Source organism: Triticum urartu, chromosome 6 (assembly GCF_003073215.2).
Source record: "Triticum urartu cultivar G1812 chromosome 6, Tu2.1, whole genome shotgun sequence".
Classification (NCBI taxonomy): domain Eukaryota; kingdom Viridiplantae; phylum Streptophyta; class Magnoliopsida; order Poales; family Poaceae; genus Triticum; species Triticum urartu.
Genome location: NC_053027.1, coordinates 33,921,576 through 33,991,465, shown reverse-complemented (window position 1 = coordinate 33,991,465; position 69,890 = coordinate 33,921,576). Strand labels below are relative to the sequence as shown.

General features: G+C 46.2%; 8 protein-coding genes across 11 annotated transcripts; 2 read left to right on the top strand and 6 right to left on the bottom strand.

Annotated features, from left to right (window-relative positions):
- Positions 1–12,910: 12,910 nt before the first annotated feature.
- LOC125516071 lies at positions 12,911–16,291 on the bottom strand. The gene is made up of 3 exons (XM_048681556.1): positions 15,042–16,291; positions 14,133–14,233; positions 12,911–13,121 (listed from the first exon to the last, which is right to left on the bottom strand). Exons 1-2 carry the CDS (start codon positions 16,207–16,209, stop codon positions 14,184–14,186), a joined length of 1,218 nt encoding a protein of 405 aa, XP_048537513.1. The 5' UTR covers positions 16,210–16,291; the 3' UTR covers positions 12,911–13,121; positions 14,133–14,183.
- Positions 16,292–17,476: 1,185 nt separating this feature from the next.
- On the bottom strand, positions 17,477–22,928 carry LOC125516295. Of its 2 annotated transcripts, XR_007287337.1 has the most exons (4): positions 21,693–22,928; positions 20,307–20,381; positions 18,026–18,156; positions 17,477–17,825 (listed from the first exon to the last, which is right to left on the bottom strand). XR_007287337.1 is itself a non-coding variant. In XM_048681779.1 (3 exons), the coding sequence occupies exons 1-2, from the start codon at positions 22,837–22,839 to the stop codon at positions 20,329–20,331; spliced, it is 1,200 nt and encodes a 399-aa protein (XP_048537736.1). In that variant the 5' UTR covers positions 22,840–22,928; the 3' UTR covers positions 17,874–18,156; positions 20,307–20,328. The 2 variants fall into 2 exon arrangements, 1 of the variants encoding a protein (XP_048537736.1); XM_048681779.1 differs by lacking the exon at positions 17,477–17,825 and having other exon boundaries at positions 17,874–18,156.
- Positions 22,929–24,577: 1,649 nt separating this feature from the next.
- On the bottom strand, positions 24,578–26,519 carry LOC125515416 (zinc finger CCCH domain-containing protein 43-like). Its single transcript, XM_048680887.1, has 3 exons — positions 26,176–26,519; positions 25,480–25,800; positions 24,578–25,394 (listed from the first exon to the last, which is right to left on the bottom strand). The coding sequence occupies exons 2-3, from the start codon at positions 25,798–25,800 to the stop codon at positions 24,735–24,737; spliced, it is 981 nt and encodes a 326-aa protein (XP_048536844.1). The 5' UTR covers positions 26,176–26,519; the 3' UTR covers positions 24,578–24,734.
- Positions 26,520–34,281: 7,762 nt separating this feature from the next.
- On the bottom strand, positions 34,282–55,870 carry LOC125513707 (histone H4). The gene is made up of 3 exons (XM_048678871.1): positions 55,490–55,870; positions 35,569–35,572; positions 34,282–34,293 (listed from the first exon to the last, which is right to left on the bottom strand). Coding segments are annotated over exons 1-2 (312 nt in total). The 5' UTR covers positions 55,800–55,870; the 3' UTR covers positions 34,282–34,293; positions 35,569–35,570.
- LOC125513704 lies at positions 37,450–41,078 on the bottom strand. Of its 3 annotated transcripts, none has more exons than XM_048678866.1 (3): positions 39,867–41,078; positions 38,961–39,087; positions 37,450–37,985 (listed from the first exon to the last, which is right to left on the bottom strand). In XM_048678866.1, exons 1-2 carry the CDS (start codon positions 41,011–41,013, stop codon positions 38,975–38,977), a joined length of 1,260 nt encoding a protein of 419 aa, XP_048534823.1. In that variant the 5' UTR covers positions 41,014–41,078; the 3' UTR covers positions 37,450–37,985; positions 38,961–38,974. The 3 variants fall into 3 exon arrangements, with proteins under 3 accessions (XP_048534823.1, XP_048534824.1, XP_048534825.1); XM_048678867.1 differs by having other exon boundaries at positions 38,961–39,063; XM_048678868.1 differs by lacking the exon at positions 38,961–39,087.
- On the top strand, positions 43,698–44,338 carry LOC125513706 (histone H3.2). Its single transcript, XM_048678870.1, has one exon. The coding sequence runs from the start codon at positions 43,756–43,758 to the stop codon at positions 44,164–44,166; it is 411 nt and encodes a 136-aa protein (XP_048534827.1). The 5' UTR covers positions 43,698–43,755; the 3' UTR covers positions 44,167–44,338.
- LOC125513703 (serine/threonine-protein kinase Nek3-like) lies at positions 47,862–51,627 on the top strand. Its single transcript, XM_048678865.1, has 15 exons — positions 47,862–48,008; positions 48,170–48,323; positions 48,410–48,476; positions 48,584–48,649; positions 48,841–48,887; positions 48,980–49,025; positions 49,125–49,205; positions 49,293–49,335; positions 49,431–49,480; positions 49,573–49,654; positions 49,739–49,788; positions 49,924–49,997; positions 50,089–50,140; positions 50,241–50,693; positions 50,858–51,627. Exons 2-15 carry the CDS (start codon positions 48,238–48,240, stop codon positions 51,422–51,424), a joined length of 1,764 nt encoding a protein of 587 aa, XP_048534822.1. The 5' UTR covers positions 47,862–48,008; positions 48,170–48,237; the 3' UTR covers positions 51,425–51,627.
- On the bottom strand, positions 52,072–53,274 carry LOC125513705 (probable ribose-5-phosphate isomerase 3, chloroplastic). Its single transcript, XM_048678869.1, has 2 exons — positions 52,780–53,274; positions 52,072–52,620 (listed from the first exon to the last, which is right to left on the bottom strand). Exons 1-2 carry the CDS (start codon positions 53,164–53,166, stop codon positions 52,183–52,185), a joined length of 825 nt encoding a protein of 274 aa, XP_048534826.1. The 5' UTR covers positions 53,167–53,274; the 3' UTR covers positions 52,072–52,182.
- Positions 55,871–69,890: the final 14,020 nt, after the last annotated feature.

Sequence of the window (69,890 nt, the reverse complement as noted above, 5' to 3'; positions counted from 1 at the left end):
ATGTGCGTAGGAAATTTTTTGAAATTACTACGTTCCCCAACAGTCTCTTCGAATTATCCGTTTGGTTTGGCCAACTAGATTGATCGTTCTTGCAATGGGAGAAGTGCTTAGCTTTGGGTTCAATCTTGCGGTGTCCTTTCCCAGTGACAGTAGGGGCAGCAAGGCACGTATTGTATTGTTGCCATTGAGGATAAAAAGATGGGGTTTATATCATATTGCATGAGTTTATCCCTCTACATCATGTCATCTTTCTTAATGCATTACTCTATTCTTCATGAACTTAATACTCTAGATGCATGCTGGATAGCGGTCAATATGTGGAGTAATAGTAGTAGATGCAGAATCGTTTCTACTTGTTTCGGACGTGATGCCTATATACATGATCATACCTAGATATTCTCATAACTATGCTCAATTCTATCAATTGCTCGACAGTAATTCGTTCACCCATCGCAAATACTTATGCTATCTTGAGAGAAGCCACTAGTGAAACCTATGGCCCCCGGGTCTATTTTCCATCATATTAATCTTTCTACACTTTGCTATTTACTTTGCTTTATTTACTTTGCATCTTTATCATACAAAAATACCAAAAATATTATCTATCATCTCCGTCAGATCTCACTCTCGTAAGAGACCGTGAAGGGCTTGACAACCCCTTTATCGCGTTGGTTGTGAGGTTCTTGTTTGTTTGTGCAGGTGCGAGGGACTCGTGTGTGGCCTCCTACTGGATTGATACCTTGGTTCTCAAAACTAAGGGAAATACTTACACTGCTTTACTACATCACCCTTTCCTCTTCAAGGGAAAACCAACGCAGTGCTCAAGAGGTAGCATAGCTCAAGAGTGGGGAGAACGCCGAGGTAGCCTTCGCAGAGTGTGACGAAGGCCGACAGCAGCACCACCGTGTTCGTTGTGAGGTGGTGCGGCTGGAGTCGGTAGAACTGAAGAAAGGAACGGAGGAAGCCGCTCGCCGGCAGGCCGAAGCCACAAAGGAAGTGCGTGTTGGAAATATGCCCTAGAGGCAATAATAAAAGATTATTATATTTCCTTGTTCATTATAATTGTCTATTATTCAAGCTATAATTGTATTATCCGGAAATCGTGATACATGTGTGAATACATAGACCACAATGTGTCCCTAGTGATCCTCTAGTTGACTAGCTCGTTGATCAACAGATAGTCATGGTTTCCTGACTATGGACATGGGGATGTCATTGATAACGGGATCACGTCATTAGGAGAATGATGTGATGGACAAGACCCAAACCTAAGCATAGCACAAAGATCGTGTAGTTCGTTTGCTAGAGCTTTTCTAATGTCAAGTATCATTTCCTTAGACCATGAGATTGTGCAACTCCCGGATACCGTAGGAGTGCTTTGGGTGTATCAAACGTCACAACATAACTGGGTGGCTATAAAGGTGCACTACGGATATCTCCGAAAGTGTCTGTTGGGTTGGCACGAATCGAGACTGGGATTTGTCACTCCATATGACGGAGAGGTATCTCTGGGCCCACTCGGTAATGCATCATCATAATGAGCTCAATGTGACCAAGAGGTTGGCCACGGGATCATGCATTACGGTACGAGTAAAGTGACTTGCCGGTAACGAGATTGAACAAGGTATTGGGATACCGACGATCGAGTCTCGGGCAAGTAACGTACCGATTGACAAAGGGAATTGAATACGGGATTGATTAAGTCCTCGACATCGTGGTTCATCCGATGAGATCATCGAGGAGCATGTGGGAGCCAACATGGGTATCCAGATCCCGCTGTTGGTTATTGACCGGAGAGGCGTCTCGGTCATGTCTGCATGTCTCCCGAACCCGTAGGGTCTACACACTTAAGGTTCGGTGACGCTAGGGTTGTAGAGATATTAGTATGCAGTAACCCGAAAATTGTTCGGAGTCCCGGATGAGATCCCGGATGTCACGAGGAGTTCCTAAATGGTTTGGAGGTAAAGATTTATATATAGGAAGTCCAGTTTCGGCCATCGGGAAAGTTTTGGGGGTCACCGGTATTGTACCGGGGCCACCGGAAGGGTCCCGGGGGTCCACCGGATGGGGCCACCTATCCCGGAGGGCCCCATGGGCTGAAGTGGCGTGGGAACCAGCCCCTGGTGGGCTGGTGCTCCCCGCCCAAGGGCCCAAGGCACCTAGGGTTGGAAACCCTAGGGGGCCGTTGCCCCCCGAGGGGGCATGTGCCTCCCTGGTTGGAAACCCTAAGGGGGGCCGTTGCCCCCAGGGGCCGCCGCCCCCCCCCCCTATAGATGGGATCTCCAAGGGCGCATGTGCCCCCCCCTAGCCCCTATATATAGTGGAGGGGAGGGAGGGCAGCCGCACCCTAGCCCCTGGCGCCTCCCTCTCCCTCCCGTAACACCTCTCCCGCTCGTTGGTGCTTGGCGAAGCCCTGCCGAGACTCTGCTGCATCCACCACCACGCCGTCGTGCTGCTGGATCTTCATCAACCTCTCCTCCCCCCTTGCTGGATCAAGAAGGAGGAGACATCTTCCCGACCGTACGTGTGTTGAACGCAGAGGTGCTGTCCGTTCGGCACTTGGTCATCGGTGATTTGGATCATGGCGAGTACGACTCCATCATCCCCGTTCACTTGAATGCTTCCGCTCGCGATCTACAAGGGTATGTAGATGCACTCCTATTCCCCTCGTTGCTAGAATACTCCATAGATTGATCTTGGTGATGCGTAGAAAATTTTTAATTTCTGCTACGATCCCCAACAGTGGCATCATGAGCTAGGTCTATGCGTAGTTTCTATGCACGAGTAGAACACAAAGCAGTTGTGGGCGTTGATATTGTCAATTATCTTGCCGTTACTAGTCTTATCTTGATTCGGCGGTATTGTGGGATGAAGCGGCCCGGACCAACCTTACACGTACGCTTACGTGAGACCGGTTCCACTGACTGACATGCACTAGTTGCATAAGGTGGCTGGCGGGTGTCTGTCTCTCCAACTTTAGTTGGATCGGATTCGATGAACAGGGTCCTTATGAAGGGTAAATAGAAATTGGCAATTCACGTTGTGGTTTTGGCGTAGGTAAGAAACGTTCTTGCTAGAAACCTATAGCGGCCACGTAAAAACTTGCAACGACAATTAGAGGACGTCTAACTTGTTTTTGCAGCAAGTGCTTTGTGATGTGATATGGCCAAAAGTTGTGATGAATGATATATGTGACGTATGAGATGATCATGTTCTTGTAATAGGAACCACGACTTGCATGTCGATGAGTATGACAACCGGCAGGAGCCATAGGAGTTGTCTTAATTTATTTATGACCTGCGTGTCAACATAAACGTCATGTAATTACTTTACTTTATTGCTAAAGCGTTAGCCATAGTAGTAGAAGTAATAGTTGACGTGACAACTTCATGAAGACACGATGATGGAGATCATGATGATGGAGATCATGGTATCATGCCGGTGACGACGATGATCATGGCGCCCCGAAGATGGAGATCAAAGGAGTGAAATGATAATGGCCATATCATGTCACTATTTGATTGCATGTGATGTTTATCATGTTTTACATCTTATTTGCTTAGAACGACGGTAGCTTAAATAAGATGATCCCTCGAATTAATTTCAAGAAAGTGTTCCCCCTAACTGTGCACCGTTGCGAAGGTTAGTTGTTTCGAAGCACCACGTGATGATCGGGTGTGATAGATTCTAACGTTCGAATACAACGGGTGTAAGCCAGATTTACACACGCAATACACTTAGGTTGACTTGACGAGCCTAGCATGTACAGACATGGCCTCGGAACACGGAGGACCGAAAGGTCGAGCATGAGTCATATAGAAGATACGATCAACATGGAGATGTTCACCGATGTTGACTAGTCCGTCTCACGTGATGATCAGACACGGCCTAGTTGCCTCGGATCATGTTTCACTTAGATGACTAGAGGGATGTCTGTCTGAGTGGGAGTTCATTGAATAATTTGATTAGATGAACTTAGTTATCATGAACTTAGTCTAAAATCTTTACAATGTGTCTTGTAGATCAAATGGCCCACGCTAATGTTGCCCTCAACTTCAACGCGTTCCTAGAGAAAACCAAGCTGAAAGAAGATGGCAGCAACTATACGGACTGGGTCTGGAACCTGAGGATCATCCTCATAGCTGCCAAGAAAGATTATGTCCTAGAAGCACCGCTAGGTGAAGCACCATTCCCAGCAAACCAAGATGTTATGAACGCCTATCAGTCATGTGCTGATGATTACTCCCTCGTTCAGTGCGGCATGCTTTACAGCTTAGAACCGGGGCTCCAAAAGCGTTTTGAGAAACACGGAGCATATGAGATGTTCGAGGAGCTGAAAATGGTTTTCCAAGCTCATGCCCGGGTCGAGAGATATGAAGTCTCCGACAAGTTCTTTAGTTGTAAGATGGAGGAAAATAGCTCTATCAGTGAACACATACTCAAGATGTCTGGGTTGCACAACCGCTTGACTCAGCTGGGAGTTAATCTCCCGGATGACGCAGTCATTGCCAGAATCCTTCAGTCGCTTCCACCAAGCTACAAGAGCTTTGTGATGAACTTCAATATGCAGGGGATGGAAAAGACCATTCCCGAGGTATATTCAATGCTGAAATCAGCGGAGGTGGAGATCAAAAAGGAACATCAAGTGTTGATGGTGAATAAAACCACTAAGTTCAAGAAAGGCAAGGGTAAGAAGAACTTCAAGAAGGACGGCAAGGAAGTTCCCGCGCCTGGTAAATCAGTTGCCAGGAAGAAGTCAAAGAATGGACCCAAGCCTGAAACTGAGTGCTTTTATTGCAAGGGAAGTGGTCACTGGAAGCGGAACTGCCCCAAATACTTAGCGGACAAGAAGGCCGGCAACACCAAAGGTATATGTGATATACATGTTATTGATGTGTACCTTACCAGCACTCGTAGTAGCTCCTGGGTATTTGATACCGGTGCGGTTGCTCATATTTGTAACTCAAAGCAGGAGCTGCGGAATAAGCGAAGACTCGCGAAGGACGAGGTGACGATGCGCGTCGGGAATGGTTCCAAGGTTGATGTGATCACCGTCGGCATGCTACCTCTACATTTACCTATGGGATTAGTTTTAAACCTCAATAATTGTTATTTAGTTCCAGCTTTGAGCATGAACATTGTATCAGGATCTCGTTTAATTCGATATGGCTACTCATTTAAATCCGAGAATAATGGTTGTTCTATTTATATGAGAGATATGTTTTATGGTCATGCCCCACTGGTGAATGGTTTATTCTTAATGAATCTCGAGCGTAATGTTACACATGTTCATAGTGTTAATACCAAAAGATGTAAAGTTGATAATGATAGTCCCACATACTTGTGGCACTGCCGCCTTGGTCACATAGGTGTCAAACGCATGAAGAAGCTCCATGCAGATGGACTTTTAGAGTCTCTTGATTACAAATCATTTGACACGTGCGAACCATGCCTCATGGGTAAAATGACCAAGACTCCATTCTCCGGAACAATGGAGTGAGCAACCAACTTATTGGAAATTATACATACTAATGTGTGCGGTCCAATGAGCGTTGAGGCTCGCGATGGCTATCGTTATGTTCTCACTCTCACTAATGACTTAAGTAGATATGGGTATGTCTACTTAATGAAACACAAGTCTGAGACCTTTGAAAAGTTCAAGGAATTTCAGAGTGAGGTTGAGAATCAACGTGACAGAAAAATAAAGTTCTTATGATCAGATCGTGGGGGAGAATATTTAAGTCACGAATTTGGCACACACTTAAGGAAATGTGGAATCGTTTCACAACTCACGCCGCATGGAACACCTCAGCGTAACGGTGTGTCCGAACGTCGTAATCGCACTCTATTGGATATGGTGCGATCTATGATGTCTCTTACCGATCTACCGCTCTCATTTTGGGGCTATGCTTTAGAGACTGCCGCATTCACTTTAAATAGGGCTCCGTCGAAATCCTTGAGACGACACCGTTTGAATTATGGTTTGGGAAGAAACCTAAGCTGTCATTTCTAAAAGTTTGGGGATGCGATGCTTATGTCAAGAAACTTCAACCTGAAAAGCTCAAACCCAAGTCGGAAAAATGCGTCTTCATAGGATACCCTAAGGAAACCATTGGGTATACCTTCTACCTCAGATCCGAAGGCAAGATCTTTGTTGCCAGGAATGGATCCTTTCTAGAGAAAGAGTTTCTCTCGAAAGAAGTAAGTGGGAGGAAAGTGGAGCTTGATGAAGTACTGCCTCTTGAAACGGAGAGTAGCGCAGCTCAGGAAAATGTTCCTGTGGTTCCTGCACCAATTAGAGAGGAGGTTAATGATGATGATCAAGATACTTCAGATCAAGCTCCTACTGAACTTCGTAGGTCCACAAGGACACGTTCCGCACCAGAGTGGTACGGCGACCCTGTCCTGGAGATCATGTTGTTGGACAACGGTGAACCTTCGAATTATGAAGAAGCGATGGCAGGCCCAGATTCCAACAAATGGCTGGAAGCCATGAAATCCGAGATAGAATCCATGTATGAAAACGAAGTATGGACTTTGACTGCCTTGCCCAATGATCGTCGAGCCATAGAAAATAAATGGATCTTTAAGAAGAAGATAGACACGGATGGTAATGTGACCATCTATAAGGCTCGACTTGTCGCTAAGGGTTATCGACAAGTTCAAGGGGTTGACTACGATGAGACTTTCTCACCCGTAGCGAAGCTGAAGTCCGTCCGAATCATGTTAGCAATTGCTGCATTCTATGATTATGAGATATGGCAAATGGACGTCAAAACGGCATTCCTTAACAACTTTCTTAAGGAAGAATTGTATATGATGCAACCGGAAGGTTTTGTCGATCCTAAGAATGCTGACAAGGTGTGCAAGCTCCAGCGCTCAATCTATGGGCTGGTGCAAGCATCTTGGAGTTGGAACATTCGCTTTGATGAGATGATCAAAGCGTTTGGGTTTATGCAGACTTATGGAGAAGGCTGCATTTACAAGAAAGTGAGTGGGAGCTCTGTAGCATTTCTCATATTATATGTGGATGACATACTGTTGATGGGAAATGATATAGAATTCTTGGAAAGCATAAAGGCCTATTTGAACAACTGTTTTTCAATGAAGGACCTTGGAGAAGCTGCTTATATATTAGGCATCAAGATCTATAGAGATAGATCGAGACGCCTCATCGGTCTTTCACAAAGTACGTACCTTGACAAGATATTGAAGAAGTTCAATATGGATCAGTCCAAGAAGGGGTTCTTGCCTGTATTGCAAGGTGTGCAATTGAGCACGGCTCAATGCCCGGCCACGGCAGAAGATATAGAAGAGATGAGTGTCATCCCCTATGCCTCAGCCATAGGGTCTATTATGTATGCCATGCTGTGTACCAGACCTGATGTAAACCTTGCCGTAAGTTTGGTAGGAGGTACCAAAGTAATCCCGGCAAGGAACACTGGACAGCGGTCAAAAACATCCTAAAGTACCTGAAAAGGACCAAGGATATGTTTCTCGTTTATGGAGGTGCCGAAGAGCTCGTCGTAAAGGGTTACATCAACGCTAGCTTCGACATAGATCTGGATGACTCTAAGTCACAAACCGGATACGTGTATATTTTGAATGGTGGGGCAGTAAGCTGGTGCAGTTGCAAGCAAAGCGTCGTGGCGGGATCTACATGTGAAGTAGAGTATATGGCAGCCTTGGAGGCAGCACAAGAAGCAGTCTGGGTGAAGGAGTTCATTACCGACCTAGGAGTCATACCCAATGCGTCGGACCCGATGACTCTCTTCTGTGACAACACTGGAGCTATTGCCCTTGCAAAGGAGCCCAGGTTTCACAGGAAGACCAGGCATATCAAGCGTCGCTTCAACTCAATTCGTGAAAGTGTTCAAAATGGAGACATAGAGATTTGTAAAGTACATACGGACCTGAATGTGGCAGATCCGTTGACTAAACCTCTCCCTAGAGCGAAACATGATCAACACCAAAATTCCATGGGTGTTTGATTCATCACAATGTAACTAGGCTATTGTCTCTCGTGCAAGTGGGAGACTATTGAAAATATGCCCTAGAGGCAATAATAAAAGATTATTATATTTCCTTGTTCATGATAATTGTCTATTATTCATGCTATAATTGTATTATCCAGAAATCGTGATACATGTGTGAATACATAGACCACAATGTGTCCCTAGTGAGCCTCTAGTTGACTAGCTCGTTGATCAACAGATAGTCATGGTTTCCTGACTATGGACATGGGGATGTCATTGATAACGGGATCACGTCATTAGGAGAATGATGTGATGGACAAGACCCAAACCTAAGCATAGCACAAAGATCATGTAGTTCGTTTGCTAGAGCTTTTCTAATGTCAAGTATCATTTCCTTAGACCATGAGATTGTGCAACTCCCGGATACCGTAGGAGTGCTTTGGGTGTATCAAACGTCACAACGTAACTGGGTGGCTATAAATGTGCACTACGGGTATCTCCGAAAGTGTCTGTTGGGTTGGCACGAATCGAGACTGGGATTTGTCACTCCGTATGACGGAGAGGTATCTCTGGGCCCACTCGGTAATGCATCATCATAATGAGCTCAATGTGACCAAGGGGTTGGCCACGAGATCATGCATTACGGTACGAGTAAAGTGACTTTCCAGTAACGACATTGAACAAGGTATTGGGATACCGATGATCGAGTCTCGGGCAAGTAACGTACCGATTGACAAAGGGAATTGAATACGGGATTGATTAAGTCCTCGACATCGTGGTTCATCCGATGAGATCATCGAGGAGCATGTGGGAGCCAACATGGGTATCCAGATCCCGCTGTTTGTTATTGACTGGAGAGGCGTCTCGGTCATGTCTGCATGTCTCCCGAACCCGTAGGGTCTACACACTTAAGGTTCGGTGACGCTAGGGTTGTAGAGATATTAGTATGCAGTAACCCGAAAGTTGTTCGGAGTCCCTGATGAGATCCTGGACGTCACGAGGAGTTCCGGAATGGTCCGGAGGTAAAGATTTATATATAGGAAGTCCAGTTTCGGCCATCAGGAAAGTTTCGGGGGTCACCGGTATTGTACCGGGGCCACCGGAAGGGTCCCGGGGGTCCACCGGATGGGGCCACCTATCCCGGAGGGCCCCATGGGCTGAAGTGGCGTGGGAACCAGCCCCTAGTGGGCTGGTGCGCCCCACCCAAGGGCCCAAGGCGCCTAGGGTTGGAAACCCTAGGGGGCCGTTGCCCCCCGAGGGGGCATGCACCCCCCTGGTTGGAAACCCTAAGGGGGGCCGTTGCCCCCAGGGGCCGCCGCCCCCCTGTAGATGGGATCTCCAAGGGGGCATGCACCCCCTAGCCCCTATATATAGTGGAGGGGAGGGAGGGCAGCCGCACCCTAGCCCTTGGCGCCTCCCTCTCCCTCCCGTAACACCTCTCCCGCTCGTTGGTGCTTGGCGAAGCCCTACCGAGACTCTGCTGCATCCACCACCACGCCGTTGTGCTGCTGGATCTTCATCAACCTCTCCTCCCCCCTTGCTGGATCAAGAAGGAGGAGACGTCTTCCCGACCGTACGTGTGTTGAACGCAGAGGTGCTATCCGTTCGGCACTTGGTCATCGGTGATTTGGATCAGGGCGAGTACGACTCCATCATCCCCGTTCACTTGAACGCTTCCGTTCGCGATCTACAAGGGTATGTAGATGCACTCCTATTCCCCTCGTTGCTAGAATACTACATAGATTGATCTTGGTGATGCGTAGAAAAATTTTAATTTCTGCTACGATCCCCAACAGTGCGACCAAAAGATGACGCGTTCGCCTTCCTCCGGCGCTGACCGAAATATGGCGTGCAGATAGCTGGCGACAAGCCTGGCGCCTGGCTGGCGTGCCACCCAGCTCCCGCCGAGACGTTTCAAAAACCACCAGGCGGCCTGCCTGGTCATGTCCGACTCCCCGACAGTCGGCACTCCGGAAGACGGACGAAGCAAGATCAGTGGACCACTCGGAGTAGGAAGCCGCTGAGGCCCCTCGCCTCTTTCAGCCGCGGCGCCCCCACCAGCTTCGGGGACTACTGTCGGAGTAAATGACCACGGGTAGCCTCATCAGCCTCCCATGGTATTTCAAGACATCGGGGCCGGCTGCGCCCCTCAAGAATCAAAGACCAAAGCGCCGCCTTCTTGTGGCCGGCTGGCCCAAGCGGCCGGCTGCCAGAAGACGGCCACGAGGTGGGCCGGCTCCTAACAGGCGGCCCCCTCTGCCCCCATGAAGTTTGCACCACATTATGACGACGAGATGGGGTGTGGCTACAGTGCAGCCTGCCACCCCCAAATCCAGGGCAGAGCGTGGCCACAATGCGGCGTACGGGACGGACCTCCCCCGTCCGGCGCGGCACTGTTGCGACGCAGCCCATGACATCACCCATAACGGGGGAGGCCATGCCCCCACTACGGGCTGTTGGTACGACCTGCAGGCGGCGGGCCCTACCTGTCCGTGAGCAGCCAGAAGGCGGCGAGCCCCGACCAGTCGGCATGGGGGAGGCCAACTCCTAGCAGGTGGCCCTCCCCCTCCCTCAAAGTGTGTGTGCCATTAATCAGAAGAGACGAGGAGTGGCTACAGTGAACGCCCGCCAGGCGGCGGTACTGTAGCCACGCCTCCCCTGACAAAGCACACCTCATTGGCATCGCCACAGTAGTAAGCAGCCGGCAGGACCTGCCAGCGGCGGGCACGGTCTTTCGGCCAAGTACGAGACAGCCAGCAGGGCCCACCAGGCTGTGGGCCCCAGCGACCGGCGGAGAAGCCGGCGACCGCAGACACTGACAGCTGGGTCCTACACCCGGCCAGATTACCTTTGTACCCCTGGGGGGTAGGCCTATATAAACCCCCCAGGGCACCCATACAAAGGGTTCAGACCTTAGTCCACCCACACACACACACATAGAGAGAGGAAGCTAGGGCTAGCCTTGTCCCTCTTCCTCCTCTAGAGAAACAGCTCAAGGAGCAAGCTTGTAGCCACCATTGTTGCTTGAGTGATCATGTAGAGACCCCGCAGAGAAGGAGTAGGGGTGTTATCTCCTAGGAGAGCCTCGAACCTGGGTAAGATTCGCCGGCGGGCATGTTAGCGCCTTATCCCGTTTCCAGGCACCGGCGAATATTATTAACCCCCTCCATGATAAGCCATCCTTTGGCATATGCCACACGATGCCCCCGACAATGGGCGTTGGGGTTTCACCTTTGGCAGTCGACGTCAATGGCCGCGGCGGCAACCTCGGCGAATATGTCGACCGGGCCCTCCACGCAGTGGTGGCCATGACAGACTCGGCCATGGTGGCCTCGAGAGTCTCGGGGAAGAGAGAGATAGAGAGCGCGCGAGTGAAGGTGGAGGTGAGTTGGGCAGGCGGCGGAAGCAACAGTTGGAGCGGCGGAGGGTTTCGATCTAGGTCTCGTGGGTGGATGAGCGAAGGAGAGAGAGAAAGAGCCTGCCCTGGAGACGTGGCGGCGGAGAGGGTTTTCTGCAGTGGTGGGGTTTTTTTTGGTACGGGGGAAGCGAAGACGAAAAGAAAACCAGCGAAAAGTGGTGGGACGAAAATAAACCATAGATGCTATTCACCAACTCAGACATTAGAAGTAGAGATAATAATATCAAGACATGCCATATGCCGTTAGCAGCAAGGACATCGCGCTTGGACATGCTATCAGAAGTGTCCGTCGATTGGCATGCAGCAGCCAACGCTTGCTTGTTCAGATTTGACACACCGGTGGCATGCTGACAAAAACGGATCTGCACACCATGCCGCAATTCCAGCCTAACTTCTTTGACATTAGAGCAACTCCAATGGGGCAATTCAGTTCGGTCTTCGGTTGTATATTCCAACCTAACTTCTTTGACATTAGAGCAACTCCAATGGGGTAATTCGGTTCGGTCCTTGGTTACAACCGAAGAACACTGAGAATATTCATTATGGAGCAAGAACTCAGGATCCAATTCGCCAAAAAAGAAAAAGAAAAAGAAATCGGGAGGCAAAAGAAACAACGAACAACCAGCGAATATGTGGTGGGAATTCTCAGTATGACCGCACTAAAAAATGAAGGACTGCCCTAACAAGGGGAAACCGACATATCCCCTTTCAAAGAAAAGAAGGGGGCTGATAATCAATAGCATTTGTGCCGTTTACTGGTGTCATCCGTGTCCTTGTGAGTGTGATCTGTGGAGCAGTCACGCTGTTAATTATCTCCTCTTCACGCAATTTTACTGTAATTGTGTTTTTTTCTCGGTTACACTTACCAATACAAAAAAAATGAAGTAACTTACCACTACAATTTGAGTTTGCGCTGCCAGTTCCAGCGCATAGGCAACTGGTGTCACACCTTGTGCAGGTAAAACCGGGGCTAATAATACTATTGCCACTCAAATATGAAGAGCTAATTTTCTTAACAAAGTAGACCCGGATTACCATCGAAAGCAGGTACCGCGAGATATAAAATGTGGCTTGCATCATCGCACCACTGATGTAATCTTAAAAGATTGTGAATCTTAAAGTCGGTGCGGTCGGCGATGTGTAGAAGCAAATCTGCGCTAATGTCCCGATCACAACATCCAGATTAAAAAGCCTTCCCAGCATCCAAACTAGCACTGAAACAGGAGTATCTATGTAAGGTGTAGTTTAACAAACAGGAACAGGAACTGCTTCCCAGTTCCCAGGTAGAAATACTGCTGCGATTCAACATTCATTACTCCGAACCATGTTTCAAAATACCGAGTTCGGAACCAGATGGAAATTCCACACGCACACGAAATGCAACATCATGGAACACGAGCAAAACACAAGACGCGGGATAACCAAACGCGAGCACACTTGCGCGCACACCAAATGCAAGTAGGATCAATTCATAGGTGAGCTTGCTTGAAAAGCAGCAAACTAAAGGAACGACAAGTGAAGTACAGAGTACTAATTAAACGAAGCAAGTCAATGTTCCCTTCATGAAGAGCGTATAAATTGTCAAATTAAGCAATTGATTCCTACAAATGGACTTCACAGCTGACCGGTGCATGCTACATAGAGAGCCAATCTGCGCGTCAAACATACAAAATAGTAGACACTACAGCAAACAACCCATTCCTTCATTTCAGTCACCAGAATGTAACCTGCGGAGGAAGCAATATCATATCATCAGTCAAACAATTTTGCACCATTCTTCCAGGACAAGCCATTGCAGTTACTCTCATAATTTTGTATGACACAAAACAGTAAACATTAGCTCCACCATTGTGGAAATTGTGTCAAAAAGCTTCGAAGGCGAATGATTCAGAATTATTAGACAAAACCAACACTTGAAACAGAGAATAACAGTAGGAAATTTGCAGTGTAGTGGCACACCTTCAACTTCTAATATTAGAAGTATTTGTTATATTGGTCTCAGTACAGGCTAAAAGAAGAGAAGAGTGGGCACATGAGGGGTTCAATGGAGTAAGAAAGCAGAAGCATCTGGTTTCTAGCTCGCAGGCATAATTGCATAGACAGGACAACACGCAAGTTACACTTTGACTTGATACTCTTAACCACATAGAAAAGTTTCACGTCAATGTAGCAATCAGTAAAAGTTAAAAAAACGAAGCATAGTAAAGTGTAAGTAGTACATTTGCTACTACTTATCATAATAACATTCTCATATCTGAGAAGGCAAAAGCATATACATAATCAGGGGATGGGGAAGGGTCCTAGTTTATCAGTCTTGCAGGGGCTAGAGGGGGAAGAACCCGACACTACCAGAAGGAAATGGGGGAGTACTTACGAGGACTTGAACTGAAAGCAAGGCAGATGGATGGGAGTGGAAGGCGACTGAAAGAGCACATCCAGTAGAGAGGGGTTAAATGTAAGTAAATAAAACTGAAGGTAGATGGGTGGGTTGAGGCGAGAGGAAGAGAACGGAGAACTGCTGAGGAAGGACGAGGAGACAGGGCATCGAGAAAAGATTCAAGATGCAGCTCAGAGCATAGGAGGTGACCAGGTGGCCAACATATTAGCTCAGCAAACAGTTGTAGGGTCCTATCTTGCAATATGGTACTTGAAATGGCAGTAAAAAGGAAATCGTTACATTTATTTGAAGGAACAGTTCGCATTCCTCAAGTGAACATACATGCAGAAGATGGGATTACCTGCTCTGCCAGTACATCAGAACAGAGTATTTAAACAGGCAATCGCCTTATTTATTGTGCATTAACATCAGATGCATCATTTCTACCACCAATGCCTGTTACTGCAAGCATAAGAAGTTAAACAACCAAAATGTCGTTCCAACAAAAAGCCAAACAGATATGAGGAGGCATCAAGGAGATATTTAGGTAAACTCATAGCTGTAGCTTGAAAAACAAGCATAGTTTTGATACAGCATTAGGAGAAGTGATGTGACTACTCAGATTTAGATTATCCACGGACAAATTAAGCCTAAAAAATTAAATAAACTAACTTATCCCAGTACAAATGGATTTGTCACTCGCAACACTCTCCTAAAGTGTTCAGACTTAACACTGAACAATTATTTGAATTTTTCATTATTGATATAAGATCATTGCAGGATTAGCAGACATAATAATATTGAATGAAAAATATAGAACTAAGTTTGAATCTTCCAAATCTACCTATTGAGCTGCCTATTTGACATTTCAGTTGGTTCAAGCTAGTTTTTCATATTGTCTTCAACTTCCAATAGACTGGAACAACATAGTTCACTGATAATAATAATATGATAACATTATATTAGAAAAACATCGCCACATATATTTTCAATGCATCATCTATGACAGCCCATCACCTTGGTATGGAAGCCAAACTGGTAACACAAGAAACATTAGCTATAATAACTATAGGTAAAATATGTGAATCCATATATAACCATCACATAAAAAGCACCCACATGAGCATCATGAAGCAGCAAAACAAACAAATGATATAACACTACCTAAAATTGTTGGCTTAACACCAAATGATGTGAACATAATTTCATCAGCCAATTATCGACGCACAACTTGGTTTTTTTCTAACCTTAGTGTAGGGCATGGTATTACCTGCAGTGTAGACACTTTCGAATGGAAAATAGCGAGACACGGTCGTAGTGTTGGAAAGCTTCTTGAACTTCAGTGACTCAAGATGGATCATGAAGAGGCCGATAACTGTCCGCAACAACAACACATAATTGTCTTGAGCAAACCCTACCATCTCTATGCCCCCTTTCTCCTCAGGTTTCAGGGAAAGTAGCTTGTCCAGCTGAATAGTTCTTGCAAGCACCCATGAAGCAACACCGTCACAACCAGTTATCCTCTTCCATAACTGGGCGGCGCAGCAGTCTGAGTGCGATATGAAGAGGAAACCTAGCACACCACCCTCTGCCCGCACAAGCTTGAAGCCATTCCGCTCCCGCTTGCCCCACATATCCACTGGCACCCGTATCACAGCCAGCCTCTGCTTCTCCAGATCAAACTCGAGAATTCCATTCAATTTCCCGGCAAGCGGCCAGTAGAGGGAATCTCCAGCCAGCACCGCATCCTCGGCACAAACGATGGCGGAAAACTGGGATCCATGACCCTGGTATGGGAGCGGTGTCGAGATGAGACTTCCCCATACGCCGGTCTTTGACGAGTAACCACAGGCGAGCGCTCGTCTAGGTTGTGCGCCGTGGTCGTCTGTCACCGCCAAGACCACCTGGAAATGCTGGACATCTCCGGGAGGGCGATACACCGCCCCGCCGACCCCAATCTTCGCCGCACGTTCCGCAACCACCGGGGGAACGGCCACCCTGTGCCGGTCGCCGGTGACGGGGTCCCACACAAGGACCTCGAGAATCCCCGGAAGGAAGACGAGTAGGAGGCCGTGGCGGCATCCGAGGGAGACGAAGTAGTCGCCGTCATCGCGCTGGAAGGGGAAGGGCCCGAGAGGAAGACGGTCGGGGGCGTCCAGAGTGGGCTGGAAGGAGAGGCGATCGAATCGGTTGAAGAAGCCGAGGAGAGGAGGGTTGCGGCGGTGGCGGAGGCGGAAGCGGCGGTGGCGGAGGCGGAAGCGGCGCCGGAATCGGGGGTCGCAGACGAGGCCGCGCCAGCGCTTGCAGACGGCCGATGCGCGCGGGAGGGCGGAGGGCTGCGGGGGGAGGCGGAGCAGGATCTCGGAGAGCAGGTCGTCGTCCTCCAGCGGGGACGCCGCCGGCGAGCGGCGGCAGTGGCGGCGGCGGGGGCTGCTCATCTCGCCCTACTCACTGGTGCGGGAGGAAAAAAAAATTCTCCCAGAACGTGGTGAGAACCAAAACCCAAACTGGGCTGCAGAGTGCAGACTGAAGCCCACATCAGATAAAGGGAGAAAGTTTTTTTGCAGACACCACATTAAAATGACTGTTTCTAAAAAAATGACTATATTCAGGAATCAAGCCTATTTTTTGTGACCCACTTTTTTACAAGAAAATTGATGATTTGGTTGCAGTCGATGGCAATCAGAGTGGTTTTATCTGGAAAAAAATTGTTGCAAATTGTTTCATCACATTGATTTATTATTATTATTATTTCCAACGGGTGGAGATTTTCCCACCTAAATTGTATTCATTTTCAGGGGTACATCCGAAAGGGCACACGAGGCCGAGACAATGCCACGGTACCTGTGTACCACCGACGTAGTCGCAGGGCACTGCCTAGCAAAGACACACCAAGAAGCACTCGAGCACGAACACCACCGAAGAAGAGCACAAAAACCACCGTCAACCCCAAACCAGCCGCGCCACCACCGACATCAGCTGCATTGATTTGTTACGTGAAAACATCCCATGATATACAACAGTAATAACAAGGTTATTTGATAATGGCATGCTAAAAAATGGTAGTGATATTTTACCAATTGATAATCCCCTCACAAAGAAAAGAGGTACTGATGATAATCGTTTGTGTTCACCCAGAGTCGCCACCGGTGAACAATTGATAATTCCTTCTTTTTTGTTGTCCCTACCACTAACCTAATCGTTTGTGCATGCGCTCTCATTGAAAATAAGGTAACCGGTGTTAATCCGCTTCTGAATGTTACAAAACATGTTTTGCATAAACACATCACTTAGCAAAAATTTGCTAATCACAATAACCAGATTATTCATCTTCTTTCCTCTTCGCCAGGAATAAGTGAGACCTTTTTCCTTCTTCAGAAATGTTGGACTCATCAACTCACAAAATGCACGGCCATCAAGGAAGCAAGAACCTACTACTATTTAACTGAACCAAGTCAATCTTATCATGCCCATACATAAGACAACAGAGTTCTAAAACTAGGATATCATAGTCTGCTTCTATCAGTTCTAAACTTATTCCATCAAACCACTGATGCAAAACCTTCTGTAGGCAGTTTAATACAGGAGCATCTTTCCAATTCCACACTCAATTGGATTCAACATCCAATGTCAGGACGAAGCCTATAAATTCTGAGTTCAGAACCAGATGGAAATTCAAGAAAAACACACGAAAATGGGTCATCACGGAATATGTTTTGCAAAATCACACCGTTAATGCAAAAGGCTTTATAATCTCAACACGCAACGGCAGATCCAAGCTAACATTGCCCTCTCATTGGTTTAACTATCCTTGTTCCTGATCGCAAGAACCGAAACTATTCATCTTTTTTTCCCTTTTGCCAGTAATAATAAGTGAGACCTTTTAATTTCTTCAAAACTAACTCACAATATTTCAAATGTTAGCCAACTCATCAAATCCTACATCTCATCTCAAAGGAAAGAAGAAGAAGAAGCATGCCAGTAGCAAAATGGCATTGCCGCCATCCCGGTTGAGTCACCAGTTGTGAGATAACAAATAGCACCACACAGCCAGCTGCAGTTCACATTCACTAGACAGAATTAGATAACAAAATCAACAAAAAGACACAGAAAACTGGAACATACTTGCTTGCAAATTAAGCGAACCGAGAGGGACAAGTACTAATTAATGGAAGCAAATTAATGTTCCTTCATGCCAGCCGAGAATGTCTACATAAGTTAGATAATAGATAAATCCAAGTGATTAGTTCCTACAAGTTCATTTAACAGCTGACCAATGCATGCTACATAGAGGCTCAATCTCCGCAGTCGACCTTTAGAATGGGAGAAACTACACCCAACAACTCGTTTCTACATCTCAGCCACCAGAATGTAACTGTAGATTCCTGCAGAGCATGCAATATCATATCAGTCGAACAAACTTGGTACTATTCAATCAGGAGTTATTCTCATAATTTTTCTATGACTCAAGCAGAAAACATTGTGGAAATTGTGTCAAAAGCTCCAAAGTTATACCATCTCTGCATTATTAGACAGATAAAACCAACATTTGAAAGAGAGAACGATAATAGGTAATTTGTAGTGTAGTAATGCACCTTCAACTTCTAATATTAGCAGTCTTTGGCTACATCTGGTCTGCGTAAAGACTAAAAGATAAGTGGGCTTATGAGGGGCTCATTAAGTAGGATAGCAGAAATGTCTGGTTTCTAGTTCGGTTTCTAGTTCATAAGCATGCTTTTAGAAATGTACGAGCTAGCTAGTCAATAACAAATCGAAATTCATCAAATTCTTGCAGTACAAGCCTCAAACAAGGGGCCATGCATCATCTTACTAACTAAGACTTCGGTCCAAAATGACTGTTAATTTTTCGAAAACACTAACGCCCACACGTGTGGCAATATTGCAACTCGCCCACACGCCTGGATCACCATCCAGTTAAATTTGCACGAATCTTGACACACCGAGGCAGTTTTCGCGTGCCACGTAGGACAAGGCCAGTGTGTGGGCGTTGGAGAGGTCGCCCACACGCCCCACAACACGCGGTTGTCAGCTGCGCTGTGTGAGCGAACTAGTTTCTGCCCACACAGCCACCACAGCCACCACCTAGTCCACGTGCGTGTGGGTGAATTGATTTTCGCCCACACGACAGTCGTACGTTATTGGATGGCAACTGCAGTTGCGCGTACATGGCAACTGGGTAAACACACATGGCAACTATGATTCATTTGCTAGCCGGCAACTGCAGTTGCGCGTACGTGGCAGTCAGATAAACATACATGGCAACTGTGATTAACCACACGTGGCAACTAGGTAAACACACATGCCAACTATTGTTTGACCATATGTGGCAAGTAGTTAATCACACACGACAACTATGGTTTGATTACACGCTGCAACTACCATAAATTAGACATGGCAACTATAGTTAACCAAAACAGAGAGAGTTGCCATGCTTTTACAACCACATTTGCCATCCCAGATAACTACATCTGCCATCCCGGATGGCAACTAAATCGTCATCCCGCGGGTATCTAATGTAGCTGCGCCAGGACGTGTGGGCATATTTGCTTCGTGCCACACGCACGGGGTGGGGATGAGTAGTACTTGTTGGGCGTGTGGCACAAAGTAGCCACGCCCACATGTGTGGGCAATTTTACTGTTCGCCCACACACAGCCCGTGTGGGCTGCCCTCTGCTCATGCCACACACGGTGTGTGGGCGAATGCCTATTATGCCACACGTGTGGTGGATATCGGCGTCCTAATTTTTTACTCTCCAATCTCTACGGCATCAAGTAGTACTTCCACCACTAACATGCCAGTAAAAGTAAAAAAAGGGTATTGGTGATAAGAGCAGTTTTTATGGTGAATCTAATCATGTCAGTTTGATCACTTGTTTCATATTAAGTTTTAAACATCAATGGTGGCAACTGATGAAGAAATTACAGTCCACAAAAAACATAGCTACTGATAGTTTGGACCAACCAAATTAATATTAGTGGCTAATGGCCAATTACCTATATATAAGAATTTGTCAGACAACACATGAAATGCGGAGAAAATGTTTAAACAAACAGCCTAAAACAAGAATAATCGTCGATAAATGCAAGCAACAAAATAAATCATACTCCCTCCGCTTCTAAATGCAGACACGAGCATATCGCACAAATAGGGAATTGGGAAGGATCCTAACTCCTAATTCACCAGCCACCGGAGAAGATAGAGGGAGAAGAACCCACAGTACCAGAAGGAACTGGGTGAGTACTAAGGAGTAGGTAAACTGAAAGCAAGGCAGACGGATGGGAGAGGAGGGCAATTGAAATAACACATCCAGTATAAGGGGAGGCAGAGGGGGTACAACATCAGCAAACAAAAGAGAAGGACGGCATGTGGAAGTAAATGGGAAGCTGCTCAGGAAGGGATAAGAAGTAAAGCCTGGAAAAATAATACAGGTGCAGCATAAAGCATGACAAGAGTCCTCTCTTGCAGTACAAACTATTTCAGATATCTTAGCATACATGCAGAAGCTAAGTTTACCTGCTCAAAGAGACAACCATCTTTATGTGTTTTGTAAAAGATCAGGTGCACCATGTCCACCACCGATGCCTGTTTCTGCAAGCATAAGTCAAACAGCCTATGACATTCCAACGAAAGGCCAAATAGGTACAAGGAGGCATCAAGGAGATATTCAGATGAACTCACAGCTTTAGTTGGAACAAAAAGTCAGTTTGATACAACATTAGAAACAGATAAACAAAACCACATCTATTATTGAATTTAAAGAATATCCAAAAACAGTATATACTGATCAATATTGTAAAATTGAAGAACATGCACGCTTAGACTATTATGCTATTAGCTGGTCAGAAGAGACAAGTTAACCAGAATTATTAAGCTCATTCCGTGCCATAATTGGAAAAAACAATAATGATACTAAAAAATCTAGCAAAAAAGTTATCATGATATTTTAGAGTATCTTTAAATAAATTTTGCCTGAAAAATGTACAAAAGAACGCATTAGTAGTTTCCATGAACAAAAGAAATGGACTTGCACCACAACAGACTCTCCTAATAATGATAAAGTGACAAATTTTTATGAATTTGAAACGAACTCGTTAGTATTGAGTTAAGATTATTAGCATGATTAGCAGATATAAGTTTTAACCAACTGAAATGTCAAATAGGCAGCTCAAGGTACATTTGTAAGCTTAAAGGTAGTTCTATTTCTTCCATTAGGTATTGACGTTACAGTTGGTTCAAACTAGTTTTTCGTGTTGTTTTCAACTTCCATCTGTTAAGTGTCTTGGCTTGGGATAAACTACACTGAAGCTATGCACTAAAAATACCCTCATAAAATTATTGCATATGTCAATAGGCAGGCAATAGCAAATTTAGTTTCATTATCACACAAAGAATCTGCCAATATTGGTGTTCATTGTTTTCTTGTATGGATACTCATATAATGAACTGAGAAGGACAGTTTGCTGGCTCTGACTTGAACCATATAGTTCAGTGATAATAATTATATGATAAAAAAGGACAGACCCAGTGCTAGAAGCTCCCACACCGGGTGGGGTCTAGTGATGGATTATACAAGGCATTGCTACATAATTTTTTGACAAATCAGATAACAACAAATAGCCCATCGCCCAGGTGACACTAACTACCAGTAGCACATGTGAACCCAGCTCATAACCATCACATAAAACACCACCACATAAGCACCGGGACAGAGACATTACAGAAAGAAAATTGCTATATGTTGAAGAGGTCATCAAGCAGCAAAAGAAATAAATGATACGACACTACTTAAAATTGTTAGCTTAACATGAAAGGATGTGAATAAGATCCCATCTCAATTATCAAAAAATAACTTGGTTTTGTAAATAAAGAAGTGTGGAGGCATGCTAGTGATGCTATTACCTGCAATGTAGACACTTTCGAATGGATGAAGGTGACAAAATATGTTGTATCCAGAAAGTTTCTTGTACTGCAATGACTGAAGCTGAACTGTGAAGAGGCCGAAAACGGTGGGCAGAACCAGCAAATTATTGTCCTCGGCAAATCGTATTATCCCTATATGCTTCTCTAAATTCAGGGAAAGAAGTTTATTCAGATCAATGGTTCTTTTCAGTTCCCATGAGCCAACACCATCAGAATCCATCTTCCTCTTCCATAATTGAGCTTGGGCAGTGAGGTCTTTCACGATGAGGAAACCCAGCCCACCACCGTCTTCCTGCACGACTGTTACACGGCCTAGAAAAACATCCACCGCCCCTGGCATCCGTATCACAGCAAGCTTCTGCTTCTCTAAATCAAACTCAATGATTTGCTTCTCCGCATTAAATGGAGAGTGGCTTGATGAACTCCCTTTAAGTAACCAGTAAAGGGAACGCCCAACCAGCACAGCAGGCACTGTATCAACTGCGATGGGAAGGACGTTGGGAACCTCGGACTCAATCGGTGTCGAGGTGACATTGCCCCACAGGCCGGTCTCCGACGAGTAAACGCAGGCGAACACTCGCCTTTGTTTTTTGTCGTCGTCGCCTGCCGCTACCAAGACCACCTGGAAGTGCTGGACGTCTGGCCCAGCACGAAGCACCGCCCCGTTGACGGTCGAGCCCTCCGGATCGAACCCCGGGGGGAAGGCTAGGCGGTGCTGGTGGCCGGTGACGGGGTCCCACACAAGGTAAAGGCGCCTCAGGTCGAAGACTAGCACGAGGCCATGGCGGCACCCGATGCACCGGAAGGGGATCGGGTCGCTGTCGCCGGGCTGCAAGGAGAAGCGCCCGGGCGGGACACGATTGGGCGCCTCCAGAGCAGGTATGAAGGAGCGGCCGAGAGAATTTTCAAAGAAACCGAGGAGGGGAAGATTGCGGCGGTGGTGGATGCGGAAACGGCGGCAGAAGCCGGGGTCGGAGGCGAGGCTGCGCCAGCGCGTGCAGACGGCGGAGGCGCGGGGGAGGGAGGACGGCTGCGGGGGGAGGCGGAGGAGGATCTCGGAGAGCAGGTCGTCGTTCTCCAGTGGACCCGCCGCCGGCGACGGCGGCGGGCGGTGGCGGCTGGTCATCTCGCTCGCCCTAGTCGCTGGTGCGGAACTTTTTTTTTCTTTTCGGGGAAATGGTGCGGCTGTGGACTTGAATCGCAACGTAGTCAAGTGGAGAGCCCAAAGATGGCTGGAGGCTGGATACTGAAGCCCACATCGGTGCTAACTAAATGAAGGGATTTAGGCCCGGTTCTTTTCACACAGGATTCTGCGGAATTAAGATTTTGAAAAATTCTCCCAAAATCTGCTTCTCTCAGAATCTGTTGCCGAGTTCTTTTTTGAGATTGTAGGTTGAGATTCTGGAAAGAGTTGTGTGTTGAAATGTCTGTAGTACCCTTAGACAGAAAATGTTTGATGAATTTATTAACACCTTGTTGTTTCTAACAGTATCTAGTTGAATATGAGTATGAAAGTGATTTATGAATGTCATAAAAAGTGCTAAATATTACATTTAGAATGGATTTAAATATTTGTTCATTACAAAAGTGGATGAACTAAAAAAAATGGATAATCTCAAGGTACGAGACTAGCAGCAATCGCCTTGCGTATTGGGTACCATCATCTTCTGGTGGTAGAGCATTGGCACCTGTAAACGGCAATGGAGGTTGCACATATGCATCATTGTCGAACTTGTCAAAATGCTCATCACGTAACTTGCTATCACGAATCCAATTGTGGAGACACATGCATGCAGTGACAATCATCTTTTGGGTCTCCGGTTTGTACCGAGGTATGCCTCCAACTCCAAGAATTCGTCATTTCATCTTGAGAACACCAAATATTCTTTCGATGACATTTTGCAAAGAAGAATGTCGATGGTTGAATGTCTCATATCTCCCAACCGGTGGGTGTTGTTGAAAATCTGGTACATGGTACTGTTGCCCTTTGTATGGAGATAGATATCCAACCCTGTTTGGATATCCGGAGTCGACAAGATAATATTTATCTATAGTACGACATCAACAAAAGAAATTAGAATTTTACAACATACCATCCTGTATATAACAATATGGATACATGCGAGATGTTACCTGTGGGGGTTGTGGAAAGTGATCATAACGAACTATGGCATCGCTCCATACACGTGTGTCATGAACAGATCCGGACCATCCGGGAACAACAAACGTGAACCTCATATCAAAATCACACACTGCCATAACATCTTCACTCGTGTAACCTTTTCTATTCCTGTGTTGGGGCTCCAACTCCTTAGGCACAATCACCTTAATGTGTGTTTCATCAATGGCTCCAATAGCATGTTGAAAATGAGGCCAAAACTTTGTTTTTTTAAGTACTGGGTGTGGTTCAAAGAAAGTTGGATCAATTGGTCTTATGCAATCACCGGCCATGCGGTCTACACACTCCAAAACCTCGTGAAATTTTTTATTAATGACAGAACGACTATGTGCAAACCGATCTGCGACATTATCAGTTGTCTGACATATACCCATAGTCTATAAAAATTGTGCGAATGCTTCTTTGGATGAAATGTTGGAAGTTGACTCAAGCCCATACTTCTGAACTAACAGATCATGCAATGTGTGAAACACTAACCTCCTCATTCTGAACATAGCATAGAAAGATTTTGCATCTTTCTCCTTCTATTCTACCCATTGGAGGCCTGTAACAAGATGTAACTTTCTTGATGCGTACGGCAGTGTCACACTTGACGACGCCACATCCATAGTAAATGCAACCATGGCCGCCTCAAATTCCTTTTTTTCTTGTTTCTTTCTGGATTTATCCATCTGCCACAACAACATGCACATAGTGTAATATTAGATACAACACAGTTCAGATAACAGTACATCTTCAAAGCAAATAGCTTAGTTCACAAAAGTACACCTCCAAAGCAAGTAGCTTAGCTCACAACATTACAAGTAAATAGTCTGGTAGAAAGCAATTAAAACATAGATGTTCTACTTATTATTGAGCTCCCACATCCTCTTTATGCATCCAAGCCTTGCAACATATTTATGAGACGTGAAAGTGAAGAAAACATCACGATATTTCTTTTCCATGAAAAGAAATGTAGCATAGAAATGCTCATCACTTCCTGGTTTTGCACCATCCGCTTCCACCATGGCCATCATTTGTTTAATCTCTTCTCTTGTTGGATCCACACTCTCCTCTACATCCCTCTTCTCTGCATCCCTCTTCTCCCTTGCCCTTTCCTCTTCATCCCTCTTCTCCCTTGCCCTCTCCTCTGCATCCCTCTTCTCCCTTGCAATCTCCTCTGCATCCCTCTTGTCTCTTGCACCAAAGATGTCCACCATGCGTACAAAAGCCTCATTTTTAGCATTCTCACTTGCCCACTTGTCATTCATCTTTGGACTTGGCGAATAAGGACACGCCCTCTTCTTCCCACCCTTGGCTCGATTTTGAACAAGGGTAAATTGGCCTTCATGACTATCACACCCTGAGTCATCCTCCAAACTGATTCGAGAGGGATCACCTTGATACGAGGGAGTTGATACCCTTGCATGCTCATTTGTGACACAAGTAGTATCGAAAACCTCTGACATTTTTTCCTCCTCTGCTAGTGGAGCATAACGAAACTTGGCAGCTTCTGGATGTGCCTGTAATCATATAGCACCACAGGCTAATATCAAAACTGAAGCAACATGACTCGTTATTTAAGAAATTACATAACAATAACAATACCTTTATCTCCAATGCCCACCACTCATTTGTAGCTGCAATAGTGTGTGTATGCTCAGCTCTTCCTAAGCCAGATGCTTGCTGGATCAATGTCTTCCATGTGTTGTACTCGCTTCTACATACAGCCCACCTATTTTTGATTTGCCGGGTCGAATAGTTTCTTCCAGAGCGTTCGTTGAATTTTTTATGCAAATTAGCTTGTCCTATGTCCGACAAATAACCACCGTTGCGGTTATTTGCTCGAACCTCCTCTACGCACGCATTCATAAAAACTGTATGAGCAGCACTGTCCCAATTTGCTTTGGGTTCTTTGACTTTCTCCATCTTAAATTAGCATCATCATAGAAAATAGTGTCATGTACTAGGAATTCACATACAAATCCGCATATCAAAACTGAAGCAAACAAGCTGTATTCAACAGTAAACTATTTAACATTTCTAGTAGAATTGTTCTGCACTTTTGTTGGAAAATTAGCACCATCCATCCATCCATCCATCTACAGTTGTATTCACGCATCACGGCTGGCTGGGTGCAAAAAATTAGCACCATCCATCCATCTACCAGCATCAGCAATCCATCCATCCATCTATCTAACAAATCCAAGCATCAATCCATCTACCTATGCAACATAAATCAGTCTACATATCCATAGCATAAGAAAAAAAAGAACAGAGAGATAGGGAAAGAGGATGCCTCACCGTGGGTGCGTTCTGCTCCTCGCGTGGGTTGCTCGTAGCCGTCGAGGTGCAGCGGCGGTGCCCGTCGAGGTGCAGCGTCGGTGGCCGTCGGTGTTGGTGGAGACACGGCGGAGGGACGACGAGCAGCGAAGGAAGAGGGGCGGCGAAGGGAGATAAGGCGGGCGGTGGCGGCGGGAACCTGGCCGGCGGCAGCAAGGGCCAGGCGGGCGGGCGGCGGCAAGGGCCTGGCCGGCGAGGTTGGGTCCGGCGGCGGCGCGGCAACCCTAGCCGTCGCTGCGTCTCCACTCCTTTCCCCCGATGCGAACAGGGGTCGAGCGGTTCGCTCGCTCGTTTCTTGGTTCCAGTGTGTGGATGGGCAGTGGCATTCCGGGTGTAATTTCCTGATGGGATAGGGGTACTCTTCTATTTTGAAACGTTTTCACTGGTGGGACTTGCCAAAATCTGAGGATTCTGGGAAAATCAAGCATTTTGGGTGCTTTTGGATTGCACTAGGATTTTGGAAGTCAAAACGAGTTCTTTTGGCTGCAGATTTTTCAGATCAAAATTCTCCACATTCTGCTCAAAAGAACTGGGCCTTAATCGTTTGTGCATGCGCTCTCATTGAAAAGGTAAGCGGTGGTAATCCGCTTCTGAATGTTACAAAACATGTTTTGCTTAAACACATCACTTAAGAAAAAGTTTTGCTAATCACAATAACCAGATTATTCATCTTTTTTCCTCTTCGCCGGGAATAAGTGAGACCTTTTTCCTTCTTCACAAATGTTGGGACTCATCGACTCACAAAATGCACGCCCGTGACATCACCTACGTCAAGGGGAGCCACGCTTCCATGATGGGCGGTCGGTACGGCCTGCAAGCGGCGGGCCCTACCTGTCCGCGAGCCACCAGAAGGCGGCGAATCCCAAGTAGGCGGACTCGAGGGCGGGCCGACTCTCAGCAGGTGGCCCTCCCTCCCCTCAAAGTCTGTGTGTCGGTGTCAAAACCGGTGGATCTCGGGTAGGGGGGGTCCCGAACTATGCGTCTAGGATCGATGGTAACAGGAGGCAGGGGACACGATGTTTACCCAGGTTCGGGCCCTCTTGATGGAGGTAATACCCTACGTCCTGCTTGATTGATATTGATGATATGAGTATTACAAGAGTTGATCTACCACGAGATCGTAGAGGCTAAAACCCTAGAAGCTAGCATATGGTATGATTGTTGTATATGTCTATCGACTAGCCTGGCCTCGGTTTATATAATGCACCAGAGGCCTAGGATAACAAGAGTCCTAGCCGAATACGCCGGTGGGGAGGAGTCCTTGTCTTGATCGCCAAGTCTTGTGGAATCTTCCTTGTATGCGGCAACTGCCCGAACTGGCCCATGAGTATGCGGCCATGGGGGTCCTCGGCCCAATCCAACTGATCGGGAGACGACGTGATGAGTACCCCCTAGTCCAGGACACCGTCATTGTGCGTCATTAACCAGATGAGACGGGGTGTGGCCACAGTGAACGCCCACCAGGCGGCGGGACTGTAGTCATGCTCCCCCCGAGAAAGCCTCCGTCATCAAGGGCAAGGCTACAATATAAAGCGGTCGACATGGCCCACGAACGGCGGGCCCTACCTATTGGGGAACATAGTAATTTCAAAATTTTCCTACGCACACGCAAGATCATGGTGATGCATAGCAACGAGGGAAGAGTGTTGTCTACTTACCCTTGTAGACCGACAGCGGAAGCGTTAGCATAACGCGGTTGATGTAGTTGTACGTCTTCACAGCCCGACCGATCAAGCACCGAAACTACGGCACCTCCGAGTTCTAGCACACGTTCAGCTCGATGACGATCCCCGGACTCCGATCCAGAAAAGTGTCGGGGAAGAGTTCCGTCAGCACGACGGCGTGGTGACGATCTTGATGTACTACCGTCGCAGGGCTTCGCCTAAGCATCGCTACAATATTATCGAGGATTATGGTGGAAGGGGGCACCGCACACGGCTAAGAATATGATCACGTGGATCAACTTGTGTGTCTAGGGGTGCCCCCTGCCCCCGTATATAAAGGATCAAGGGGAGGAGGCCGGCCGGCCCCTATGGCGCGCCAAGGAGGAGTCCTCCTCCTAGTAGGAGTAGGACTCCTACTAGGAGGGGGAAAGAAGTGGGGAGGGAGAAGGAAAGGGGGGCGCCGCCCCCCCTCTCCTAGTCCAATTCGGACCAGGGGGGAGGAGGCGTGCGGCCCACCTTTGGCTGCCCCTTTCTCTCTCCACTAAGGTCCATATGGCCCATTACTTCTCCCGGGGGGGTTCCGGTAACCCTCCGGCTCTTCGGTTTTCTCCGAAATCACCCGGAACACTTCCGGTGTCCGAATATAGACATCCAATATATCAATATTTATGTCTCGACCACTTCGAGACTCCTCGTCATGTCCGTGATCACATCCGGGACTCCGAACTAACTTCGGTACATCAAAACTCATAAACTCATAATATAACTGTCATCGAAACCTTAAGCGTGCGGACCCTACGGGTTCGAGAACAATGTAGACATGACCGAGACACGTCTCCGGTCAATAACCAATAGCGGAACCTGGATGCTCATATTGGCTCCCACATATTCTACGAAGATCTTTATCGGTCAGACCGCATAACAACATACGTTGTTCCCTTTGTCATCGGTATGTTACTTGCCCGAGATTCGATCGTCGGTATCTCAATACCTAGTTCAATCTCGTTACCGGCAAGTCTCTTTACTCCTTTCGTAATACATCATCTTGCAACTAACTCATTAGTTGTAATGCTTGCAAGGCTTATGTGATGTGTATTACCGAGAGGGCCCAGAGATACCTCTCCGACAATCGGAGTGACAAATCCTAATCTCGAAATACGCCAACCCAACATTCACCTTTGGAGACACCTGTAGAGCTCCTTTATAATCACCCAGTTACGTTGTGACGTTTGGTAGCACACAAAGTGTTCCTCCGGTAAACGGGAGTTGCATAATCTCATAGTCATAGGAACATGTATAAGTCATGAAGAAAGCAATAGCAACATACTAAACGATCGGGTGCTAAGCTAATGGAATGGGTCATGTCAATCACATCATTCTCCTAATGATGTGATCCCATTAATCAAATGACAACACATGTCTATGGTTAGGAAACATAACCATCTTCGATTAACGAGCTAGTCAAGTAGAGGCATACTAGTGACGTTTGGTTTGTCTATGTATTCACACAAGTGTTATGTTTCCGGATAATACAATTCTAGCATGAATAATAAACATTTATCATGATATAAGGAAATAAAATAATAACATTATTATTGCCTCTAGGGCATATTTCCTTCACTACCTGCCGGCCAAGATCACGGCAGCCGGCGGGACCCACCGAGCGACGGGCCCTAGCAGCCGGCGCCCAGAGACACTGACGGCCGGGTCCTACACCCGGCCGGATTACCATTGTATCCCTGGGGGTAGGCCTATATAAACCCCCCAGGCTCACCCATGCAAAGGGTTTAGAACCTTAGAGATCACACACACACCCATTGAAGGAGAAGATAGAGCTAGCCTTGCTCTTCTTTCTCCTCTAACCGAAATAGCTCAAGGAGCAATCTTATAGCTACTCTATTGACGATGGTCATCATGCGGAGATCTCGCAGAGCAGGACTACGGGTGTTGTCTCCCTGGAGAGCCCCGAACCTGGATAAGATTCGCAGGCGCATGCGGTCTCGCTCACTCCCGCTTCTAGAGCCCGGGGACGTACTCTTGTCCCCCTCCATGATAAGCACCCCCGGCATATGTCGCTAGATATCCCCGACAGGTACATTCAAAAGGACATACGAGGCCGAGACGATGCCAGAGTACCTGTGTGCCACCGGCGTAGTCGCAGGGCATCACCTAGCAGAGACACACCAAGAAGCACTCGAGCACGAACACCACTGAAGAAGAGCACAAAAACCACCGTCAACCCCAAGCCAGCCCCACCACCACCGACATCAGACACACTCAGAGCACGAAGATGGCGGTGGAGTGTGGCTGATGGCATGCTAAAAATGGCAGTGATATTTTACCAATTGATAATCCCCTCCCAAAGAAAAGAGGTAGTGATGATAATCGCTTGTGTTCACCCAGAAGAGCACAAAAACCACCGTCAATCCCAAGCCAGCCCCACCACCACCGACATCAGACACACTCAAGCACGAAGATGGCGGTGGAGTGTGACTGATGGCATGCTAAAAAATGGCAGTGATATTTTACCAATTGATAATCCCCTCCCAAAGAAAAGAGGTAGTGATGATAATCGCTTGTGTTCACCCAGAGTCGCCACCCGTGAACATCCAAAGAATAATAAAACCAAAGCTCTGCTCAGTTTTACTTGATCACGGAGTCATCAATTGATAGTTCCTTCTTTTTTGTTGTCCCTGCCACTAACCCAGTTGTTTGCGCCCGCCCTCTCATTGATAAGGTAACCGGTGTTAATCTGCTTCTGAATGTTACAAAACATGTTTTTCTTAAACACATCAATCACTTGAGCAAAAGTTTGCTAATCACAATAACCAGATTATTCTCTTTTTTTCTCTTTGACAGGAAGAAGTGATGCCTTTTTCTTCTTCACAAATGTTGGAACTCGTCAACTCACAAGCAAGCAAGCACGTACTTACTATTTGACTGAAGCAAGTCACTCTATCTTATCATGCCAAGATAACAGAGAGAAGTTAGCATGAAAAATATTTCAGTTTGTTAGGCCACTACTAAATTTTGAAGAAAGATAGACATGCTGTGAGCTTTATCTAAACTTTGTGAAGTAGTATGATTTTTCTTTTGGGGGGAACTGTGGACTAGGATATCATAGTCTGCTTCTGTCAGTTGTAAAGCGTATTCCATCAAACCACTCATGCAAAACGTTTGTGAAGCTGAAAGCAGAGGTGATTGAATTCCCAGCACCAGGTAAGCAGTTTCACACAGGAGCATCTTACAACCCCCTGTCACACTCAATTGGATTGAACATCCACTAAGTCAGGATGAAGCCTATAAATTCTGAGTTCGGAACCAGATGGAAATTCAAGAAAAACACATGCAAAATGGGTCACCACGGAACATGTTTTGCATAATCACACCACTAATGCAAAAGGCTTGCTAATCTCAACACGCAACGGCAGATCCAAGCTAACATTCCCTCGCATTGGTTTAGCTATCCCTGTTCCTGATCGCAAGAACAGAAACTATTCATCTTATTTTCCTTTAGACAGGAATAATAAGTGAGACCTTTTAATTTCTTCAAAACTAACTCACAATATTTCAAATGTTAGCCAACTCGTAAAATCCTACATCTCATCTCAAAGGAAAGAAGAAGAAGAAGCATGCCAGTAGCAAAATGGCATTGCCGCCATCCTGGTTGAGTCGCCAGTTGTGAGATAACAAATAGCACCACACAGCCAGCTGCAGTTCACATTCACTAGACAGAATTAGATAACAAAATCAACAAAAAGACACAGAAAACTGGGACACATTTGCTTGCAGATTAAGCGAACCGAGAGGTACAAGTGCTAACTAGTGGAAGGAAATCAATGTGTCTTCATGCCAGCCAAGAATGTCTACATAAGTTAGATAATTGATAAATCAAGCGATTAGTTCCTGCAAGTTCACTTAACAGCTGACCAATGCATGCTATATAGAGGCTCAATCTCCGCAGTCGACCTTTAGAATGGGAGAAACTACACCCAACAACTCCTTTCTACATCTCAATCACCAGTATGTAACTGTAGATTCCTGCAGAGCAAGCAATATCATATCAGTCAACTTGGTACTATTCAATCAGGAGTTAATCTCATAAAGTTTTCTATGACTCAGCAGAAAATGTTTGCTTCACAATTGCAGAAATTGTGTCAAAAGCTCCAAAGTTGAACCATCTCTGCATTATTAGACAAATTAAACCAACATTTGAAACAGAGAACGATAATAGGTACTCCCTCCGTTTTTATTACTCCGCGTATTAGCTTTGATCAAAGTCAAACTTTATAAACTTTGACAAAGTTTGTAGACAAACATATTATCATATACAATTAAAAGTCAACACCATTAGATTCATTATCAAATGTATTTCCACGTCATATAGATTTGTTATGGTAATTATTTATATTCTTTTCTATAAACTTGGTCAAACTTTAAGAAGTTTGACTTCAGTCAACTCTAATATGTGGAGTAAATAAAAACGGAGGGAGTAATTTGTAGTGTGGTAGTGCACCTTCAACTTCAATATTAGCAGTCTTTGGCTACATCTGGTCTGCGTAAAGACTAAAAGATAAGTGGGCTTATGAGGGGCTCATTAAGTAGGATAGCATAAGAGCAACTCCAACGCGCCGACCCATTTTGTCCGCGCGTGTCAGTTTGGTTCAAAACGGACACAAAGGTCAGCCCAACGCGCCGACCCAAACGGACGCGCATCCGCTTTTCGTCCGCCGGGCGACCCATTACAGGCCCAAATTTGGGCCTAATTTGCGTTCGCGCGGACACAAGGCGGACGCGCGCGACGCCCGCCTACTCCTCCCCCTGGCCCATAGGTCATTCTCTTCCTCCCATAGACAGCAAGCACCCGGCCGCCCCACCCCGTCACCACCGCCGCCCAGTTTCGGTGCCCTCGCCAGCCAGCCGCACCCACATACCTCCCCCGCAGCACGCCACCTTCCAACGTCGCCGCCACTGCCGCCTCGCCGCCGGGCCACCACGGCTTCCCGGACGTCGCAGCTAGCACAACCTCGCCCCTCGTGCCCCCGGCCAGCTCCTACGACGACGATGCCACGCTCGCCGGACGCCGCTAAGCCAGCTACCTGGTCCAGAGGAGGTGCGCAGCTCTTCGTCGGCCTGCTTCTTCAATGACGCCCGCAAGCTTTTCGACAATTTGCCCGCAAGGTACAAATGGACTCCGCCGACGAGTTCTTTTTCTACAATTTCATTTGCGACTTGAATGATTCTGTTAGAACAGGGTTGTGCTGTGTATGTAGTTATCATATCGTATAGGGGCTTCTTTGCTTATTTCCCTTCATGTATATGTGCTGGCTTGTTGGCCCGATGGAATACATGCTCACTTCATAACATGGTATCAGAGCTAGGGTTAGGTTCCCCAGCCGCCGCCGCCGTCGCCGCTGTCGGCCGCCGCTCCTCTCTTCATCGACCTCTCCCCTCTTCTTCCTGGTAGCCGTTGCCGCCTGTTGGTCCAGGCCGCTGATGTCACCGCCCTTCCCGGCCGGCGCCGCCGCCTCAACATGCTGTTGCTGCTCTTCTTCAACGAGTTGCTGCTGCTACTCTTCAACATGCGACTACTGCTGCTCTTCTCCTCCTGGTTTGCTGCCGCCATCAAGTTGTGCCTCCTGCTGCTGGTGGTCTTCAACGAGCTGTTGTTGCTGCTCTGCTGGAATGGCGCCCTCCACCACCACCGGTGTTGTCCCAGTCCCACGATGTACTGTTATCTTCAACGGACAGAACTATAGGGACTGGGTGCAGCATATGAAGCTGCACATGAGGGGCCAGCTGGTCTGGGAGCACCTATCTGGTGCTCTGCCTTGTCCCCTGCTGCCCACTCCTCCGGTTGAGTTGGCCTTCCCTGTTGATGCCGATTAAACCAAGCAACGTGAGATGCTAGATGCTTTTGAAGAGGCCACTGAAGAGTATCAGAATCAACTCCACTTGTACAAGCAATGGACAAATGATGATGCTCGAGCCTCTTCTATCTTGGTGAACAGCATGGATGTTGATCTCACCATGGATGTGGTGGCCCTTACCACTGCATATCAGATGTGGGAGCACCTTCGCCATCGCTATGAGTCTACAGGGGATGCCATGTATCTCTCTGTTGTTCGTCAAGAGCAACAACTACAACAGGGAGATGCTACTGTGGTGATTTCTACAAGATGTCGGCGCTGTGGCGCCAATTGGACTCTCTGGGAGCTGAAGTTTGTCGCAGATGTCAGTGATGTGTGCGGCAACAAGCTAAGCTGGAGGTTCGTCGCCTCTACGGCTTCCTCACTCGCCTTTGGCCGGAGTTCGAGCAGAGTCGTGCTTAGCTATTGGCACGCCATCCTCGGCTCTCTACTCTGGAGGCCCTTGCTGAGGTGCGATCTGAGGAGGTGCATCTACGGAGCACGGGCTTATTGCCATCCTCTTCAACAGTCCTGGCTGCCCGCGTTCCACCACCGCTGCCTGGTGTGCCGTCTTCTACACAAGTGGAAGCAACCTCCACTAGTGCTGTCTGCAACTATTGCAAGTAGGATGGTCACGTGATCACGGAGTGCATCAAGAGGAGGAAACAGGGTGGCCGAGATGGCCGTCCTCAAAAGGACTCAGGAGACTCCTCTAATTCTCATGAGGGCTCCCTTGAGAAGGTTCACCAGGAGATGCTCACCTTGTTGCGCCGCCTTACTGCTTCTGCACCATCCTCAGGTTCTGCTAGTTCTGCTGGTCAGACGTCTGGTCCACCACCGCACTCTTCGTCAGGTACATCTTTGCCCTGGATTCTTGATTCTAGGGCCTCCTTCCACATGACACCACACAGAGATCACCTTTGTGCTGTCAACTCTGTGCCTTCTCCACTTACGGTTCAGACTACAGATGGCACTTCTCTTCCTGTTGCCGCAAGAGGGACTCTTTCCGCGTCTTCTTTTCATGTCCCTGCCGTTTCTCATGTTCCTAAACTGACTATGCAACTTCTATCTGCTGGCCAACTTACTGACTTGGGTTGTCGTGTTATTCTGGATTCTGACTCTTGTTGTGTTCAGGATCGTCGTACGGGGACTCTGGTTGGGTTCGGTCCTCGGCGCCATGACTCTCAGCGCCTTTGGGAGCTCGATTGGCTGCGCCTTCCTTCCGCTGCGTCCTCTAGCCAGTCGGACATCACCACCCCTTTTGCTTCAGCTGCCACCTCCACCACATCCTTCACTCAATGGCATCATCGATTGGGTCACATTTGTGGCTCCCGCTTGTCTTCCTTGGTTAGGAGTGGTGTTCTAGGGTCGGTATCTGGTAATAGTTCACTAACTTGTATGGGTTGTAAGCTTGGCAAGCAGATACAACTCCCCTATCCCTCTAGTAATTCTATTTCTCAACGAGCTTTTGAACTTGTTCACTCTGATGTATGGGGTCCTGCCTCCTTTGTTTCGACGTGGTTTCCTTGCTGAACAGGGTACCCTTCCTCAGTATTCCTGTCCTGGTGCCCATGCTCAAAATGGGATGGCTGAACGCAAACATCGTCACGTCCTTGAGACTGCTCGGGCTCTTCTTTTATCTTCTGTTGTTCCCCCGCACTTTTGGGCTGAGGCTGTCTCTACCGCTGTTTATCTCATTAATATTCAGCCTTATGTTGCTCTTCAGGGAGGGATACCAGTTGATCATCTAGGTGATGGTCCAGCTGATTATAGTGGTCTACGCCTGTTTGGTTGTGCCTGTTTTATTCTTCTCCACCCTCAGAACGCACCAAATTGACTGCTCAATCTGTTGAATGTGTTTTCCTTGGCTACAGTTTGGAGCACAAAGGTTACCGTTGCTGGAACCCTATTGCTCGGAGACTGAGAATCTCCAAAGATGTCACTTTTGATGAGTCTCGCTCCTTCTACCCTCGTCATTCTTCTACTGCCACCACCGAGTCATTAGTCGAGCCTCTCTCTTTTTTGACTCTACCTGATTCTTCACCTTTATCCTGTCAAAAGCTCAAACACGGTCCCGACACAGCTTTTTCCTGTCCAAACTCGGTGTCCAAGATCCCTCTTGAGTTTGAGGGGGGGTGTTAGAACAGGGTTGTGTTGTGTGTGTAGTTATCATATTGTATAAGGGCTTCTTTGCTTATTTCCCTTCATGTATATGTGATGGCCTGTTGGCCCGATGGAATACATGCTCACTTCATAACAGATTCTTCATCCGACAGGAGAGAGAGTCCCCAACCGCCGCCGGCGGCGAGCCGGTGGGTTTCCCCTCCCTCCGCCTGCCGTTTCGGCGGCGGGAGGAGCAGGGTACCCCGATTCCCCGTTTCTCGCTGGTAGTAGGTTAGGGCTAGATTTTTTTGGCAGTGGTGTTGTGATGGAGGCGGCGTCATTCTCTCGAATAATTTGTCCCATGCTCCAACCCCATCGCGGTGGTCCTTCCCCTTGAGGCGACAAGGAGCGTGGGCTTCATCTTTCTCGTCGGATGGTTCGTCCATTGAGGCTTTTGTTTTCGGGTTTGGTAGACGAGGCGGCGGCATCGACCAAGCTATGGATGTGTGTCCTCCGGCTTCCTCCCCGTTGTGAGGCCTATAGGGTCGTCATGTTTAGGAGTCAGACGGCGTCCTTCGTCTTTCACGGTGGCGGCAGTTTGCAGAGTTTGGATGCTGTTCCAGTGCTTGCTTGCTTGATGGTTGCAGGATGGCGGTTCTGCTTTTCTTCATCGACAACATTGATTGAAGACTATGGATCTGTGGCTCGAGTTGCACGGGGTTGGACCCCAGCCGACACGCCACAACGATATGTGCTTCGTCGTCCATGATGAGGGATGCTTTCTTCGGCTCACAAAGCTTCGTAGCGATGGTGCGACAACAGCTCTTTGGCATGTGGGTCCTGTCTCCTCAACCGCCGGCGACGACGGTGGGTGGTGGCAGGCGAAGGCTCCGTGCAGCGATTAACACCCTCATGGATGTGTGTTTAATGTTCATTTTTGTGGGGTGTTTTTGGCTGTTGTGCTCAAACGTTTGAGCCCTCTGGTGTTTTTCCGGCGTGTGCTACGTTTGTTGTAAACTGTTGTATTGAATGAATAAATGTAGTAGCCTTTCAAAAAAAAATTCTCTCTAAGCCAATCTCTTGCATGCACAGTCTCTCCCCGCTCTCTAGGTCTCTTTCGAATCTCTCACATCTCTCTGGGCCGATGTCTAGCATACACACTCTCCCTCGCGTCAACTCATACCATTCTGACTCACACAAATATCATCTTTCTTCGGGTCGATGTCTCTCTCACATACACGCGCATTGTAGAGTACATATACAAAGAGAAGACGCGCACACACGCACTCATTCTCTCACACACTCGCAGGTAAGTGGTGGAGCGCATTAGCATACAAAGAGGCAGCCCACATGATTGACCCGCGGTTGTTCATTGCCAGGAAGCACACGTGAACAATGCAAAGTGCAATCTAGAAACGGTCCTAGACACTTCTAAATAAAAATAGTTGTGTGATTTAATAAAACAAATTGACAATACGGTTGCAGGTTAACTATTTTTGCCCCCCTTTTAACGTCATTTGAAAAACATAAAAGTATAAAACCAACACCAAGACCGAGTGTCAATGTTAACTTTCCAGGATAGAACAGCGACAGACCCCACATATTAGCCTACCTCAGTGAAACATTAGCCAAACAGCAACTGAAACATCAAATACACCCCGCATATTTGATGCTTCTACAACCTTTAGGCCTACAAGGATCAGCACGAGTTCGACTAAAACATCCATGATTGACCTCAGTAGCTCTGGGACGCTGCTCTCAGTTCATTTTCCTTCTACATTTCTTACTTTGAAATCAGGACTAGCTAGTTGGTTTGGATGGCTGAATTTTGGGTCGACCTGTGACCACAGGATACAAAACCTCAATCCCTCGCATGTCATAACGACCTGCACCAGTCATGCTTCAACTACTCAAGAAAATAAATAAAGGATCTCCCAGGACTTCAGGAAGCCACCAGCAGCAGAATTAAGTTCGGTTAGTGATTCGCAAAAGAAGAATTCGGGTAGTGACGGATTCGTCCATTTCGCCAGGTCCTGCTCTTGAGTGGCGCGTCAGACATCAGTGAGCCTTGCCAGCGATGACAATCTACCACGGTCTGAAAAGATAGCATGCACAGATATCAAAACCAACACCTAAACTTAGCATTTTACAGTCTGATTACATAAATACAACACGTGCCAGAAAAATAAAAGAATGATTCTAAGAAAAATCTGGAAGAAAGTAGCGACGTAATAATGTCATATTTATCAACAGCTTTCCTTGCATGTTTAATACTGCCCCCATCCCACAATGTAAGACGTTTTTGCAAGCTTAGCTTGCAATTGCAGAAACGTCTTACATTGTGAGATGGAACAAATGTAGTCCATGACAAGTTTCAAATTTCAGATATTCAAATTAAGCTGGTTTCCCAGGCCACACATTCAGTTTGCACTAGTGCACACAAATGGGCTAGCAACATCGACATGTCAACGAGTATTGATTACACAGCATGACTTTGTTCCCAAACAAAACCAACAAGCTAAGCAAACACACAGGCGCAGTAAAGAAAACGCTGGCTAACGGATAAGCACAAGGTTGTTTAAATATTTAGGAATAACCTAGCAGCCCCTTCTCTCTTCATCAAATACATAAAGTTCGGAAAAATTCTAGTCATTGGTTTCTTTCTCTCGGTGTGGCCTGTTATGAGAGGCTTAAACTAGTGTTTTCCTGTTTCCTATTTACTTTCCATTCCCATCCTCTACCATTCTTTTTTCAGCTTTCCTTGTATGGACATTTTATTCCTTCTTTAATACAATGATGTGTGGCCCTCCTGGGCATTCAAGACGAAAAGAAAAACGCTGCTAGTCCATCAAATGGCCCTAGAGATAAGTAGAAATTTAAGGGTTAATGATGCAATTACCCCTGCTTCCCATGGACCGCTCCATAGAATAGCACAAGAATAACATGACTTGAGTCCATATCTCACAAATGACCACACAAATTTTTTGCTCTATGACAGGCTGACAGCATAACCTTAACAATGTAAAATATCTGATTTCCACCTATTAGATGAGGTTTTGAATCTACTTACAAATGGTAAACATTTTACTGTGATATCAAATTGTGACTCGGATTTGTATCTCCAATTGTTTGTCCAAAAAAGCTGACAGTGACGCTGCTACTTGACATCCCATCTGAAGACAAGACCAACACAGAACCTGATATACAAATTTCATGAAAGGGAAATGGCAGACAGATAGACTACACATGATTCTAGTTCCAAGTAACTCGGTTGAGCATTAGCTAAAAAGTAACAGAAATATGGCTGACATACTAAACAGAAGTACAACTTCTAAATATTATGATCAGGGTGAAATTGATCGTAATGACCTGGACCATCTGTATGTAAACTCCTAAAAGGAAAAATAAACAACTTGGTAGTGGCAAATCTAAAAGAAAACAGCAGCAGCAGCAGACTAAGAGATCAAGTAATATTTGCTGCCGGTAGCAATGCCATGATCTGAAAAGATACCATGCAGAAAACTCATAACTAAGTCTTACTTAGCGTTCCACTTTGGTAAGCTATGTGCTAGTGGTAATATCAGAGGTTACAAGACTGAGCTTAAGATGTAAGCTTGAGCTATGCCAAAAGTAGAATGTTTTTCCAACAAAGTCTGAAGCAAGATAAGATAACAGGAACATACTAGATTGACAAGGCTATATGCATATTTGGCAATTCAACCAATGCGTGTCATCATGGTCCTTAACAGGTAAATCTTAATAACAAAATCATGTTCTGTTTTCCAATGTCACATGTTACATATTTTCTAGCAGACACAAATTTGAATTTGGCAAAATCTATACAGGAATACAAACTAACAAACAAAGAACATTACTTGCAATATGACTGACTGTTCACAACCAAGAACCAACTATGTAAGCAAACATATGGAATCTGTAAAATGAAGAGCAACAGAATCAACAGCTGGTACCATACCAGGAGTGTAGAAGCTCATGTAGGGTAAAACGGAAAAGTAGACCCCAAATTCATCAACTTTCTTCACCAGCCCGGACTTGAGCTCGAGCGTGAATAAGCCAGCATCTGTTCTGACGAAGATGACACCGACACCCTCTGCAAAACCAACCACATATGCTCCATGACCTTCGCGGGGATTGGCCATGGGCATGGCTTTCTCCAGGTCAATGACCATGCATTGTACCCATTTTGCAGCTCCCTTCACCGTCCTTGACCAGATATGCAGACTGGAAGTGGAATCCTCAACACCAGCGAGCCCCAGCGAATTGTCCTCCATGACCATGAGGGAGACGAAACCGCCGTACACTTCTGTATCTGGTGGTGGCGGGTCAATCACAGACAGGCGATTCTCGCCCCAATCATACTTGGCGATGGCACTGGACCGCGAAATTGTGAAGTAAACTGCATCACCAATAGCGGCCACTCGCCTGGGCTGGACATAGGGTATGTAGGAGGAGAAGAACATCATTTCTGCAGTTGCGTCTCGCTTGTGCCGGGCATAGCATTCACAGCTATCGTCAAGAGAGACCGGCGGGCTCCACGCGCCTGTCGCCGACGAGTACACGGTTGCCTTGACGACCTCTTCGCGGTCGTCGGTGGCCAGGAAGACCACGCGGAAGGGGCCGCCGTGGCAGTCGAGGTGGTCGCAGCCGGCGGCGGCGCAGAGCACGGCGGCGGTGTAGACCATCCAGTCGACGTCCGGATCGGGCACCACGCGGCGGTCTCCGGTGACGGGGTCCCAGACGAGGAGATCCACATCCGAATCGTGGGACACGTGGAGGAGGACGCGGCCGTGGCGGCAGTCGAGGGGGCGCGCGGGGCAGCGGTCGGAGGCCGGGTGGGGGAAGTCGGGCAGCGAGGTGGTGGAGGCGAAGCGAGGGGCCGGGTCCCCGTCGCAGACCTGGTTCCGGTAGAGGAGGCCGAGCAGCGGAGGGGCGCCATGGAACGCGCGGTACTGGCTGCGGAAGGCGGGGAGGCAGATGAGGCGGAGCCAGGGCTTGCAGACGAGCGCGGCGCGGAAGAGGTGCTCCGGCTCGCCCGGCGGGAGGCGGAGGAGGATCTCCGCGAGGACGTCGTCGTCGATCAGGTTCGTCCGCGGCGGCGCCATGGCCGTGGCGTGGGGTGGGGTTTGGGTGGAATGGGGAGAGGAGTGAGGGGTTCGGCGAGACACCCACACACGGCCTCTGCTGCTTGGTTGGGCTCGACTATAGCTGGCCCGGCACGCGGCTAAACGGGCCGTGCCTGGCCCATGCCACGCATGGGACCGTGCTCAGGCGCCTAGGCGAGGCTCTCACCCGCACGGCACGGACCGCTTATTTTTTAGATTTCTTCTGAATTTTTATGATACATAGCAAACATGCCCAATGTGTTGCAACTGAGAAAAAAATGCATAAATTTTAATAAAAATTGTTCAAGACACAAGACAGATACACGCCGAAGAAGCACTAATAGCGTAAACCGTGAATATGAAATATTACTAAAGCTTAATTTTCCAATTCTAGTTTAATAGTGCCAAAAATTAGTTACAAAGACATGCATTGTTTTGTACATAGATTGATAGCTACAGAGTATCTACTGCTAGTGTGGATTTTCTAGCTTGTAGTTATACCCTGCGTGCATAGGATAAGAGATTTTTACGAAGCAAAATCTCATTTCATGACATTTATAACAAAACTTTATAACCTTATCCTGCTGCAACAATTTTAAATTGGTGAAATATAAGAGGCTGATAATCCTTTTAGGTGACCCTATATTCATTTCTTCTTAGGAATATTCAAAATCTCATTGCTAGTTTATTTAATTTTTTGAAATGAAGTCTTATTTTTTTACATGATCTTCCTTGGTCATTGTACCCGAAATATGACTGTGTTTGTGGCAAAAAGAAAACAAAAACTCAAATCATTCAAGTAATAGTGATGCATGGAAGTTGCTGAATGATTTCCCGGAACTGAATTTCTGATGCTTTTTCGGCAAACCGAGGCTAAGTAATGATTCGTTTCTGTTGTGATGTGCTAGTACTAATCGGTGCGATGCGATCGAGCTTTTTAGTACAATGATAAGATTGATGATCCACTGAGACTAGGGTATAGGAGCCCTGATTAATTGCTTGCTGTGATTGAGCAACCTGAGCATTGATGCTGTGATGATCATAAACATGGTTGCCAGTGCTTTGTTGGCTCGTACGTGGTGACTGAATTTGTGTTGCTTCTGTCAAACTGAATTTGTGCTGCTTCTGTCAAATTGATAGTTACTAGTAGTACTATGCAAAATGAGTGTGCTTATGCAGATTCATGATCCGCCGCCAGTAGATAGGTGCGGAACATAATGTTGCCCATTAACGTGGCATGGAAGAATGCAACCCCATTCATGATCTGCGGAACAGAATGTTGTCCATTAATTTCTCCTTGCTACGTCTTGCTCTTGTTCAGAGTAATAGTTAGCGTTGCTTATTCTACAGTAGCAACTATTGTTAGGTTGGATGAGTTTAGTGCTATACAAATGGTGTTACTCTGAAAATGTCTAGTGTATGCCAATTGTACTTATTATCCATCTCTCCGTTCTCTTGCCGGAAGTCATTTCTTACATGGTCTTCTGGTTGTATCTTCTGACCTGTCGGTATCATGAACTAGTAAAATGGAATATGGATTATCTACAGTTAGATTGAAGGATTGATAACTTCCGTGAGCCGACACAATAGTATATGCACCGCTATATAGTGTGCGGGTAACTTTGAATATTGGTCGCTGGAGGTGAGAAACGAACTCTGCGTCCTCCCTTCTAGGCGACTCGAGGCTGATGATCCACCGACAGTAGGTTATGCTTCAGCGTTAGGTGTAGAATAGAGTACATTGTTGAACGGCCCTGTTTCATGGCCTGCTGTCACTAAGCATTGCCGCTGCGATGATCATTAACATGGTTGTCGATGCTTTGTCCATGGCACCCCCGTAGCCCCGTCTCTCCGTCATTGGTGCTTAGCCCTAGAAGTGAAGATGCAATTCTGATGGATCTGGCCAACAATCCCACACAAGCGCCCATGGCATCCTCCATGCTAATGACCGTTGTCAGAGTAGGTGAGTTGTGGCGTGACCGATGTTTTTGTCTTCGATGGCAAGTCCTTTTGTTATCGGTGCTCCTCTCCACATTGTGGCCCCTTCCGCCGACGGGTCGATGGCTTTGAGCTTGGGCAAGAGGGAAGCGACTTTGGTGTGTCGGTGGTAGTGAGAACCCATCGCTTCGGCCAGTCCCGACCTTCCGTGTGGGTATTTGTTGCCCTATTTGTGCCATGGTTTCTTCGTTCGTGACCGCGCTTGGCATTTTTGTCTTGCCCTGTGGTTAAACCATGGACCCCGATGTCCATAAGGTGACACTGTAAATTATTTTCATAAACGTGGCATTACTCAAATGATGCTAGCATACAATACGAGAAGCAGTGTGTGGCAAAAAATGCAAACACAATATCTTCTTTTCGAGATTGAAGCACAACCATAATATAATATAGAAGAAGACATGAGCCAACTCAAATTCAGGCACGAACAAATAGAGAGTCTGGATGCTACGGTCACGTCTGCGCTGGCTAGCAACAGCCAACCAATCAGAACGCAGGAACCCCGAAGCCACGGATCGCCCCCCTACGATCCGCGTGAAACGAAATCCCACCGTCCACGGCTGGCAGATCCAACGATCAAAACTCACCTCCCCTTCCCGAAACACCAGAGCGCCGAAAACGCTCGCCCGCGCCCACCCGCCGCCCACGCCTCTCCTCGTTAAAACGCTCCCCGAATCGGCTCCATTCTCCATCCACACCAATCCCCAATCCCCAATCTCCCAGCCAATCCACCAAGCAAACCCGATGGCCCGCACGAAGCAGACGGCAAGGAAGTCCACCGGCGGCAAGGCGCCGCGGAAGCAGCTGGCCACCAAGGCGGCGCGCAAGTCGGCGCCGGCCACCGGCGGCGTGAAGAAGCCGCACCGCTTCCGCCCGGGCACCGTGGCGCTCCGGGAGATCCGCAAGTACCAGAAGAGCACGGAGCTGCTCATCCGCAAGCTGCCCTTCCAGCGCCTCGTCCGGGAGATCGCGCAGGACTTCAAGACCGACCTCCGCTTCCAGAGCTCCGCCGTCTCCGCGCTGCAGGAGGCCGCCGAGGCGTACCTCGTCGGGCTCTTCGAGGACACCAACCTCTGCGCCATCCACGCCAAGCGCGTCACCATCATGCCCAAGGACATCCAGCTCGCAAGGCGCATCCGGGGCGAGAGGGCCTAGGATAGTGTCTGTCTCTTCTGCAGGTGTAGAGATTAGCATGTGTTTTGCGTGGTGGAGTGATCCCGTGTTCGTGCTATGTTGGGTGTGTGTGATGTTCTAGTGCAGTGTCTGATGTTACCATCTTGTTGTCATCAGCAATCTGAATGAAAGTTGGCTGTCAGATCTCTCTCCATTTTGTGTTCTTCTGACGCATTTTGTTGTTCGTAATCCTGAAATGTCAACGAATGGTTTCTTTGCTTCATCCATGCTGTTGGTAAATGCCCAAATCTTCAGTTTGTTCCATCTAATGTCAAACTTTGTTATCAGCAATCTGAATGAAAGTTGGCTATCAGATCTCTGTCCATCTTGTGCTTTTGTTGTTTGTATACCTCGAAAATCAACGAATGGTTTCTTTGCTTCATCCATGGTGTTGCTCAAGATTTTCTTGAAATTTTGAGCCGAAAGTCCCAGTCAAAAATTCAGTTTCTTCCACCTAATGTCATGCTTCAGTTGCTCCCCTGTGATGCTAATGTCAAAGATAGTATACTTTGAACGTCAGTGAACTGATTTTTTTTTGTTTGACAACCACTGCAGGTGAAGTTTCTGAAATCCCTTGCAGTACCGTCTACTGAATGTTTTGGTGTTATTCTGAACCGGTGCATTTGCTGTATTTCATTACCAGTGTTCATTATTCATTGGTGGCTTGGTCAGTAACAGTTTGGTTCAGCTTCTTTCTATTGATATCACTTGCTTGTTGCATTTCTACCTAGATCGGTTATCTTTTGGCTTACAGAATTTATACTAGGAGTCCCTGCCTGGCAACTTGGCAAGCAAGGCCCTTGCTAATCTGTATGCTTGTCTAGTCATGAAGACCCCATTTTCCTCTCCTGAATGAACAAGTAAAAGTAAGATTATCGCATATTTTTCCTGACCACTAAACTGTAGTTGCAGTGTAATTGACATATTCCATCAATTATTAAGCCAGTCTTCGATCATAACCCACAAGCCCAGCAGAAGAAAGTCCTGCATTTCGTTATTATTTAGATACGTCTGACCAACTGCTAGATAAACAACAGGATGGTTCATCAGATTCAGTGGTTTCTCCCACTGGATAGTTTTCTCGCTGAAAACGTTTCCAAATTTGCCTGGGTTTCAGCCTCAGTGATTGTCATGGCCGTGTCAATTTTCAGCACCATGTTTGCTGTACAGGGTGCCAATGAATCTGATGAACCTGAATGACGTTCATATACTTAAGTTCAGTTCAGTCTGTTCCCTGTTCACGTGCCTGTATAATCGTGAAGCTGCTGTCTCGGGCTCCTGGACTTAAGAAGGTGTCTTCTTACCGACGATGTTGCTCCAAAACATTTCAGGTTGCTGTATGATCACACCGTTCAGTATGCACCTGCTCACTTAATTCAGGCACGCGTGGTATCTTCTTTGCCTGTCATGACTCTGGTATTCAAGAACTACAATTATGTGTGTTGTGTGTTTGGCCGGCAATCTTTGCGAGACTGATCACTTAAGTCGGCTGCTACTGTTTCACAGAATCCGAGATATTCACGGAGTTTGCCTTGATGAATGCTATGAACGTGCATCCAGGCCATCCTCATGTTGGAATAAGGTTGTTGGACTACAAATTGGGATTTTTTGGCCAATAATTTTTCTTCAACTCGGCGTCAAGCAGCTGGTACGTGTTTAAATTTTCTGCACCACTCCCACTCTCGATATCTATTTTTCATACAACGATACCATGTAAAGTTCCTCTTGCTGGCCATGAATTTATTGGTTTGCTAGTAGCTTTTTTTTAGAGGGTTTTGCTAGTACCTGAAAACTTTTCATTGTTCTAGCAAGGCTTATATATGTGTAGAAATACCAAACTTCTCTGTAGTGTTAGCATGTGCACATTTTGAAGCTAGAGATATTGATTTCCCTATCAATAATGATGGTTTCCACCAACATTTCTATGTGGGTTAATTTGGCTTGCTATGAGTTTTTTCCTCTAGTGGGTGGAATTTAAATAGACCTATGATAAAGTTCAAATTCCACCTGGTCGAATGCTAACCATACAGTTCGAATTCCACATTCAAGTAGGATTTCTTTATTTTTCTGCAGGGAACTGCCACACTGTAAGAACAAAGCTAGAAATGAACGCCCTCACCTGCCTAATCTTTACAAAATTGCCGACTACAAAAATATTTCTATTGTGTTTTGAGAAAATCAATCTATTACCAGTTTGTCCATTGTGTTTTTGCTTATATCATCATGTGTCAACTGTGTATGCCATTTTTTCTGTCAATATATCAGTTAATATTTCACCTCGTGGTTAAAATGCAATGTTACATTGTTTTTTGGTGTTGGTTTGTTTGTTTGTTTCTATGTGCAGAAGCTAATATACCATATTGACTCTGTATGCCCTGTTAAGTACTTCTATTACGGTTTTTCTAATGTACTAGTTGAACCATGATCTTTATTGTTTTTATAGGGAGATATCTAACCATGGTATCGATGGCGTTGTTTTATTCTTCTTTCAGAAATTGTGTTATCAGTTATCATTAGATTAACGTGAGAACTGAAAATCAACTGTGCTGAACTATTTGGAGAGTGTTGACCACTCTCAATGATATTGGTTTTTAGGAAATCGAGTGGATGCCAACTTGGATGAGAACATCAAGGAAAAATATACGGCAGGTGGATGCAGATGGCCTGATTGTCTTTCCCCAGTTGGAAGATTGAACCGTTTGTGCTGTTAATTTGTTATTTGTTTCACTGAACATCATGATTTTGTTATGCCGTGTAATAAGGGCGAAGGCTCGGGCGGTTGTGTGGAGAAGCTTCCACTCCCGAGCCAGTTTTCTGCCGTAGAGTAATCGCCCTCGCCGCCGGTCCCTTTGTTCCTACCGACTTGCCGCCGTGCATGGGCTTTGCTGCCGCCATCATCGACAAAGGGATAGAGACGCGCGGGGGAGAGGAGAGAGTGAGCGTGAGTGTGGAGAAGATATGGTCCGGACGGGTCGAGAGGCTAACGATCTTTTGTGTGTGTGTGGGAGGGGGGGGGGCATACGTGGCCATGTCTTGTGGGCCACATCTATCATAAAACGGTTCGAATTTAACCAAACCAGTCATCGATGTTTTCTAGCACAATAATTAGCGGAAATTTATAAAATGATGCCTTTTTGAAACCCTAACCGCAATTGCAGTGGTTTTATGCTATTTACTCGGTTTCTCACGCACTGAGCAAATTTTGAACAACCCCTTCATCAACAATCAAGTGACGCGTTATTGCAAACACGAACATGTAGATATCGATTAGAATTTATTTTTTTTACCGCAGAGCTCGAGATCTGGCACTCAAAAGAGCACCGCAAAACCAGTGTCGCCCTAAAAATAGGCATAGCCCAACAATACACACAATCATTTCATTTTCAGTACTACTCGTACTTGCTTGCATGTCCTTGGACCGTATCTTTCCCAATAAGAAACCATGTAATTTGTCTTCCGCTGCTTTATAGCCGGCTTGTACAGGAAGCGCGTAGGGGCTCCGCCATCACGAGTCGGCGGTACGAATAAGCCCATAAACAATGCTCCGTGGACGGGGTTCGCATTAACAATCTTGGTCAAATCTCTCTCTCTCTCTCTCTCCCTAACACAGTGTACGCAGCCGCGCGTGTGTGCCCCCCACCACTCTCTCTCTCTCTCTCTCTCCGCGCTTTGAAAACTCTGAAAACCTCTCGCTCTCGCGAGCACGGCCGGCCGTCCATCCCTCCATAGCCAGAGCGCACTACAGGCTTTCTCCCTCTCTAAAAATGGAAGGCAGGTAAGGCGACGAAGAGCACAGCCTGTTCAACAATTCATCACCAGTCGAGGTATCGATTACTGCCGTCCATCAGTTTTGCTTCGGCTTTTCTCTTCTTCATTCCAGCTAGAATCGAATTCGTCTTTTGGCGTGGTCCGTCGAAATCTTCTCCGATTTCCTTGGGTGTTTTTTCTTGCGATTCCCCTTTCAGGGCCGTTTGTTTCTCGGCAGGGAAGAAGCCATTCTGTTTGGGCTGAATCGGATCAGGGAAGAAGAAGAAGAAGAAGAAGAAGAAGAAGATGGATCAGTACGAGGTGCTGGAGCAGATTGGGAAGGGCTCCTTTGGCTCTGCGCTCCTGGTCAGGCACAAGGTTGAGAAGAAGAGGTTGGTGCAATTCCATTTCAATTCCACCCTTGCTCTTGCTCTCCACAATCCCTGGAGCATCTCAGGTATGGCATGGCTTGTTTCAGGTATGTCTTGAAGAAGATCCGGCTCGCCCGCCAGACTGCCAGGTGCCGTCGATCCGCGCACCAAGAGGTCTAGCTCTTTCTTCCCTTTTTTGTGACATGTCAGCATTTGATTCAGATGGTTTGTTTAACCTTTTGATGAATGCGCGAAATTCACCATTTAATTTGTTCATGCAGATGGAGCTCATCGCGAAAGTAAGGAGCCCGTACATTGTGGAGTACAGAGATTCTTGGGTGGAGAAGGTGAGCACGGTCCTCCCCTCTTCTCTCATCTGCGCATATTGGCAGGGTCCTAGGAGCAATCTTTGCTCTTGCTCTCTCCTTGCATGTTTCAATGTTCCTACAGAAAATTCTCTTTCAAAAAAAAATGTTTCAACCGAAGGATTCATGTGACCGCCGTCGCCTGAAATGAGTGTCTTTATTGTTGTCATCAGGGCTGCTATGTGTGCATCGTGATCGGTTACTGCGAGGGAGGGGACATGTATGTATATGTAACTTGTGAAGTAAGCTCTGAACTGAATTTGGAACATGTGACGAAATTGTGGTTCTCTGTTTTCCCCTGTGCATTTGCAGGCTAGAGGCCATTAAGAAGGCTAACGGCAGCCATTTCCCGGAGGAGGTGCTCAACTACTCTGTAATATGTGTTCTTCAGTACCTAGCTGCAAATTCTGATTACTGAATTTTTCCCCGTTGCCATGCCCATTTTTTCTGGATGCAGAAACTCTGTGTGTGGCTTGTGCAGCTCCTGATGGCGCTTGATTACCTGCATGCCAGTCATATCCTTCATCGAGACGTGAAGGTTGCTATATTCGTAGCCTTTATCTGATACTCGCATTTCATTTCAGTTAAGCCTAGCCGGTTACTCACCATGGACTGCTTTTTTCAGTGTTCAAATATATTTCTTACAAAGGACCAAAATATACGGCTCGGTAAGTATGCTCTGATAAAAAACAGTTAGGGACAAATACCTGAAATAACTGATGGCGATATGTTCTGTTCCTAACATATATCTTGTCTGAAACAGGTGATTTTGGGCTGGCTAAAGTATTGACTTCTGATGATTTAGCTTCATCGGTAAGTTGTTCTTGCTCAACCCGTACGTAGGTAGGTGTTTCTCTTTCTAGTATAAGTTGCTTATGATTCGATATACCGTGTCTCTTCTGAAGGTTGTGGGAACTCCCAGTTACATGTGCCCTGAGCTTCTTGCTGATATTCCATACGGCTCCAAGTCCGACATATGGTCGCTAGGCAAGTACTCCTATCTAATATTCAGTCACATGTCTTGCTCTGAATATCGCATTTTCCTCTTGGCTAAACATCTGCAGCTTTCAGGATGCTGCATCTATGAGATGACTGCGCTGAAGCATGCATTCAAAGCATTTGTAAGTTGATATGCTCTTTAAGTTACAATTCCTTCTTCCCCGCAAAAAGAAAAGTTGCAGTTCCATCCTGTAAATTGTGACATATGATGTTTCACCAGAATTTGCATTTCAGAAGATATTTTTCTTTCCTAACAGGATATGCAGACACTGATAAACAAGATTAACAAGTCTGTCGTCGCTCCTCTACCGACTATATATTCGGGTGCATTGTAAGCACCTGCAACGCATTAATCTTACGAAGTTCTTGAGCTATTCATGACATCTGAAAAGTTTGTAACATGTTTATTTTCTGCCGTGCAGTAGGGGCCTCATCAAAAGCATGCTGCGCAGAAATCCGGATCACAGACCAAGTGTATGAGTCACATTTTCCTAGAGCATATTATTTTGTTTTACTGAATAGTTTCTGCACTCATTTGCGCATCTCATTGCCTCATGCTGATTGTGATTTTCAGGCTGCGGATCTGCTAAACCACCCGCATCTTCAGCCCTATGTGTTGGAAATCCAATCGAAATCAAGTCCGGCTCGCAATATGTTCACAGCTATACTTCCTAACAGACATGAAAAAAACAAGACTGCATGTTCTGATGATGAAGAAACTTGCAAACCCCAATATGTTAAGAGTCATTCATTTAAAGCACAGAGGATTGTGGAACTTGACAATGCCACTGCTAACAATGGCCCTCCTCAGTCTACCAGAACAGCAAAAGATTGTTCAGAACCGCTTCATCAACAGATGGGTCAGTTACCAGTCCAGGTCAACGAAGTTGTCAAAGAAGCGATGGATGATAAACATTCAAAAGAAAAAGGATCACCAGCACGTACCCCTCGAAGGGCGTCCTCTACTCCTAGGAGACGGCTAGAACCTGCAAAAACATTTCATGCTAGAACAGCTCACAAAGAGGAGGTATGTAGATATTACTTTTAGCTGCCTTCATAAGCCCATGTTTGAAGACTTCCTTTTCCTAGTCAGTGCATGTGTGAAGCATTATGTGTAGTACATGTGTGACGCATTGTGTGTACTTTGATCAAATATTATGCATTAACCTTTTGTTGTTTTGACACCATCAGCCTCCCCCATCAGGATCTTCAGTGGATCAGACAATACAAGCTACACGGCGAGCATCACTTTCCCCACACATGTTCAAAGCAGCTGAGAAGAGGCGAGTCGTCAACATTCTCACCAAATTGAAGTCTCCTGATGTTTCAGTTAACGCACCTCGAATCGACAGAATTGCTGAATTCCCACTGGCATCCTCTGAAGATCCGTTGTATCCCATCATGAAGCTCTTGCCACCATCTATCACTGACAAATCGATCACCAAGGACAAATGCACTTTCCAAGTGCTCCGGGGGGGCAGCGAAAGCCACACCAACACTCATGATCCGAACCTGCTCAGTATCGACAATAATCAAGTCGGAAGTTCGTCCGATTGGAGGCAGAAGAGGTTTGACACGACGTCCTACCGGCAGCGAGCTGAGGCTCTAGAGGGCTTGCTTGAGTTCAGTGCCCAGTTGCTCCAACAAGAGAGACTTCAGGAGCTGGGGATCTTGCTAAAGCCTTTTGGGCCTGGGAAGGCGTCTCCAAGAGAGACAGCCATATGGTTGTCAAAGAGCTTCAAAGAAACGGGATTATAAGGAGAGGCCTCAGAAGGAAAACATAAACCCACAATAATTTGCATTTTATTAGCTTCAGGCAGTACAGTTCCACTGTGTAAACACCCCACCCACCTCCCTTGTGGACCAGTACTCCAATTTTCTGACCTGAAATTGTCTTGTGAATACAACTCCAAAACCATGTTGACATTTTGAGAAAATAACAGTTCTTGGATGTACTTCAATACTACAAGTTATCTGAAGATTTTGCTGGCATCTGAATAAAGTTGTAATTCGGCTGTTCATGTTTTTGTATTTCTATATTGATAAGACTGTTTCAGTGTAGGCCCTTCTGCCTTGAAAGATCACATTCACATGTATATGCAGCCGACACTTCTTCTCCAAAATAATAAGGGAAAAGGAGCTTTTAACAGGTACGACTATAAGCCGTACGTTATATTTTGCTATTTTTGCTTGCTTGAGTATGTGTATTCTGAATTATCTGATATACATGCAGGCTCCCAAGTTTATTCAAAGTGTTGTTCTAGAAGATGATTGGCACGCAAGAAGATTAATGTCATTGACTTGTCACGATCACAAGGGCTTCAATTTCAATCAATTATAGTGGTGTTTTTATCCGCAATGTGATTTTCTTTCAAGCCCAAAATAAACTGAGAACCAACAAAACGTAGAAAAATATATATCTATAGAAAAACATTATATTTGTTCCTTTTACACAGATAGCTTATTCACTGAAAAATCGTAAACTCAACACACCAGCAACAGCTGACCCAAAACACTCACTTTGTTTTGACACTGACGCCGTCGGATCCGGCAATGATCACTGAAGTTGCCATGTTCAAGAACAGCCCATGCTCAACAACTCCTTCCAAAGCCGCAATCGCCTTGCCCGCGCCCAACGCGTCCCTGATCGGCGTCTTGAAGTATAAATCGACAATGTAGTTCGAGTTGTCGGTAACGTAGGGCTTGCCATCCTCGTTCAGTCTCAGCTTTGCCTCGCAGCCTTCTTCGTTGAACAGATCCTGCAGCCTTACTTGGTTGTGCTTCCAGCAGAACTGCACGACCTCCACCGGCATGGCGAGGCCGCTCCCTCCCAGGCCGGTAACCAGCTTCGTCTCATCGACGACGACGACGAACTTTCCTGACGCGGCCTCGACCATCTTCTCTCGGAGAAGGGCTCCACCCCGCCCTTTGACAAGGTTAAGATCTGGGTCGACCTGCTTGGTGAAAAATTTGGAACATGGTTAATTAATCATAGATGGTTCTTGGGAAAAATTAAGGGGACGATCTGAACTGAACCTCAGTAAGAGTCGTCAGAACTAAAATGGTACGGTGCAGAGAGAAAGTCAATGGCGAGGGAAGAGGGAGGAGAGGACCTCGTCGGCGCCGTCGATGGCGAGGTCGATGACGGGGTGGTCGTCGAGCGTGGAGAGCGGGATCCCGAGCGACGTGGCCTGCTCGAAGGTGCGCTTGGAGGTGGGCACGCCGACGATGCCGGAGAGCTTCCCGCTGGCGAGGAGCGCGCCGATCTCGGCGACGGCGAAGGCGGCCGTGGAACCCGTCCCGAGCCCCAGGACCATGCCGCTCTGCACCTGCTCCACCGCGCGCACCGCCGCGAGCCGCTTGAGGTCGTCCTGCGTCAGCGCCGTCGCCGCCCGCGCGGCGTCCGCGCGCACCGCGAGGCGCGCCGGCCGGCGCGGGGCGGCGCGTCGCGTGGCCGCCGCGTGGAGGCGGACGGCGGTGGCGGTCGCGGCGGCGGCCATGCCGGGTGGGTGGTGGGAGTTCTTGGAGCTCGGTGAGGGTGGATGGGGAGCTGGTGGAGGAAGAGAGGGCGGAGGAGATGTGCGGGGGTTGGTGCCTGGTGATCAACGACGGGTTGAGGGTTGGTGGTGAATTGGAGGGTCAGCGCCGCCCGAACGTCAGCTTCGAACGAATCCTGCGTGAGGCGACGACAGCCGTCGGATTTTTCTGCACGAATCTCCGCACAAACTGGATTATAGCCATGGGGATATACCTCCTTTGAGTCTCCCGAGATCCAACATTTTGCTGAGTTCCGCTTCCATTCAATGGCCCTGTTTGGATACTCTAACTAAGTTAAAGGCTAGAGTTATATTTTAACTCTGAACTAACCTTAAACTAACTCTAACCAAAGAGTTGTTTGGATGATAGGATTAGATTGACAATAAATATTTTTTCTCAATCATTTGACAATTTTAAACCCTATTTGGATGGGAGAGGTAACTTTTTTTACTATTTTTTAAGTGGGTCCAGAAGAACTAATCCAAATAAGCTTCTTTAGTGTGGGCTAGTTTTTTGGGTGGGTTAGATCCAACTAACCCAAATTAACTCATCATGTTTGGATACTTTTGGATTATTTGAGCCCCAACAAATTAAAACTAACTTTAACTTAGGGATCCAAACAGGGCCAATGTCGACGGAGACAACATATTGCCGCCGGTGAGTCGGTGTCGCAGCTGGAGGTAGCGGGAGGAAAGGAGCATGTTCTGTGGGTGGCGCATCTACCCGGCCTCTCCTCGTGCGACATGGCGCGCCGCCGCCGGTGGGCCGGGGGTAGCTATGCGCACTGGAGTTGTGCAGGCTCAAATCGGGAGGAGGGTGGGGGCAAGACCACTATGTTATCCTTGGCGAGGATATTGGTTCGGCTTTGTACATTGGTTCGCGGTGTCACGAAATTCAGGAACCGAGATTGCGATGCGTGTTTCTTAATTGATTTTGGAAATGGCGGACTCAATATGTTGGGCCACCGGGAGTTTGATAGGTTGGTGAAGAGGGGAGGCGTCGGTGATCCCCTCTAGTTTCAGGCTCTACAAGGAGATGCACGTCCCTGACTTTCATATGTGCATCCTAAATGGCGGATGTGAAAGATAAAATCAACGCGTGCAGCCTTATGTAAATATTGGAACTTTTTGGCGGTTACCCTGGATGTAGCGATGAACTTCCGAGGCAAATTTCTGCAATTTATGTTTGGCTTCTGAAGTTGCATATGACCACGGACGAAGATGACCCAAAAATCAAAGTTGTTCGTTTCGAAATGAACAACTTCCATGTTATAACCTTTTTCATTTGAGACCATTTTAGCTACGTTTTTTGCCATGTCAAAATTTGGTGCCAAAAGAGGCAAACCCATAACACCGGTTTTTTTCCTTGGCTATGATTTATGTATTCTTGTTCGGGCCATAATAACCAAATTGTTTGCCTTATTTTCATAGTTTTTTTATTGCCTAGAAATAACAGAGACGCTTTATTTCTTAAGAGGTAGAGCCATATCCAAAACAATGTTAGTTTCACTTTAATTCAGCCTATCCTTGCCTGCATCAAATCTATGTTGCTTTTTTTCCTTTGCGAGGAGGTGGAAAAGTTCATTTGTTAAGATAACTCATGAAAGGATTGAAATTCAAATGTTAGCCAACCGATGGAAACCTTGGGCACTCACCATCAAAGAGAAAACCGGAAAAAAACATGGCCCGGTAGCAAAATAGCAGTTGACAAAGTACTAGCACAGGATGATTGTAAGATGTTTTTTGCCTTCTCACGTCAGTACAAGTTAGCCAGCTTTTATGCTGAGCAATGGTCAATTCTATAACCATTTGACTGCACTAAAATTCTGCCATCCTGCAGAGTTTTAGAACACAGATGAGTATGAATGATGAAAGAAAAACACTTACATTCAGAGAATGTTTCTGCACAACCAAAAATTGTGACTGCCAACGAAAAATCAAAACGTGGTATGAACTTTGAGACCGAAATTTTTTGGAGCCCATTCAGCAAAAAATCAAAACGAACTGAAAGAGCCATCATTGATGTTCTTGCTGAGAAAGTTCAGAATGTACAGGAAAAAGCCAAGGGGTAAAGTCGTATGGAGAGATGCAGCACAACTTCCATTGCATTCAGATTCGTTTCTTGCAAGAAGCAACAATCCCATTACATTCAGATCCATCACCTTCCACTAACTACACAGACTGATGGAACAGCAACGCACGAACTCAGAAACGAAACCATAGCACCAGAACAACAGCAGCAGCAGCTGGCAGAGTCGACTCGATGGAGCAGCAGCGGGCGCAGGTCAGCCGCCGAATCCGTAGAGGGTGCGGCCCTGGCGCTTGAGCGCGTAGACGACGTCCATGGCGGTGACGGTCTTGCGGCGGGCGTGCTCGGTGTAGGTGACGGCGTCGCGGATGACGTTCTCCAGGAAGATCTTGAGCACGCCGCGGGTCTCCTCGTAGATGAGCCCCGAGATGCGCTTCACGCCGCCCCGCCGCGCCAGACGACGGATGGCCGGCTTGGTGATGCCCTGGATGTTGTCGCGCAGCACCTTCCGATGACGCTTGGCGCCGCCCTTGCCCAGCCCCTTCCCGCCCTTGCCACGGCCGGACATGGTTGACGGCTTGGAGCTGACTGAGATGGAAACGGAGGAGGAGCGGTGCTGGCGGCGGCTGGTGGGAGGATTGGGATGAATGGAAGGGGGATTTAACAGGGGAGGAGTGTGCGGCCTGCCGTTGGATCAGCACGGGATTGGACGGTCAAGATGGCAATCCGCGAGAGAGGTGGCGCGGATCGGTGACGTGGCTCTCAATTTTCGTTGTGCGTTCAGGCGGGCGGCAGCTCAAATTTTCGATGTTGCCGGTTCCAAGAGTGCTTCGTGCGTTCGTTCATCATCCGTTCGAAGCTTGAGTAGCACGGATGAAATTACATGTAGCACGATCACATATACTATATGTGCTCCATTCGGTGAAAGATCATGATCATTATAGCAACTCCAACGGGCCGATCCAAACGGACGGCGCATTTGTCCGTTTTGTGTTCGTTTGGGTCGGCCGCCCGCCCGGCGTCCGTCCAGTTTTGCATTTGGGACCGCAGTGCGCCCAACGCGTCGAACCATTTCATGTCTGCATTCAACTTTTAAATAAAAAAGGCCCGCGGCTGATCATGCCAGCGCCGACATACAATGCCGGCTTCAGAAAATATCACCACAGTTCATGCTGGCGCACTCGTCAGCCGGCCGGCACACATGCCAGCACACAAAAAAGGTGGGACTTGAGTTCGACCACGCCATCGCGGCTCCCGTGGTGCCGGCATACAAAAAAGATGGCCCTCGCTGTCATAGATCACTCGTCGTCGAACTTGAGCATGTCGGCCTGCATCTTCTCGAACCACGGCCTCTTCCTTGGCGACACGGTATTGAGATCCACCATCATGATCTCCACCCCGGTCATCATGCTCGCGAGAGCCACTTCTTTCGCCTTGGTCTTGGCGTTGGCGGCCTCGATCTCTAGCATCTTAGCTTGCTTCTCCGCCTCGAGCTCGAACATCTTTGCTTGCTTCTCGGCGTCAAGATCAAGCCTCCTTCTTTGGATCTCCATGAAAGCATCCATTTGCTCCGCCTTGAAACGTCGGCGCTCCTCCTCCCTTGAGTCCTTATTCATCATGCTGCCCACGTTTGCGACAAGGCGTTGGTGGCCGCATCTCGCTTGTCCTCCTTCTTGGAGTTGGTCTTCCCCTGCGGTCGTGCCGGCTCACCCTCCCCAACATCCTCCACGGCTTTCTTCCCCCCACATGCCTTGAGTGCGGCATATTGCGCCTTGAACTTCTCCTCGTCTTTCATGACCCGATAACAACGGGAGAGGTTGAAGCACTTGCCATTCTGTTGAACCTTGAATGCCTCCAAAGGTTGAAATGCCTACAAAATGTTTCCATGCAAGCATATGGGCAAGTGATATGCAAATGAACACGTAAAGGATGATCTTGATGACACAAAAAAGGGCGGCTTGCATGCTATCATACCATGTCTTGCATGCCGATGCCACTCACGGGGAGGGCCTTGACGCTCTCTAAGGGTGGCGCAAAACTTGTTGCACTCTTGTTGGATCACCCTCCACTGCTTGGAAATGGAGACCCACCCGCGCGTGCTCACAAATTGGTAAGGTGGAAACTTCTTGTGCTCATGAAACTCTCGGTGCACATGAGCCCAAAAGGTTGAATGCTTTTGCTCGGCGCCCGTCTTTGGGTCTTGTCCAATGTCTCGCCAACACTCGCAAAGAAGCTTGTCCTCATAACAACATACGTTGTTCCCTTTGTCATCGATGTGCTACTTGCCCGAGATTCGATCGTCGGTATCTCAATACCTAGTTCAATCTCGTTACCGGCAAGTCCCTTTACTCGTTTCGTAATGCAACATTCCATAACTAACTCATCAGTCACATTGCTTGGAAGGCTTATAGTAATGCGCATTACCGAGAGGGCCCAGAGATACCTCTCCGACAATCGGAGTGACAAATCATAATCTCGATCTATGGCAACTCAACGAACACCATCGGAGACACCTGTAGAGCACCTTTATAATCACCCAGTTACATTGGGACGTTTGGTAACACACAAAGTGTTCCTCCGACATTCGGGAGTTGCATGATCTCATAGTCATAGGAACATGTATAAGTTACGGAGAAAGCAATAACAACAAACCAAACGGTCATCGTGCTAAGCTAACGGTTGGGTCAAATCAATCACATAATTCTCTAATGATGTGATCTCGTTAATCAAATGATAACTCATGTCTATGGTTAGGAAACATAACCACCATTGAATCAATGAGCTAGTCAAGTAGAGGTGACATTCTGTTTGTCAATGTATTCACACATGTACTAAGTTCCGGTTAATAAAATTATAACATGAATAATAAACATTTATCATGATATAAGGAAATATAAATAACAAATTTATTATTGCCTCTAGGACTTATTTCATTCAGTCTCCCACTTGCAATAGAGTCAATAATCTAGTTCACATCGTCATGTGATTTAACACCAATAGTTCACATCTCCATGTGACTAACACCCAAAGGGTTTACTAGAGTCAATAATCTAGTTCACATCGCTATGTGATTAACACCCAAAGAGTGATCATGTTTTGCTTGTGAGAGAAATTTAGTCAACGGGTCTGCCACATTCAGAGCCGTATGTATTTTGCAAATTTTCTATGTCTACAATGCTTTGCATGGAACTACTCTAGCTAATTGCTCCCACTTTCGATATGTATCTAGATCGAGACTTAGAGTCATCCAGATCGGTGTCAAAGCTTGCATCAACGTAACTCTTTATGACGAACTCTTTGTCACCTTATAACCGAGAAACATTTCCTTATTCCACTAAGGATTTTTTTAACCGTTGTCCAGTGATCCACTCTTGGATCACTATTGTACCCTCTTGCCAAACTTATGGTGAGGTACACAATAGGTCTGGTACACAGCATAGCATACTTTATAGAACCTATGACTGAGGCATATGGAATGACTTTTCATTCTCTTTCTATTTTCTGCCGTGGTCGGGTTTTGAGTCTTTACTCAACTTCACACCTTGCAACACATGCAAGAACTCCTTCTTTGACTTTTCCATTTTGAACTACTTCAAAATCTTGTCAAGGTATGTACTCATTGAAAATATATCAAGCATCTTGATCTATCTCTATAGATCTTGATGCTCAATATGTAAGTAGCTTCATCGAGGTCTTTCTTTGAAAAACTCTTTTCAAACACTCCTTTATGCTTTCCAGAAAAATCTACATTATTTCCGATCAACAATATATCATTCACATATACTTATCAGAAATGATGTAGTGCTCCCACTCACTTTCTTGTAAATACAGGCTTCACCGCAAGTCTGTATAAAACCATATGCTTTGATCACTTTATCAAAGTATATATTCCAACTCCGAGATGCTTGCACCAGTCCATAGATGGATCGCTGGAGCTTGCACACTTTGTTAGCACCTTTGGGATTGACAAAACCTTCTTGTTGCATCATATACAACTCTTCTTTAAGAAATCCATTAAGGAATGCAGTTTTGACATCCATTTGCCAGATTTCATAAAATGTGGCAATTGCTAACATGATTCGGACAGACTTAAGCATCGCTACGAGTGAGAAAATATCATCGTAGTCAACATCTTGAACTTGTCGAAAACCTTTTGCGACAATTCGTGCTTTGTAGATAGTAACACTACTATCAGTGTCCGTCTTCCTCTTGAAAATCCATTTATTCTTAATGGCTCACCGATCAACGGGCAAGTCAATCAAAGTCCATACTTTGTTCTAATACATGGATCTCATCTCAGATTTCATGGCTTCAAGCCATTTCGCGGAATCTGGGCTCATCATTGCTTCCTCGTAGTTCGTAGGTTCGTCATGGTCAAGTAACATGACCTCCAGAACAGGATTACCGTACTACTCTGGTGCGAAACGTATTCTGGTTGACCTACGAGGTTCGGTAGTAACTTGATCTGAAGTTTCATGCTCATTATCATTAACTTCCTCACTAATTGGTGTAGGAATCACTAGAACTGATTTCTCTGATGAACTATTTTCCAATTCGGGAGAAGGTACAATTACCTCATCAAGTTTTACATTCCTCCCAATCACTTCTTTCGAGAGAAACTTCTTCTCTAGAAAGGATCCATTCTTAGCAACGAATATCTTGCCTTCGGATCTGTGATATAAGGTGTACCCAACAGTTTCCTTTGGGTATCCTATGAAGACACATTTCTTCGATTTGGTTCGAACTAATGATAAAGTAAAGCAATTATATGGCGCTTGCATCTTATGCAATAAAGAGACAACCATAAGGCTCCTGCCAGTTGCCGATAACTTTAACAAAACATGATCATCTCATACAATAAAATTTAGCATCATGTCTTGACCATATCACATCACAACATACCCTGCAAAAACAAGTTAGACGTCCTCTACTTTGTTGTTGCAAGTTTTACGTGGCTGCTACAGGCTGAGCAAGAACCGTCCTTACCTACGCATCAAAAACCACAACGCGGTATAGTGATTATTTTTTGATCTTCAAAAAGAACCCTGTTCATTGAATCCGATTAAACTAAAGTTGGAGAAACCGACACCCACCAGCCACCTGTGTGCGAAGCACGTCGGTAGAACCAGTCTCGCGTAAGCATACGCGTAATGTTCGTTTGAGCCGCTTCATCTAACAATACCGCTGAATCAAGAATCAACTAGTGACGGCAAGCAATATGTATATACCCACACCCACAACTCCTTTGTGTTCTACTCGTGCATATAACATCTACACATAGACCTGGCTCTGAGGCCACTGTTGGGGAACGCAGTAATTTCAAAAATTTCCTACGCACATGCAAGATCATGGTGATGCATAGCAACGAGAGGGAGAGTATTGTCTACGTACCCTCATAGATCGTAAACGGAAGTGTTATGACAACATGGTTGATGCAGTCATACGTCTTCACGATCCGACTGATCCTAGTACCGAAAGTACGGCACCTCCGCGATCTGCACACGTTCAGCTCGGTGACGTCCCACGAACTCACGATTCAGTAGAGTGTTGAGGGAGAGCTTCGTCAACATGACGGCGTGATGACGGTGATGATGATGCTACCGGAACAGGGCTTCGCCTAAGCACCGCTACGATAGGACCGAGGTGGATTATAGTGGAGGGGGGCACCGCACACGGCTAAGAGATCAATGATCAACTTGTGTGTCTATGGGGTGCCCCTGACCACGTATATAAAGGATGGAGGGAGGAGGAGGCCGGCCCTCATAGGCGCGCCCAAAGTGTGGAGTCCTACTAGGACTCCCCGGTCCTAGTAGGATTCCACCTCCTACATGGAATAGGAAAAAGGGAAGGGAGAAGGAGAAGGAAGGAAGGGGGCGCCCCCTTTCCCTAGTCCAATTCGGACTAGTCCATGGGGAAGGGGCGCGGCCACCCATGAGGCCTTTCTCTCCTTTCCCGTATGGCCCATTAAGGCCCAATACGAATTCCTGTAACTCTTTGGTACTCCGAAAAATACCCGAATCACTCGAAACCTTACCGATGTCCGAATATAGACTTCCAATATATCGATCTTTACGTCTCGACCATTTCGAGACTCCTCGTCATGTCCATGATCTCATCCGGGACTGCAAACAAACTTCGGTCATCAAATCACATTACTCATAATACAAATCGTCACAGAATGTTAAGCGTGCGGACCCTACGAGTTCGAGAACTATGTAGAAATGACCGAGACACATCTCTGGTCAATAACCAATAGCAGAACCTGGATGCTCATATTGGCTCCGACATATTCTAGGAAGATCTTTATCGGTCAAACTGCATAACAACATACGTTGTTCCCTTTGTCATCGGTATGTTACTTGCCCGAGATTCGATCGTCGGTATCTCAATACCTAGTTCAATCTCGTTACCGACAAGTCTCTTTACTCGTTCTGTAATGCAACATCCCATAACTAACTCATCAGTCACATTGCTTGCAAGGCTTATACTGATGCGCATTACCGAGAGGGCCTAGAGATACCTCTCCGACAATCGGAGTGATAAATCCTAATCTCGATCTATGCCAACTCAACAAACACCATCGGAGACACCTGCAGAGCACCTTTATAATCACCCAGTTATGTTGTGACGTTTGGTAGCACACAAAGTGTTCCTCCAACATTCGGGAGTTGCATGATCTCATAGTCATAGGAACATGTATAAGTTATGGAGAAAGCAATAGCAACAAACTAAACAATCATCGTGCTAAGCTAACGGTTGGGTCAAGTCAATCACATCATTCTCTAATGATGTGATCTCTTAATCAAATGACAACTCATGTCTATGGTTAGGAAACATAACCATCATTGATTCAACGAGCTAGTCAAGTAGAGGCATACTAGTGACATTCTGTTTGTCTATGTATTCACACATGTACTAAGTTTCCGGTTAATACAATTATAGCATGAATAATAAACATTTATCATGATATAAGGAAATATAAATAACAACTTTATTATTGCCTCTAGGGCATATTTCCTTCAGGGACTTCAATGACGTTTTGAACGTCATGGAGCATATGAGATGTTCTAGGAGTTGAAGTTAATATTTCAAGCAAATGCCCGGATTGAGAGATATGAAGTCTCCAATAAGTTCTATAGCTGCAAAATGGAGGAGAATAGTTCTGTCAGTGAGCATATACTCAGAATGTCTGGATACCACAATCACTTGACTCAACTGGGAGTTAATCTTCCAATTGATAGTGTCATTGACAGAGTTCTTCAATCACTTCCACCAAGCTACAAGAGCTTCGTGATGAACTATATATGCAAGGGATGGATAAGACGATTCCCAAGCTCTTCGCAATGCTAAAAGCTGCGGAGGTAGAAATCAAGAAGGAGCATCAAGTGTTGATGGTCAACAAGACCACCAGTTTCAAGAAAAAGGGTAAAGGGAAGAAGGGGAACTTCAAAAAGAACGGCAAGCAAGTTGCTGCTCAAGTGAAGAAGCCCAAGTCTGGACCTAAGCCTAAGACTGAGTGCTTCTACTGCAAAGGGACTGGTCACTGGAAGCGGAACTACCTCAAGTATTTGACAGAGAAGAAGGATGGCAAAGTGAAAGGTATATTTGATATACATGTTATTGATGTGTACATTACTAATGCTCGCGGTAGTGCCTGAGTATTTGATACTGGTTCTGTTGCTAATATTTGCAACTCGAAACAGGGGCTACGTATTAAGCGAATATTGTCTAAGGACGAGGTGACGATGTGCGTGGGAAATGGTTCCAAAGTCGATGTGATCGCCATCAACACGCTACCTCTACATCTACCTTCGGTATTAGTTTTAGACCTGGATAATTGTTATTTGGTGCCAGCATTGAGCATGAACATTATATTTGGATCTTGTTTGATGCAAGACAGTTATTTATTTAAATAAGAGCATAATGGGTGTTCTATTTATATGAATAATATCTTTTATGGTCATGCACCTTTGATGAGTGGTCTATTTTTACTAAATCTTGATAGTAGTGATACACATTTTCATAGTATTGAAGCCAAAAGATATAAGTTTAATAATGATAGTGGCACTGCCATTTAGGTCATATTGGTGTAAAGCACATGAAGAAACTCCATGCTGATGGGCTTTTGGAATCACTTGATGCTTGCGAACCATGCCTAATGGGCAAGATGACTAAAAATCCGTTCTCGGAACAATGGAGCGAGCAACAGACTTGTTGGAAATAATACATACTGATGTATGCGGTCCAATGAGTGTTGATGCTCGTGGCTGGTATCGTTATTTTTTGACCTTCACAGATGATTTGAGCAGATATGGGTATATCTACTTGATGAAACATAAGTCTGAAACATTTGAAAAGCTCAAAGAATTTCAGAGTGAAGTGGAAAATTATCGTAACAAGAAAATAAAGTTTCTGCGATCTGATCGTGGAGGAGAATATTTGAGTTACGAGTTTGATCTTCATATGAAACAATGCGGAATAGTTTCACAACTCACACCACCTGGAACACCACAACGTAATGGTGTGTCCGAACATCGTAATCATACTTTATTATATATAGTGCGATCTATGATGTCTCTTACTGATTTACCGCTATCGTTTTGGGGTTATGCTTTAGAGAAGGCTGCATTCACGTTAAATAGGGCACCATCGAAATCCGTTGAGACGACACCTTATGAACTGTGGTTTGGAAAGAAACCCAAGTTGTCATTTCTTAAAGTTTGGGGCTGCGATGCTTATGTGAAAAAGCTTCAACTGATAAGCTCGAACCCAAATCGGAGAAATGTGTCTTCATAGGATACCCAAAGGAGACTGTTGGGTACACCTTCTATCACAGATCCGAAGGCAAGATATTCGTTGCTAAGAATGGATCCTTTCTAGAGAAGGAGTTTCTCTCAAAAGAAGTGAGTGGGAGGAAAGTAGAACTTGATGAAGTAATTGTACCTGCTCCCTTATTGGAAAGTAGTTCATCACAGAATCAGTTCCAGTGATTCCTACACCAATTAGTGAGGAAGCTAATGATGATGATCATGAACCTTCTGATCAAGTTACTACCGAACATGGTAGGTCAACTAGAGTAAGATCCGCACCAGAGTGGTACGGTAATCCTGTTCTAGAAGTCATGTTACTTGACCATGCCGAACCTATGAACTATGAGGAAGCGATGATGAGCCCAGATTCCGCAAAATGGCTTGAGGACATGAATCTGAGATGGGATCCATGTATGAGAACCAAGTGTGGACTTTGGTTGACTTGCCTGATGATCGGCAAGCCATAGAGAATAAATGGATCTTCAAGAAGAAGATTGACGCTGATGGTAATGTTACTATCTACAAAGCTTGACTTGTTGCAAAAGGTTTTTGACAAGTTCAAGGAGTTGACTACGATGAGACCTTCTCACCCGTAGAGATGCTTAAGTCCGTCTGAATCATGTTAGCAATTGCCGCATTTTATGATTATGAAATCTGGCAAATGGATGTCAAAACTGCATTCCTTAATGGATACCTTAAAGAAGAATTGTATATGATGCAACCAGAAGGTTTTGTCGATCCAAAAGGTGCCAACAAAGTGTGCAAGATCAGCGATCCGTTTATGGACCGGTGCAAGCCTCTCGGAGTTGGAATAGACTCTTTGATAGTGTGATCAAAGCATATGGTTTTATACAGACTTTTGGAGAAGCCTGTATTTACAAGAAAGTGAGTGGGAGCTCTGTAGCATTTATGATATTATATGTGGATGACACATTGTTGATTGGAAATGATACTGAATTTCTGAATAGCATAAAAGGATACTTGAATAAGAATTTTTCAATGAAAGACCTTGGTTTATATATTGGGCATCAAGATCCATAGAGATAGATCAAGACGCTTAATTGGACTTTCACAAAGCACATACCTTGATAAAGTTTTGAAGAAGTTCAAAATGGATCAAGCAAAGAAAGTGTTCTTTCCTATGTTACAAGGTGTGAAGTTGAGTCAGACTCAATGCCCGACCAATGCAGAAGATAGAGAGAAAATGAAAGTCATTCCCTATGCATCAGCCATAGGTTCTATCATGTATGCAATGTTGTGTACTAGACCTGATGTGTGCCTTGCTATTAGTTTAGCAGGGAGGTACCAAAGTAATCTAGGAGTGGATCACTGGACAACAGTCAAGAACATCCTGAAATACCTGAAAAGGACTAAGGATATGTTTCTCGTTTATGGAGGTGACAAAGAGCTCGTCATAAACGGTTACGTCGATGCAAGCTTTGACACTGATCCGGATGACTCTAAGTCACAAACCGGATACGTATTTTTATTGAATGGTGGAGCTGTCAGTTGGTGCAGTTCTATGCAAAGCGTCGTGGCGGGATCTACGTGTGAAGCGGAATACATAGCTGCTTCGGAAGCAACAAAGGAAGGAGTCTGGATGAAGGAGTTCATATCTGATCTAAGTGTCATACCTAGTGCATCGGTTCCAATGAAAATCTTTTGTGACAATACTGGTGCAATTGCCTTGGCAAAGGAATCCAGATTTCACAAGAGAACCAAGCACATCAAGAGACGCTTCAATTCCATCCGCGATCAAGTCAAGGAGGGAGAGTAGAGATTTGCAAGATACATACATATCTGAATGTTGTAGACCCATTGACTAAGGCTCTCTCACGAGCAAAACATGATGAGCACCAAGACTCCATGGGTGTTAGAATCGATTATTGACTCTAGTGCAAGTGGGAGACTGAAGGAAATATGCCCTAGAGGCAATAATAAAGTTGTTATTTATATTTCCTTATACAATGATAAATTTTTATTATTCATGCTAGAATTGTATTAACCGGAAACTTAGTACATGTGTGAATACATAGACAAACAGAGTGTCACTAGTATGCCTCTACTTGACTAGCTCGTTAATCAAAGATGGTTAAGTTTCCTAGCCATGGACAAGAGTCGTCATTTGATGAACGAGATCACATCATTAGAGAATGATGTGATTGACTTGACCCATCCGTTAGCTTATCACTATGATCGTTTACTTTATTGCTATTGCTTTCTTCATAACTTATACATGTTTCTATGACTATGAGATTATGCAACTCCCGAATACCGGAGGAACACTTAGTGTGCTATCAAACGTCAGAACGTAACTGAGTGATTATAAAGATGCTCTACAGGTGTCTCCAATGGTGTTTGTTTAGTTGGCATAGATCGAGATTAGGATTTGTCACTCCGATTGTCGGAGAGGTATCTCTGGGCCCTCTCGGTAATGCACATCACTATAAGCCTTGCAAGCAATGTGACTAATGAGTTAGTTGCGGGATGATGCATTACGGAACAAGTAAAGAGACCTGCCGGTAACAAGATTGAACTTGGTATTGAGATACCGACGATCGAATCTCGTGCAAGTTACATACCGATGACAAAGGGAACAACATATGTTGTTATGTGGTTTGACCAATAAAGATCTTCGTAGAATATGTAGGAACCAATATGAGTATCCAGGTCCCGCAATTGGTTATTGACCGGAAGTGAGTCTCGGTCATGTCTACATAGTTCTCGAACCCGTAGGGTCCGCACGCTTAACATTCGATGACGATCGGTATTACGAGTTTATGTGTTTTGATGTACCGAAGGTAGTTCAGAGTCCCGGATGTGACCATGGACATGACGAGGAGTCTCCAAATGGTTGAGAAATACAAATCGATATATTGGAAGGCTATTTTTGGACATCGGAATGGTTCCGGATGAGTTCGGGCATTTATCGGAGTACCGGGGGGTTACCGGAACCCCCCGGGGAGTCAATGGGCCTTATTAGTCCTCAGTGGGAGAGAGGAGGAGGCGGCCAGGTGGAGGGAGCCCCCCAAGCCCAATCCGAATTGGGTGGGGGGCTACCCCCTTTCTTTCCCTCTCTCTCCCTCTTCCTTCTTCTCCTACTCCAACTAGGGAAAGGGGGGAAACCTACTCCTACTGGGAGTAGGACTCCCCCTTGGGCGCGCCATAGAGAGGGCAGGCCCTCCCCTCCTCCCCTCCTTTATATACGGGGGAGGGGGGCACCCCATAGACACACAAGTTGACAGTTGTCTTAGCTGTGTGCGGTGCCCCCTCCATAGATTTCCACCTCGGTCATATCGTTGTAGTGCTTAGGCGAAGCCCTGCGCCGCTAACTTCATCACGCCGTCGTGCTGACGAAACTCTCCCTCGGCCTCAGTTGGATCAAGAGTACCACTAGTAGAAAACATGGCTTTGGTTGGAGCCTTCCAAGCCCATTAGTCCCGGTTCAGTCAAGAACCGGGACCCATGGGGGGCATACGTCCCTGTTTGTGCGCCCAGGGGCCCGGCCGGGCCTCGGGAGGCATTTGTCCCGGTTCATGTGGACCCATTTGTCCCGGTTCTATCCACGAACCGGGACCAATGGGCCTCACTCCTGGCCCACATCCATTGGTCCCGATTCTTGCCTAGAACCAGGACAGAAGGGGGGCCTTTAGTCCCGGTTCCAGCCACGAACCGGGACCAATGAGGTGGCTATATATACCCCTCGCCCGTGAGTAGAGTGATACGTCTCCAATGTATCTATAATTTTTGATTGCTCCATGCTATATTATCTATTGTTTTGAACATTATTGGGCTTTATTATCCACTTTTATGTTATTTTTGGGACTAACCTATTAACCGGAGGCCCAGCCCAGAATTGCTGTTTTTTACCTGTTTTAGAGTTTCGAAGAAAAGGAATATCAAACGGAGTCCAAACGGAATGAAACCTTCGGGAACGTGATTTTCTCACCGAATACAACTCAGGAGACTTGGACCCTACGTCAAGCCAATTAACAGGAGGCCACGAGGTAGGGGGGCGCGCCTGCCCCCCCCCCTAGGCGCGCCCTCCACCCTCGTGGGCCCCCTGTTACTCCACCGACGTACTTCTTCATCCTATATATATATATATATATCCACGTACCCCCAAATGATCAGATACGGAGCCAAACACCTAATTCCACCACCACAACTTTCTGTATCCATGAGATCCCATCTTGGGGCCTGTTCCGGAGCTCCACCGGAGGGGGCATCGATCACGGAGGGCTTCTACATCATCATCCAAGCCCTTCCGATGAAGTGTGAGTAGTTTACTTCAGACCTACGGGTCCATATAGTAGCTAGATGGCTTCTTCTCTCTTTTTGGATCTCAATACAATGTTCTCCCCCTCTCTCGTGGATATCTATTCGATGTAACCTTCTTTTTGCGGTGTGTATGTTGAGACCGATGAATCGTGGGTTTATGATCAAGTCTATCTATGAATAATATTTGAATCTTCTTTGAATTCTTTTATGTATGATTAGTTATCTTTGCAAGTCTCTTCAAATTATCACTTTGGTTTGGCCTACTAGATTGGTTGTTCTTGCCATGGGAGAAGTGCTTAGCTTTGGGTTCGATCTTGCAGTGTCCTTTCCCAATGACAGAAGGGGCAGCAAGGCACGTATTGTATCATTGCCATCGAGGATAACAAGATGGAGTTTTTATCATATTGCATGAAACTATCCCTCTACATCATGTCATCTTGCTTAAGGCGTTACTCTTTTAACTTAATACTCTAGATGCATGCTGGATAGCGGTCGATGAGTGGAGTAATAGTAGTAGATGCAGGCAGGAGTCGGTCTACTTGTCTCGGATGTGATGCCTATATACATGATCATACCTAGATATTCTCATAACTATGCTCAATTCTGTCAATTGCTCAACAGTAATTTGTTCACCCACTGTAGAATACTTATGCTCTTGAGAGAAGCCACTAGTGAAACCTATGGCCCCCCGTGTCTCTTCCTCATCATATCAATCTCCATCACTTTATTATTGCCTTGCTTTTTTACTTTGCCTTTTACTTTTCTCTTTGCATCTCTATACCAAAAATACCAAAAATATTATTTATCATCTCTATCAGATCTCACTTTCGTAAGTGACCGTGAAGGGATTGACAACCCCTAAGCACATTGGTTGCATTGAGCTATTGTTTTTGTGTAGGTACAAGGGACTCGTGCGTAGCCTCCTACTGGATTGATACCTTGGTTCTCAAAAACTGAGGGAAATACTTACGCTACTTTGCTGCATCAAGAGGTAGCAAGAAGGTAGCAAGAAGAATTTCTGGCGCTGTTGCCGGGGAGTCTGTGCAAAAGTCAACATACCAAGTACCCATCACAATCCCTATCTCCCGCATTACATTATTTGCCATTTGCCTCTCGTTTTCCTCTCCCCCACTTCACCCTTGCCGTTTTATTCGCCCTCTCTCTCTATCCTCCCTCTCTTTCTCTATTTGCCTCTTTTTGCCCGTTTGCTTTTTGTTTGCTTGTGTGTTAGTTTGTTTGCTTGTCGTCATGGCTAGTCTCATATCTTCTCCGTTGTCTCCCAAGAATGAAGTTCTAAATTTTAAACAAAGGGAGGGAGAAAATCTAAAAGATGCTTGGTATAGAATTTGCAATGCTCAAAATAGATCTACCAGGAAGCAATCTACTTCAGTTCTTCTCCGCAATTTTTATGTAGGTGCTAGTCCTTGGTATAGATATATCCTTTATACCATTACCGGAGGGAATTTCTTGGGTAGCCATACTTTTGATTCTTATAATGCTATGTTAGATTTATTTGGCTCACCACCTCTTTTGGTTAATGGAACTATGTTAACTTTGGATCATGTTAT

Bases quoted from the DNA above. Each gene is read 5' to 3' on its own strand.
- LOC125513703 (XM_048678865.1), top strand. From the start codon at position 48,238: ATGGATCAGTACGAGGTGCTGGAGCAGATTGGGAAGGGCTCCTTTGGC. The intron at 49,026-49,124 runs GTGCTCAACTAC...TTCTGGATGCAG, and splicing joins GCAGCCATTTCCCGGAGGAG to AAACTCTGTGTGTGGCTTGT. The intron at 49,789-49,923 runs GTAAGTTGATAT...CTTTCCTAACAG, and splicing joins AGCATGCATTCAAAGCATTT to GATATGCAGACACTGATAAA.
- LOC125516295 (XM_048681779.1), bottom strand. From the start codon at position 22,839: ATGACCAGCCGCCACCGCCCGCCGCCGTCGCCGGCGGCGGGTCCACTG. The intron at 20,382-21,692 runs GTAATAGCATCA...TTATGCTTGCAG, and splicing joins CGAAAGTGTCTACATTGCAG to AAACAGGCATCGGTGGTGGA.
- LOC125513706 (XM_048678870.1), top strand. From the start codon at position 43,756: ATGGCCCGCACGAAGCAGACGGCAAGGAAGTCCACCGGCGGCAAGGCG.
- LOC125515416 (XM_048680887.1), bottom strand. From the start codon at position 25,800: ATGGAGAAAGTCAAAGAACCCAAAGCAAATTGGGACAGTGCTGCTCAT. The intron at 25,395-25,479 runs GTATTGTTATTG...ATATGATTACAG, and splicing joins GGTGGGCATTGGAGATAAAG to GCACATCCAGAAGCTGCCAA.
- LOC125513707 (XM_048678871.1), bottom strand. From the start codon at position 55,799: ATGTCCGGCCGTGGCAAGGGCGGGAAGGGGCTGGGCAAGGGCGGCGCC.
- LOC125513705 (XM_048678869.1), bottom strand. From the start codon at position 53,166: ATGGCCGCCGCCGCGACCGCCACCGCCGTCCGCCTCCACGCGGCGGCC. The intron at 52,621-52,779 runs GTCCTCTCCTCC...TTCACCAAGCAG, and splicing joins CCATCGACGGCGCCGACGAG to GTCGACCCAGATCTTAACCT.
- LOC125513704 (XM_048678866.1), bottom strand. From the start codon at position 41,013: ATGGCGCCGCCGCGGACGAACCTGATCGACGACGACGTCCTCGCGGAG. The intron at 39,088-39,866 runs GTATGGTACCAG...TTTGTATATCAG, and splicing joins CATGAGCTTCTACACTCCTG to GTTCTGTGTTGGTCTTGTCT.
- LOC125516071 (XM_048681556.1), bottom strand. From the start codon at position 16,209: ATGAGCAGCCCCCGCCGCCGCCACTGCCGCCGCTCGCCGGCGGCGTCC. The intron at 14,234-15,041 runs GTAATACCATGC...TTATGCTTGCAG, and splicing joins CGAAAGTGTCTACACTGCAG to TAACAGGCATTGGTGGTAGA.